This window comes from Solanum dulcamara, chromosome 3, assembly GCF_947179165.1.
Source record: "Solanum dulcamara chromosome 3, daSolDulc1.2, whole genome shotgun sequence".
In the NCBI taxonomy this organism is placed as follows: Eukaryota; Viridiplantae; Streptophyta; class Magnoliopsida; order Solanales; family Solanaceae; genus Solanum; species Solanum dulcamara.
This window is the reverse complement of record NC_077239.1, coordinates 7,663,959-7,736,047: the sequence shown is the minus strand read 5'-3', so window position 1 is coordinate 7,736,047 and position 72,089 is coordinate 7,663,959. Positions and strand designations below refer to the sequence as shown.

The following is a 72,089-nucleotide window of genomic DNA, read 5'->3' as shown; positions in this document are numbered from 1 at the left end:
TAATGCCGGAAGAAATTGAGATTGGGTGAAATTCGACTTATGATTTTTTAAAGACTTGTAATATTTATAAAACTCCTATAATTATAACTTTTAATCAATATGCATATAAATTTCTTGAAGTCATGTTGGAAGAATCTGATTGGACTAAAATTGATGATGTTATTTTGTTTTTAGAAAAAATTTATTTGGCTACTCTTGAATTTTTCGGTGCTTATTATCCTACTGTTTCTAATATTTTAGCTTATTTAGCTGAAATTTCTATATTGCTTATGGAATATAAAAAGAAAGATGATTACAAAGAAGTTGTCGCTGGAATGATAGAAAATTTTAAAAAATATTTTTTTCCTATTCCTCCTATTTATTTAATTGGTGATATGTTAAATCCGTACATGAAATTTAATACTATGTCTGAATGTGTTCGCCTTATATATACTTCTATAGAAATTGGAAAAGATGAAAATCCTAGTATGTTTAAGGCGATGAGTGATACAAATGATTATATTCAAACATTATATAATCATTATATCAATTTACTTGATAATGCTACCCCTAGTCATAATGTACCTCTATCTCGTCCTTTTGATGAGCTATCATCTTCTAAAAGGAAAGCACTTGGTATGCCTGCCCATGTTTTTTCAAATTTATCTATTTGAAATAGAATATAACCTATATCACAATGGAACATAAATCGGGACAAGCTTAATTATTATTTGAGACAAACTGCAGAAACCTATAATGAAATTTGTGTCACTACACTGGAATAGTGGAAAAACAATCAAAAATAATTTTCAGTATTATCAACCATGGCTAGGGATGTGCTAAATGTTCCAATGTCAACTGTTGCATCGAAGACCGCATTTAGTCAAGGAAGACAGCAGATCAGAGACAATCGACACTCTTTGGGGAGCAATGCCATGAATGTTTTAGTTTACCTCAGAGATTTGATTAGATCAAAGCGTATGAATAAAGGAAGAGCAGAAGACATGGAAGAAGACGAAGAACTTGAAGAAATAATGTCAATTGGAGATCTTTCGGCACAAGCTAGTCCAAATTACGAATGTGTTGATTTTTAAAATTATGAGCCAATTCCTATTAATGTTAATACAGATGAGTTGGAGAAAATGATAGAAGTTATAATTTATTATATACAACTAATTGTAAGTTTGTAACTTGTGTGTTTTGAATTTTATCAATATATTAATAAAGTCAAAGTCTTTGCATTTCTTAATTTTTTTTCCCTACAAATTTTGTATGATTCAATTAAATAGTTATTTTTACTTTACATAATCATCTAAGGAAAATTAAATGTGTAGTCACTATAAGATTTCAATACTTGAAAAAATATTATTATAATAAATAATATATTATGAGTATATATTTGTTACACATTGTAAGTATATATAATATATAATGTAAGTTATAGATAGTATATTGTGACTATATTAGCTATACATTGTAAGTATATATAATATGTAATGTAAGTAATAGATTGTATATTGTGGGTATATTAAATATACATTGTAAGTATATATAATTTAAGTATATCACTATAATAGATAGTATATTGTGAGTATATTTGATGTACATTATGTATATATAGTATAATGTAAGTATATACATACTAATAGATAGTATATTATGAGTATATTAGATATACATTGTAGGTATATATAATATATATGATAAGTATATTATTATAATAGATAGTATAATGTTAGTATATTAGATATACATTGTAAGTATATGTAATATAAGTATATCACTATAATAGATAGTATAATGTTAGTATATTTGATATACATAGTATGTATATATAGTATAATGTAAGTATATACATACTAATAAATAGTATATTGTGAGTATATTAGATATACATTGTAGGTATATATAATATATAAGATAAGTATATTATTATAATATATGGTATATATTGTGATTATATTATATATATATTGTAAGTATATATAATGTAAGTATATCACTATAATAAATAGTATATTGTGAGTATATTAGATGTATATTGTGAGTGTATTAGATGTATATTGTAAGTATATATATTATAATATAAGTATATACGTACTAATAGATAGTATATTGTGAGTATATTAGATATACATTGTAAGTATATATAATATATAACATAAGTATATTATTATAATAGATAGTATATTGTGATTATATTAGATATAAATTGTAAGTATATATAATGTAAGTATATCACTATAATAGATAGTATATTATGAGTATATTAGATATACATTATACGTATATATAGTATATAACATAAGTATATTATTATAATATATAGTATAATGTTAGTATATTACATATAGATTGTAAGTATATATATAATATATAATTAAGTATATCACTATCATAGATATTATATTGTGAGGATATAAATTGTTATAATTACTTCTAAATTAAATAGATAACGATACACTACATTCATGATTGACTCAACTTTTCGAATATATAAACATCACAAAAAAATCAAGCCCAATGGGCCCAATCCGACCCGGCCCATTAAGCTCGGACCCTATACCCTTAATGGGTCATGGGCGGGGGTTTTCATGATTTTTTTCACTATAATATATAGTATAATGTTAGTATATTAGATATAGATTGTAAGTATATATATAATATATAATTAAGTATATCACTATCATAGATAGTATATTGTGAGGATATAAATTGTTATAATTACTTCTAAATTAAATAGATAACGATACACTACATTCATGATTGACTCAACTTTTCGAATATATAAACATCACAAAAAAAATCAAGCCCAACGGGCCAAATCCGACCCGCCCATTAAGCCCGGACCCTATACCCTTAATGGGTCATGGGCCGGGTTTTTCATGATTTTTTCACTATTTATACCGGCTCGGCCCCAGTAAGGGTCCGGTCTGATCTGACCCGGCCCACTTAACACCCTTATTATGTATTTAAAAAAGGGAAGTGAGGAAAACATTGTTGATATGACTTTATATCAAAGGGTACAAGAAGAAGGGATTGAGGGTGGACATAGGAGTTACATGTCGGGAAAAAACACTGATTAATTTTCGTCCCTTTCGCACCACCTTCAAGCAGAAAATAATAATAGAGAAATTTAAAGAGAATAACAACAACACAAGATTTAACGTGGAAACCAAATGCGGGAAAAATCACAGACCATCCAAAAAAATATTTACTATATGAAAAATTGCTACAACCATATAATACACAATATTTCTCTTACACACCCCAATTCTTAAAAACTATTTCCAAGGAGATCTTCAAGAGAATTATCTGTAAACCTCTCTTCTAGTATACAAAGAATTGAATTTTTGGTGATATTGTGTTCATGGTAGAGATGCCACGAATTGAATTTTTGGTGATATTGTGTTCATGGTGAAGATGCCTATTTATAGGCAATTTAGAGGCATGGTTGATGCTTATGAACACATTTAGACCACCATATTTGACAAAATGTGTGAAAACAATTAGCCTTCTTTCCTGACTTCCACCAACCAAATGCCCATAATTTTGACATATTTCTTCTTTATTCAAATAAATACAACAAATCTTTACATTCTCAAGATTGCGCACATAATAACATTTAAAGAGCTTACATAGAAATGTTTTTGCAACCCAAAGGGACTGAATTAGCATTCACATAGAATTCGAACTAGTATAAAACATTGTGTGTTACTTAACATTCATGCAATTATATTCTATAAACTTATGTTTATTATATTACTACTCTACTTAACAGTCGATTGCACTTCATTGTTGTTACGTCAAAATTATACCTCTCAATGAGGTATGCGGGCATTGTTCAAATATGAAATTCAATAAGATTGGAGTCAAATCCCACACAGAATATGACGAGAATAATACTTGTAGGTGTAACCTACAGATCAAATGGTCTTTATTTCTTAAACCTTTTGCGGAAAATAAAATTTAAAAGACTTGATTGTGTTTTTGCTTAGTGACTAAAAACTTGGTTTGTTATCAATAAATATGCGAAGCTAAGATTGTGGATTCTCAGTTTTTAGGTCATAAGATTGGGCTAGTTGCTTTTACAAAACTCTAGTTAAGTAATCTTAGTCAACTTCCTTAAGTACAACTAGAGTCCTTCTGGTCCATCTAGAAGATATCATCCTAAGTCCTTGTGACAATTGGGCGTTACTTTAACAATTGTTAACCTAGGTCTCAAGTAGATTATCATCTGTCACGCTCCAGGAGGGTACCCTAGATGTAACCGGCACTCAGAAACCATTTCTGGCTCCCAAGCGAACCACATAGCCTGATCACACATCCGTTCATTCATTCGATCAGCGGAAGACAAAAGAATAAAGAGAATATTCAGTGGGCAACTCAAACCTCAGTCTAACTCAAAGAATAAAGACCATGGGCCAACAAATTCAACTCTAATATTTGTCATTATAAATAGTTTGACAAGAATAACTCAATCGACTCATCACTATCTAGTCTATGAAGCCTCTATCACTACTATCTAATTGGTGCCAATGACATGTTCATGGCTACCTCAAATCAAAATGAAAAGGGCTAACTCGATGCAAGAATACACAGACGGTGTCCTCCGAATGTAGGGGAGGACTCACCAACACGCTGAGTGCGAATAGATCCCCAATGATGCTCCTATTGACGATCTCTTAAACCTGTCTCTGCATCATGAAACGATGCAAGCCAAATGACGTCAGTACGTGGAATGTATTGGTATGTAAAATGGCAGAATGAAACATACCTCAAGGAAGAATAGCAGCGGTCCACATATCTCAAATTAAAAAAAAGAGAGACTCAACAAGGCGTCATAAGTCTAAAGTAATAATACATTTTTAGACAAGAATCAATCATATACCATACAGTCCAATCCAATCATACACAATACCGTTCAATCAACTCATTTACAATTCGATCCCTGTCAATCATGTACAATCCGATTATATACACTCAACTCAACAATCAACTCAATAATCAAATCCAATCTAGTCACATACCATTCCATTCAATCCAATCACAATTCATCTACTCCAATCCGACCATATACAATCTACTCAACATTCAACTCAACAATCAGCTCAAAGGACTCAACTCAGTAAATATGCAAATTAAATTATGCAACGTTTTACAATTCAACTCAAAGGACTCAACTCAATAAATATGTAACAACTCACTCAAGTGTCCTAAGTCTAACAAGAAATAGTGTAGACAGGACTAACTCATAAGCATATAGCAACTCACTCAACTCAACTGACTTAGAGTACTATCAAGACCTAAATGGGAGTTTCTCTTAACCGACAAGCAACACTTATGAGCCAGTGAAGGTACAACGAAACAACATCGTTGCCACGCCCGTTCATACCTTGCTAGGGCATGAACGACGAACACTCATGGATCCAATCCAACCAAGTCCTATAATGTCAGGACAAATCAAATCTCTCGGGGAAGCATCCGACTTAACGGTTCAATCCCCCCTACGTTTGGCAACATAGGTATTGGATTCGAGTATGGACTATACTCTTGCCCAATTCGGTGCTCGATACTCCTCCCATGACTCCATGCTCATAAAACTCCTCCAATCATCTCAAACAAGCCCTCACGGCTAGTTTCATGTGGAACATTGCCACCTCATCAACTCTATTCTCATTTCAACTCAATTAACTCATAATGACTAGTCTCATTGGACCTTCTTTCAAATCGACTCATCTCAAATCATCAAACTCTTCTCTTTAAGAATTTATAAATCTCAACTCAATGAATGCAGAAAATATTATGTACATTAAAATATAATTTCAACTCCTCAACTCAAACTCAAAATAAATACTTTAATGTAAAGATACTCAACTCATTTAAAGGCTCCTCATACTCAACTCATACTTAAACTCTTTTCTAAATCAAAGATGAAATTAATAGTTCTTTAGACTCAAAGTAGTGTATAAATAGTTTATGCAAAAAGGTTCATAAATAATTTATTTAAAGCTCCTCCTCAAAAGATCATTTATTTTCAAAATATTCCTAAGACTCCAATCAACTCAAATTATGCACATCACATACCACAAAAATTACATTAGACTCCAATCCACTTCATCACATAACATCCTCATCAATATACCTCTTCGTCAACCATTCTACATACATTAAATACGCACCATTCACATCATCACTCACATCGTCACCAAAACATCATCACCACATCATCATCATATATTATCATTTACATCATTATCAAACATTATCATCACATCATTGTCAAGTATTGTCATCACATCAATCATCAAACATCTACTCCAAAATTCTTATTTTTGTCCTATGTTCATTTTATAGAAGCAAAGGAACATTCTTAACTAATCAATTCATTCTTTTCATTTTCCAATCAATATATACATACACACAACTATCCATCTCAACCTCAAGACATTTATGACAAGAAATCTCATCTTGGGTTCATGTGAATGAAACATGAACCCATACTCTCAACAAAACTCAACTCAAGAATATCGTCAATACCTATAAATCTATATACAAAGATACATTTGTAGTTAATAATATGAAAAATAACTATTTAGTAACTCAAGTCATTAAAATCATCAATCAACCATTTGTATCTAAAACACTCCATAGTTTAGGGAAAACTTTCAAGAAAACCTTTCTAGAAGGTGCAACTCTTCCACAACTCCTAACCAACACATCTATGGGCATATGGAAGAACACAATCCATATTTTAGGTTAGCCTTACATACCTTGTTTGAAGACTTTGAAGGAACTTGATGTTAGGTCTTCAATGGAAGGCTTGAATTCTTGAAGCTCTTGAAGGCACCCTTGGTTGGAGATGGATTTGGGGAAGAAGAAGAAGAGAGAGAAGTTCCTAGGGCTTTTAGAGAGGGAGTGGGGGCTGAAAAATGGTCCCAAAACGTTCAAGGATAGGGTATATATAATTAGGGAAAAAGTCCAATTTGTCCCTCTTCAAAAATCTGAAAAATGGGCAAAAAATCTTGCTGGCGCTATAGTGGCGCGTCGCGCCACTGCAGCGCCAAGACAAAATAGGCTTAAAACCCTGCACATCTAATAGTGGCGCGTCGCGCCAAGCCCCAAACTACTGAGGCTGTTTTCTAGCGCTATAGTGGCGTGGGGCGCCACTGGAGCGCCAAGCCCAAATTTCGCCCAGGCTTGAAATTCCTACAGTACTAGTCTGTAGTAAAATGGCCATAACTTTTGACTCCGAACTCCAAAAATTGCAATCTTAGTGGCGTTGGAAAGAAGACTCAAAGACCTTTAATTTGGTAGGTCGTGGGCCACCCAGTTCTTTATATACTAGGAGATATGGTTGTTTGAAGTTGACCCTTAAACTAACTCGTCTGAAAACTTAATCGATTGGGGTTCTTTGGACTCGACTTGGTGTTAGAGATCCCTCATGACCCCTAAACACATCTAAACACTTCAAATACTTAGGAATTAGTCCCAACTCATGTGAAAAATTTCAAGTCCTCCGGTCCTAGTCTACACTCACGCGAAGAAATGTTCGAATCTTAGCGAAAAAAATTCCGGGGTGTCACATCATCGTCAGATCTCAAATCTTTAGATGAAACACGAGTTTCGAATCCCTGTGCATCTAAAGTTGTGGTCGCATCGCTTCGTCACATAACTGGCTTTTTCAGCAACTATTCTGCCTCGAATTCCGGTCTATGAACTGATGATGCAGCACCGCATGTGGCCATACGACCACATCATTTCCTCCGCATCAACATCAATTTCTGGCAACAAACAGTTTGCTTATTTCTAGCTCCTTTTTGCACCTCTTTACTTTGTTTCACCCCAAGCACCTATAATTTATGAAAACCTTTCTTTTGGGGCTAAAATGCCCTAACTGTCACCTTTCTTCATCTAAAAACATACAATAATGTAAGCTTAAGAACCAGATAAGTCGGTAGATTATCCACTTATCAATTGTCAGTCGTAACGGAAAAGTTACCAGTTACCCCTCCCCCCCCTTTGCACTTTTACGTCGAGGAATTAGTGGTTCTTCCGGTTCTAGCTATGGACCTTGGTTTGGGTCATGACACCATTTGTTAAAGAATTTCGAACATAATTTTCTTGTTGAGTAGTTAATTGCATAAAACTTAGAGTTAAATAATATCCGTATAGGGAAGTTATATGCCACAATGAGTTAACTCCAATCTAATTGGTAAATTTTACAATTTTTGCAGAAAATTAAAAACAAAGTAATAGTAATTAATAACATCTCAATTAACATCAATGTTGTTATTAGGTACACAACAATTGAACAAATAAAATAATGAACAACCGACAGCAACTAACAGAATATGATGTAAAAGTCCCCTAAGTTGATCAACGGTTGGAGAATGAATACTACTTAGCAACTTACAATTTGCCAATTTTCTCTATTTGTATAAATGAAACTTTTATTTTCCTCTATTTTAACTAAACTTGTATTTACCCTTTGAGTTTTATTATGTACCAACGACGGTTATGATAAAGTGGTAAATATTTTTTCATGTTTAATTGCATCCTATTAGATACGAAGTTGTCTTTATTGAAAAACGATTTACTTCTCAAAGCAAATTTGAATTTAGTTAGGTTCGGATATGTGATAAAAGAAAAAAAAGGTATTATTGCTTGTGGGGCAGTTAAGCAATTCATCACCATATATGTATATGCAATACATGCATGATTTCCTTTTTCGTCTTTTTGTCTAAATTAGTCAATATTGCAAAATGTCTTTATGGGGTATTAATATCAGGTGTGAATAAATTTTTAGCGATACTAAATTGTATAACGCAACAATGTTTTGGAAAAACATCTTATTTAATGAATTGTTTTTCTTTTCTTTTTTCTTATCTGAGGTCTGTGCTGGAGCCAAAAATTCTAACAAAAAAATTCTAAAAAATAGTCGAAAACACCACACGTAAGAATTTAAATTTATATTTCTTTATGTTGAGGAGATTCAAAATTCTATATGTATAAAATACTTTATTTTGACCCTATTTACATAGTATAACTTTTCGATAAATAAATAATTTAATTGAATCCCCTTAATTATATTGCATGTGGCTTTGCCAAGCGGATGTAGGGCGCTATCTTCAGATTCATCTAAACTCAATAGTTTGACTTAGACTCTATATATGTGTTAGAATATTTCAATAAATAAGTATGAGTAGTTGATTATGAACCCAATAAATCTAATGAATTGGGGTTAAAAGAAAGAGTTCCAGCATGTACCCATAAAAATTCAAATTTAACAAATGAGGCTTGTTCGAAGTGGTTGAGCATTTTCAATTTCTTACCATTAGTGCATTTATTGATCCTCTTGATAAAAAAGAAAAAAAATTAAATCCTTAATCCGTCCCTATCCCTAATTTCCTTTGTGCTTCAAAAAATATAATTTATTATATGTAAAATTAGACACTGGCGATCTAATAAATTATCTCCAAAAACCTCTAGTCTTTAAATTGATATAAACACTCGATATAAATAAGTATTTACCCGTGTTCTCATAAAATGTTGAGGATTTCATTTTAAAAAAGTTATGTGGATTATGTCTAAATTAACATGACAAAATAATTATCAGACTTTAACATCACTCAAAAGTATGGTTGGGCCAACACCCTATAGAAGGTCAATAATCCCTTATTTTAACCACCTAATTGACCAAACACTTACAATATATATAAATCTTCCATTTTCATTAATTACCATCCAAAAAAACAACTAAGATTTCAATTACTCTTCCACCAATATCTCTCAACAAAGCAAAAAACAAAACAAAACAATTTGACACATGGAGTTTTCTTTTCTAAAGACTTATAATTATAATATCTTTTTGTTGGTTGTATTTTTCTTGGTTTTAGTTGACACACTAGCATTTGCAACGCATGAAGGGATTACAAGGCACTACAAGTTTAATGTACATATGTCATATTTATTTCATAGTGCATTAGCAATTTTGTTTCATTTTAATTTATTTATTTTAAACTTTTTTCATGTATGATTAATGCAGATTCAAATGCAAAATGTGACAAGATTGTGTCAAACAAAGAGCATTGTGACAGTGAATGGACAGTTTCCAGGGCCTAGAATTATTGCAAGAGAAGGAGACAGGCTTGTTATTAAGGTTGTTAACAATGTTCAGCACAATGTCACCATTCATTGGTATGTAACAATTACTTTTACAATTTGGAAGCTAATTCATTTCTTACTACTATTTTACATTTCTACAAAATGAGTTTTAAAAAAACAATTATCAAAGGATTGTACAATGGGTTGATTTCTCATATTAATATTTTCATATTACTATTTTTCAAGATTGCCGCAGAAATATTTAGCGACAATTGAGTTAATTACATTGCATCAAGAGTTGCTAAAGCCATAATAGAGGCATGTATGTAGAGTGTTGGTTATAAATACTCATATTTATTATTGCCGCTAAATAATTGCCACAAAATTCTTTATTTGTTGTAGTGTATGGTCACTCAACTCATAAATAATTATTATTTCAAAAAGTCACCTTTCTTCTTGATTTCAATTTTCTTCAACAAAAAATGACTTTCTGAGATAATAAATATTAGTTGAGTGACAATCCGAGAAATCAACTCCACTGATAATGCAAAGAATGTATACCCTATTAGTGTATTTTAACTTGTCATAGGTAGCAAACAACATGTTTTGGTTATTTTCTAGGTACTAATCTCACTCTTTATACACACATATATATATGAAATGTAAAATTCATTGACATTATCGGTGTGTAGAAGTTAAATTCAACAACAAATAGTAATATAGTATGTATAGCTTGCATACGACTCTAATAATATAGTATGTATAGCTTGCATACGACTCTAATGTGCGTGCCTAGTCTAAAAAATTCTTTCGCGCTGTCAGTTCATAAAAGTTAAACTCATTTATCAAATAGTATAATTAGCTAAATGTTTGTGTATTACATGATTTTAGGCATGGAGTGAGACAACTAAGAAGTGGATGGGCAGATGGACCTGCTTATATTACACAATGCCCAATTCAGACAGGGCAAAATTATGTGTACAATTTTACTATTACTGGTCAAAGAGGAACTTTATTTTGGCATGCTCACATTTCATGGCTAAGAGTAACACTCTATGGGCCTATTGTTATTCTTCCAAAGAAAGGTGTTGCTTATCCTTTTCCACAACCCTTCAAGGAAGTCCCAATTCTTTTTGGTATATATATTCTACTTATTTTTTAATAGTTATGTCACTCATTGCAAGGTTGATTTTTCAGACGCTCAGTCAATTAACAATTATTATCTCAGAAAGTGACTTTCTGAGATAATATCTATTATTTGAGTGATCACAACGTTTGCCTTACCTGGTAGGGCAGCCAGCAAGGCTCAGACTTTTATGAATTGGTCGTCCTCTGAGAAATCAACTCCCCATTCCATTAGTTTTTTTGTCAAATATTAACTTTTAATCAACCATTATACATAATGTATTTGGATTTTAGGTGAATGGTGGAAGGCAGATACAGAGAAGATAATTAATCAAGCCCTTCAAACAGGAGGAGCTCCAAATATTTCTGATGCTTATACCATCAATGGTTTTCCTGGACTTCTCTACAATTGCTCTGCTAAAGGTAAATATTTCAAAAAGAATTTAAGTTTTATACGAATAGTGTAATTTTATCTTATTATAGTAGTTTCCTTGTCATTTTTATTAAGTTACCGATTAATGTTTTCCCATTCATAGGTTTGTACCAACTAAGTTTCTATCTACTTCCCGCAGAGTTTTTTTTTTTTTTTAATGCTTATCATTCTTGTCTTCTAAACTTCTTTATATCGAGGAATGAGTTCTTGTGCTATATATCATCCGTGATCCGTCAATATTATTGAAGGGAGGGGGCATATCATAGAGACTTGCTTGTACTTACCTTATAAATGATCTGATTGTATAAATATCTTTAACATCGTCAATGCATTCCGTTGAACATACACTCTTGCAAAATTCAACAAAATAAGTATAAATAGCAACTTAATTACTTTCATATGTGTTGCAGATACATTCAAATTGAAGGTGAAACCAGGGAAAACATATCTACTAAGAGTAGTCAATGCTGCACTAAATGATGAACTTTTCTTCAGCATAGCAAATCACAACCTTACTGTTGTAGAAGTTGATGCTGTTTATGTGAAACCATTCAAGACAAACACAATTCTTATAACACCAGGACAAACCACAAATGTCCTTTTGAAAACCAAACATATTCATCCTAATGCCACCTTCCTCATGTCGGCTAGGCCTTACGCGACTGGCCCTGCTTCCTTTGACAATTCCACCACCACTGGAATATTAGAATATCATCAACCCTCTAACAACACCAAGAAGAGCAACAAGTTTTCTCTGTTGAAACCAAAACTCCCTAAATTCAATGACACAACTTTTGCTACAAGATTTGTCAAGAAAATCAGAAGCTTAGCCAATGCGCAATTTCCAGCCAATGTTCCTAAAAAAGTTGATAAACATTTTTTCTTCACTGTTGGATTAGGATTGAATCCATGTCCTAAGAACCAAACATGTCAAGGACCAAATAACACTAAATTGGCAGCTTCTGTTAACAACGTATCGTTTGTTCAGCCAAATGTAGCTCTGCTTCAATCTCATTATTTTAACCAATCTAAAGGAGTTTATACCACAGATTTTCCAGCCAATCCGCCGTTTAAATTCAATTACACAGGAAATCCACCAAGCAATGTATTTGTTACCTCAGGCACAAAAGTTGTGGTGTTGACTTTTAATACTAGTGTGGAATTAGTTATGCAAGACACAAGTATTATTAGCGCCGAAAGCCATCCACTTCACCTCCATGGTTTCAATTTCTTTGTGGTTGGACAAGGATTTGGAAATTATAATTCTAGCAAGGACCCTGCTAAGTTCAACCTTGTTGATCCTGCTGAAAGGAACACTGTTGGTGTTCCTTCTGGAGGTTGGGTCGCCATTCGATTCCTTGCAGATAATCCAGGTATTTACATTAGATTTGAAGTTACATACAGTAGTATCAAATATTTTATGCTATTAGTACAATATGAGGCTTGATATGGAGTTACACGTTGTTGTAGGTCAACTAACATGATACTGTAAAAAAGAAGGCATAATACATAAACAAACATTCAAACTTGGCCTTAGTTGACAAGTAAACACTCCAATTTTGAGTATGATGCATATCTTGACACCTCAACTCGTCTCCAATATGTCATTTGAACAATTCAACTTACAAAATGAATATCTTGACACACTGGGGACAAGTTGGAGTGTTTAGTTGTCAGTTGAGACCAAGTTGAGGTATCTAAATGTGCACTCTCAAAGCTAGAGTATTTAGTTGCCAGCTGAGGCCAAGTTTAAGTGTTTGTTTATGTATTACGCCAAACAAAAAAGTTTCATTGTCAGCGCACAAAACATAAACTCATTTAATTAAGTTAATATTTGAATTAAAATAGTGAAACATGTATGTTTTTGTTGATTTTTTTTTGACACGATATATGATTTTTTTAGGAGTATGGTTCATGCATTGTCATCTTGAAGTACACACAAGTTGGGGGTTGAAAATGGTTTGGATGGTAAATAATGGAAAAGGTCCTAAGCAGAAGTTACCTCCTCCACCCACTGATCTTCCTAAATGTTGATCTTAACAAACATATTCTCTCTTTTCTGCTAAGGCAGAATCCTTAGTTTGTTCTTTTTTTGCCCTTTATTGATTTTTATTAGAGTTATCCTTCCATTCTTTGAAATTTTGTTGATGATAATAGGCTTGCAATACATTAGTTTCTTGTTATATCACTTTCTGATACAGGTTTTTTTGTGAAATAGAAAGAGAAACATTAATTCAGTACTTGTAACATTTTTTACTTTAAGGATTCTGATTCCTTCTTTGGTCTTGCATGATAATTATCACTCAACAAACTATATGAAGTGTAAAGATACATTACACAAAATTTGCTGAAATAACAAAGCTGGTTGGCGAAATTTGATGTTTATACCTACAATTCCTCATTCATGAATATCGTCCCCTAACTGATCGATATAGAGTAAAGGTTCAGTCCAGGACCTACGCGATTGGCAGATGTCAACTGTCCCACGTCTAATATGAACCTCGCGGTGACTTGGCAACTCTTCAATCACTAGCCGTGAGCAGAAAACTTGCAGCTGCAAAATGGTTCCAAACATGCCAAAACTCATCCGAGTCCATCGGATCCCAATACAAACCATCCCAAATGTCCTAAATGATATATTGACTTGTACAAAGGCTCAAAACACAAATTGAGCCATGAATACTCAATGAGGGATTCATTATGATTTATCACTTAATGTGTTTGTACATTAGTTTATCACTTAGTGTGTCACGATCCCGACTCGCTGTGACTGACACCCACAATAACCTTTCAGTGGGAGAACCATATTTACAGCCCAACTTATCAAACTTAAGAGACAACAATTAAGACTTGCGGAAGCAGGAATAAAACCAGAAATACTATTAAATTCTCATAAACTCAGACAAAAATTTTAATAACCACGAAATGCGGAAACATCCTAGGAACTGAAAGTCGTCCGTAACAAAACTCTAACAAAATATCCGAATAAGAAAAGGGAAGAACTCCAAAAAGGTAGTCATAAAACTAAAATAGTGTTTAAAAATTTGAGTCTAGAAAAGGGACTAGAACATAGAAGAGTCTAGGGCAGTTTGAAACAAACAACTCACCCTTGAACTCTAACAAGTTCACTTTTCTAACCGAGGTCTTTCCACAGCCGGCTGAATGTGACCTGTACTCAACAAAAGGTAGAGCAAAAGTAGTATCAGTACACAAAAATAATAGTGTATTGGTAGGATCACGCGGCTAGCCAGTATGCGGATCATAGATAAGTAAATTCCACACAATGAGCATATACATATAACAATAAATCAACTAATCTTAAGTTCAACTATATTCGGTAATATCACAACACAATATCTTCCACATGCTATAACTTTACACATGGTTCCTCTCAAGGGACCTACAAACAATCAATTTTGTGTCGAAACGTGATACTCGATCCAAATATATGTCGGAACGTGACACCGATCCAAATATATCGTATCGAAATGTAATACCCAATTCAAATATATGTCGAAACTTGACACCTGATCCAAGCATACCACAATCACAAGTACATTCAGTATTTATATCACCAAGAACAGATTCATCACAAAAATAGGCCAGCAAGTGATCATTTCGCACATAATCTAGAATGTTTTCCTATTCATATACACACATGCATATCATGAAGCAATTTAAAAAGTATATAAAACACATACAGGAAACTATACCATTACCTACCTCAAATTTAAGCTTCAACAACTTTACAATGTAAAAGCATTCCCTTTTCGAATTCGTTCTTCTCATTCTTGGGCTAGAAAATAGTAAATACATATAAATGATCAATACAATGGCCTAACTATCATGAAATATAACATAATTCATACCCTAGGTCAAACCCATGATCCTAACGCCACCCTAGAGCTATTTCCCACCATTCGTTTTCAGCTCAAACCCTCCCCCAATGATTACCAACCATAACTTCTAGGTTCTAGGAATCAAAGGATAAATTTAGGGAGCAAAATTCTTACCTTAAGCGTGGAAATCCATGGAAAATTAATAGAAATTGCCCCAGCTTGACTCCTGTCATTCTAGAAACTATTTTTGCAGAAAAAGAGTATTTCTAGGGTTTTCCCGACTTAAGTCGCGTCTGCCCCGCTTTGGTGGGACCCATCCCGCTCTGGCAGCCTCGCTCTGGTGGGAGAAATCTCACTTTGGCAAGTGAGCTTGGATTTTAAGCTCCAACCCCCATTTCACAACACACCCCTTTTTCAAGACGTATTAAAATATATCCTTCACGCCAAATTTGATTCCGGAGTTTTACCCGCCTGAATGCGATTCCACGAAGCCATAAATATTTCATATCATCTTGGCTATCAGTTTATCCAATTAAATCAGAGATTATCTCTCCAACCATTCACATGATCACCCTATACTTCACCTGACTCAGAATTCGTCCAAATCTGGCCTAGGCTAAAATTTTTCAAAGTTACTACCCGAAGTTTTCTGGCCTGAAATCCTTCTCCATTGTCCTATTCCTAACAATGGGGATATTGCATTACAAAAGCTACTAATTTACCCCTCACTCTTCCCCGAGTGACTAATTAGGGGAAATAAGGCTAAAGTAGAGATATAATAGTACCTGTTTCATCGAACAGTTGAGGATACTTGTCCTGCATGTCTTTATCAGTATCCCAAGTAGCTTCCTCTTCTCAATGATGTTTCCATTGCACTTTAATCATGTTGATATCTTTAGTCCTCAACTTTTGGACATCACGATCAAAAATTGCAACTGGCTCCTCCTCATACTGGAGTTCCTCGTCTAATAACACTGAGTCTCATTTAATGATGTAGTCCTCATCTCCATGGTACTTTTTCAGCATGGACACATGGAATACCGGGTGTACCCCAGAAAAGCTAGGTGGTAAGGTCAATCTGTATGCTACTGGCCCTACACAGTCAAGAATTTCAAAAGGGCCAATATAGTAATGACTGAGTTTGACTTTTTTGCCAAACCTCATTACTCCTTTAATGGGTGATACTTTTAGAAGTACTTGCTCACCAGTATCGAATGTCATATCCCTTACCTTTCAGTCAGCATACTCCTTCTGAAGACTTTGAGCCACTAGAAGCTTAGCTTGGATGCTTCTTACCTTATCTTGAGCACCCCTGACTAAGTCAACCCTTGATGGCTCCACTTTCCCAGCTTCAAACCACCCTATAGGAGACCTGTATCCCCTCCCATACAGGGTATAAATTGGTGTCATATCAATACTGGAGTGGTAGCTATTGTTGTAGGAGAATTCACACTAGGGCAAAAACTTGTCCCAATGTCCCCCAAAGTCTATCACAATGCCCTCAACATATCTTTCAGTACTTGGATAGTCCTTTCTGACTGCCCGTCCATCTGTGGATGGAAATTTATGCTAAAAGTGAGTTGAGTACCCAACTCTTCATGCAACTTACCCCAAAATTTGGAAATGAATTGCATACCATGGTCTGAAATAATAGAAAGGGGCACCCCGTGTAGCCTTACTATCTCCTTCACATAAATCCTGGCCAGTTGTTATGCATTGTAGTCCACTCTAACTGGGATAAAGTGTGTTGACTTTGTTAACCTGTCAACCACTATCCAAATGAAGTCATACTTCTCCAAATTCTTGGGAAGTCCTACCACGAAGTCCATGGCTATTCTCTCTCACTTCCAATCAGGAATGGGCATTCTTTGAAGCAAATCTACAGGTCTTTGGTTCTCTTATTTCATTTGTTGGCAGTTTTGACACTTGGATACATATTTAGCTATGTCTTTCTTTATACCAGGCCACCAATACAACCGTTTTAAGTCTTGATACATCTTCTTCACTCCCGGGTGAATAGAGTATCAGGAACCATGAGATTCAAACAGGATCTTCTGAATTAGTCCATCTACCCGAGGAACAAAAGTCCTTCCCCTAAAGTGAAGCACCCCACCTGCATCAAGTGTTGAGTCTTGATCTTTTTACATCAACACTTCTCCTCTAATTTCATTTAAGTTAATATTCTCAAACTACTTGGTCTGGATCTCCTCTATAAAAGTGGGCCTTAAAGCAACTCCGGCCATTATCCCACCTTTCTCTAAGATGCCTAGCCTCATGAACCTGGTCTCCAAGGCATGAACTTCTCTAACCAGGGGCTGCTTAAGGGCTCCCAAACAAGCTAGACTGCCCATGCTAATCGACTTTCGGCTTAATGCGACTGCCACCACATTAGCCTTACTTGGATGGTGACATCATAGTCTTTAACCAATTCCATCCACCTCTGTTGTCTCAAATTCAAGTGCTTTTAGGTGAACACGTTTTGTAAGCTACGGTGATAAGTAAATACCTCACGCTTGATGCCATACAGATAATGTCTTCAATTTTTAGTGCAAATACTACTACTGCAAACTCTAAGTCATGAGTCAGGTACTTTCTCTCATGCACCTTCAATTATTGTGAAACATATGCTACAACATTCTTATCCTGCATCAACACAACATCCAAACCGGAATGTGAAGCATCACAACAAATAATAAAGTCTTTACCTTCGATTGATAGGGTCAGAATTGGTGCTATGGTCAGAAGAATCTTGAGATTTTGGAAGCTCTCTTCACACTTGTCAGTCCACTCGAATGATACCTCCTTTTTAGTCAGCCTGGTCAAGTGAGTAGCAATAGAAGAATTGTTTTTCACGAACCAGCGATAATAACTAGCCAGTCCCATAAAACTGCTAACCTCGATCATGGAACCAGGCCTAGCCCAGTTCTTAACTGCCTCAATCTTTTGTAGGTCCACCATTACCCTTCTTTGGAAATAACATGGTCTAAAAAAACAACTGAAAGCAGCCAAAATTCACACTTAGTCAATTTTAAATACAACTTTTATCTTCCTAAAACACCTAAAACAATTCAAAGATGATTTGCATATTCCTGTTCATTCTTTGAATATACTAATATATCGTCTATAAACACTATCACGAACGAATTCAGGAATGGCTTGAACACCCATTCATCAAACTCATGAAGGCTGCAGGTGCATTGGTCAACCCAAAGTACATAACTAAAAATTTATAATGCCCATACCTGGTTCTAAAAGCTATTTTGGGTATATCCTCAGGCCTAATTTTCAACTGATGGTACCCTGACCTGAGATCAATCTTTGAGAAGACTAAAACACCTTGCAACTGATCAAAAAAGTCATCAATATGAGGCAAAAGATATTTATTTCTGATGTAACCTTATTCAATTATCGATAGTCGATGCACATTCTCATACTACCATTCTTTTTCTTGAAAAACAACACCGGATCACCCTAATGGAAAGCACTAGGATGAATGAACCCCTTTTCAAGAATCTCCTGAATCTGAGCCTTAAGCTCTCTCAACTCTTTCGGAGATATACAATAGAAAGGAATGGAAATTGGATGAGTATCTGGCTCTAGGTCAATGCAGAAATCTATATCTCGGTCAGGAGGCATACCAGTCAAGTCTGAAGAGAAAAATTCCAAAAATTCACACACTATTAGAATAGACTCAATAGTATGAGACTCTACATCCTCATTTCGGATATAGGCCAAATAATACAAAAAACTCTACCCCAATATTTTTCTAGCTTGGAAAAAAGATATGACCTTAGCTGACTTAGGCTTGTGCACCCTTTCCCCACTCTAACCCTTTCCTCCATGAGATCTCTAGAGCCACAATTTTTGCATTGCAATTAAGTACATCAAAGTAGGGGGACAACTAAGTAATGCCTAAGATCACATCAGAATCTATCATGTCTAAGATCACTAACTCAACCCAAGTATGGTATCTCATAAACACAACAAAATAAGCATGATACACATATGTGTCTATGACTGACTCTCCAACAGGGGTAGAAACATGAACAGGTGCATCCAACATATCACGTAGTGCATCAAAACCCAAGGCATATTTTACAGACACATAGGAATAAGTAGAATCCGAATCAAACAAAATAGTAGTCATTTGGTCACAGACAAGAATAGTACCTGTGATAACTGCGTCAGATGCCTTTGCCTCGGTCTTGCTCAAAAATGCATAAAACTGAGCTCGATCATTCTGATGGGATACCTCCCTTCATGGCTGGGCTACTTCTTGACCTGCACTACCATTACCTCGACCCCCACGGCCTCTCAGATTTCCTCCTCGCCCACTCTGTAGACGTCCTCTGTCATTGCTCCCTCCAACTGCTGGGACTACTGCTCCGACCTGCTGGGGTGCTGATACTTTCCCACGAGGGTGAGGACACTTACTCTGTATATGATCCGTCTCTCCACAATTAAAACAGTCACGATCAAAAGAGAAGCGGCTACCTAGGAATGATATTCCCTGACCCTTATGGGCCGGATGCTATTGTAGAGTACCTGAAAAACTGCCCGTAAAAGTAGGCAGTACTGACTAAATTGGTCGGGCAGCAATCACCGGCCTGCCTGACCCTCTGGAATAGGATCCCTGGAAGTTACCTACACTCTTGGGCTTCTTAGCCAAAGCTTTGGCTTGCCCATCTTTCCTTACACCTTCAACCTTTTTAACAAAGTCTGTGACTTCGTTGAAACTCCTTCTGGACAAAGTCATATGGACAGAAAGTACGTGCAACTCGAGGTTCAACCCCTTCATGAACAGTGTGATCCTTCTCTATAGTGACCAACTGAGTAGTGTACCTAGACAATACATGAAACTTGGCCTCATAAACAGCCACTGATAACTATACCCAACTTGTGCAACCTCTCATAGCAATCAAGAATAAACTCATAAGCATCTCCATTTTTAGTACCTTAGAAGACTAGAGGTTTGAGCTTGAGGAACTTGATGAATATGTCATGCTCACTACCGGTCATTACTAGACCCATGAGTGGTCTGAAGAAGGCGTCTGTGACTACTACTTTTTCTGCTAGAGGAGTTGAAGCAGCAAACGGACGAGCAACAGGAGCTGGTACTGCAGGTAGGGTGGGAATGACTCAAGTGCCGGCCAACTCACTCAAAAATACCATGATCTATTGAGCTAATATGGGGTCCAAAGGGGGAATACCAGCAGCCCCTGTCTGGGCGTCCTCCTCTTGTTCAGCGTGGTCTTCTTCTTCTCTAACTCCTTCCTCTCTCTCTAACTTATTCTAGGTAGCAAGAGGGGCCTCATCTACTAGTACCTCCTCAATAGGAACTTCCACTCTGGCAGGTGCTTCTCTCTCTCTTCCCTGTCTCACCTCCCTCTCTTGCCTCTCCCTCTTCTACACCCTAGAACAGTTGGATCTTCTTTTGGCTCCACTGGATTTACGGGCCTGACACCATTATAGTGAGTTTTGACTATTTATGGATAAGAGAATGAAAGAGGTTATATACCAATTTGGATCTCCATATATACCAATTGGAATGAAGTTATAGCACGAAGGAAAGAAATAATGAAATTTTTCCAAAAATCATGTAGCCTCTCGAAGAAAAGTATAGACATCTCTGTACCATTCCACAAGACTCTACTAGACTCATTTTGGTATGATGAGATCAACGAACCTAGGCTCTAATACTAATTTTGTTACGACCCCGATTTGCCGTGACTAACACCCATAATAATCCTCTAGTGGGAGAACCAAATTTACAGCCCAACTTATCAAACTTAAGAGATAATAATTAAGACTTGCGAAAGCAGAAATAAAATCAGAAATAATATTGAGTTTTCATAAAGTGAGCTAATAACTTTACTAACAACAAAATGCAAAAACATCCTAGAAACTAAAAGTCGTCCGTACCAAAACTCTAACAAAATATTCGAATAAGAAAAGGGAAGCACTCCCAAAAAGGTAGTCATAAAACAAAAATAGTGTTTGAAAATTGGTGTCCTTAAAAAGGGACTAGAACATAGAAGAGTCCATGACAGCTTGAAACAAACAGCTCACCCTTGAACTCGAGCAAGTTCACTCTTCTAACTGAGGTCTCTCCGCAGCCGACTGAATATAACCTGTACTCAACAAAAGGCAGCAGAGCAAAAGTAGTATCAGTACACAAAAATAATGGTGTACTGATAGGATCATGCGGTTAGTTAGTATGCGGATCATAGATAAGTAAATTCGACACAATAAGCATATACATATACACAATAAATTAACTAATCTCAAGTTCAACTATATTCGGTAATATCATTACTCAATATCTTCCATATGCTATAACTTCACACACGGGTCCTCTCAAGGGACCTACAAACAATCAACTTTATATCAGAATGTGACACCCGATCAAAATATGTATCGAAATATGACACCTGATCCAAGCATACCATAATTATAAATATATTTAGTATTTATAGTATTTATATCACCGAGAACAAGTTCATCACAAAAATAGGCTAGTAAGTGATCATTTCACACATAATAGAGCATGGTTTCCTATTCATATATACACATGCATATCATGAAGTAATTTAACAAGTATATGAAACACATACAGGAAACTAGACCATTACCTACCTCAAATTCAAGTTTCAACAACTTTACAATGCAAGAGCATTCTCTTTCCGAGTTCGTTCTTGGTCTAGAAAATACTAAATATATATAAATGATCAATATAATGTCCTAACTATCATTAAATATAACATAATTCACACCCCAGGCCAAACTCATGATCCTAACCCCACCCTAGGGCTATTTCCCACCATTAGTTTTGAGTTCAAACCCTCCTCCAATGATTACCAATCATAACTTCTAAGTTCTAGAAATCAAAGGAAAAATTTATGGAGCAAAATCCTTATCTTAAGCGTAAAAATCCATGGGAAATCAATAGAAATCGCCCTAGGTTGCCTCATGTCGTTCTAGAAACTGTTTTTGCAGAAAAAGACCGATTCTGGGGTTTTTCCTGACTTAAGTCGCGTCTGCCCCACTCTGGTGGGAGAAATTTTGCTCTGGCGGGATATGCGAAAAGATTAATCTTGGATTTTAATCTCCAGGCCCCCATTTCACAACACACCCCTTCTCAAGACGTATTAAAATATACCCTTCATGCCAAATCCGATTTTGTGAGTTTTACTCATCCGAATGCGATTTTGCGAAACCATAAATGTTCCGTATCATCTTGGATATCATCTTATCCAATTGAATTAGAGATTCTCTCTCTCACCATTCACATGGTCATCCTAAACTTCACCTGACTTAGAATTCAACCAAGTCTGGCCTCAGATAAATTTTTTCGAAGTTACTACCCGAAGTTTTCTGGCCTGAAATCCTTTTTCATTGACCTATTCCTAACAACGGAAACATGTATATAGTGATTTATTTTGAGGAGATGTATCATAGGAAAAAGTTAGAATTACAAATTTCATATTGGATATGATTGCTTGATTTGATATCTTAGTTTGATTTAGGCTCATTCGCAAACTCGTTAACCCATTTGAAACTTTGTTATAAGAAACACATGTAAGCATAATAGTCTTTTCATTAAGGATTAGCGAAAGTGTTTTGCTAAAGCTAAATAAAAAGTTATTTCTCCCTGATGAAAAGTCAAGTTTAGCATTTTAGTTTTGATGATTGACAAAGTATTAAAAAGGGACCAGGTTTTGATGATAGAAGCGAATACCATGAACCAGTTTCATAATTCACATAGTTCACAAAGTAAAAGAAAAGGTGCCAATTTGGAGTTAGAATCCATGTGAGATTCTATAAAAGGAGAAACCTGATTAATTGAGAAACACTTTCCTTGTAGGACTCAATTAGAGTTTCTAAGAATTAGTTTGTTGTTAGTTTTGAGATTGAAGTAAGTTGTGCGTGTAAAATTAGGTCTTGGACCTAATTCTCACCCCAAAAGCTAGTTCAAATGAAGAATGATTGCTCTAGCCTTATAAGGAGTCCACCTATCTCATTAACCACCAATGTGGGACTCTTAGTCATTTTTCAACACCCCACCTCACGCCCAGTGCTTAGCATCTGATGCGCAAACAATTTTAATTTTGAGGGCCCAACGTGGGTGAGACGGGTCCTGCTCAGATACCATGTAAAATTAGGTCTTGGACCTAACTCTCACCCCAAAACCTAGCTCAAAGAGAGAAGGATTGTACAAGTCTTATAAGGAGTCTACCCATCTCATTAACCACCAATGTGAGACTTTTTGTCATTCTTCAACAATACGAATTGTAACAAGAAGTTGTTATGACTTCTTGGAGAGTAGAGATAGCAGTTATAGTCAACTATTGGACTTGAGGTACTAGAGTTAGTTCCTTATATTATAAAGTTGTAATATGAAACTATTCATTGAAGTTAGTGAAGATTGCTGATTGAAAGCCTACATCATGGTTTATCTCCCCTCGGATAAGGAGGTTTTCCACAATAAACGTTTGTATTTTTATCATTATGTGTTTTAGTTATAGTACTATTTCAAGAACCTGATTCTTGTAACTTGTAGGTGGTACAAGTTTCTTCACTCTCCAAAAACACTCTTGAGGAAAAAAAATTAATTTTTTTTTTAAAAGTTTGATTAAAAACTAATTGTTGCTATATATTTTCCTCATAAGTCTTTCTAAAATTTATTGACCAAACGCAACTCATCAAAAATACTTTTATTTAAAAAAACACTTCTCAAAATATTTTTTTTAAAAAAAAATTGGCAAATCAGGCTGTAATAAGTGTAAATGGAGGGAGAGTAGTATATGATATACTGTACCAGAAGATGTGTATTAAAGTCCATCCTCTGCATTTAAATTGTCTTATCTATAGTTGTGATCCACTTAATTGATACCTCTTCTATTATGTCCTCTTAAGATTTTAGATGTGCTTATTTTAGTTTGAGTTGAGTGTAATTTAATTTGTTATGTGTTTAGAGAGGATAATTTTAACCAAATTCAATAAATTTGTAGAAAATCAGATATCAAGAATGGGAAATTTTTTCTTGCCTTCTATTCACTTGATGTATTACTAATATATAGAAGATGCTACAAGCAGGCTGCTATTGTCAACATGCCTTGTATGCCAAGGATATTTTCGGCATTTTCATGTTTTGTTCTTTAAACAATTTGTATTATTTGTCTTTATACATGTACCTTTTCCTTATTAGACAAAAAGCCCAGCCAACATTAACATAATAACCCATATGTCCCTAATAGAGTTATACTTTTATTTTGAAGCTTGTGGGCCAACTTGCTTCTATAATGTCGGCTAAGAAAACATAAGATTTCTATTGGGAAATTTACTTAAATATACTATATTAAAAAAATATTTATCATTTATAATAATAATAATTTTTTACTGAACACTTATAATACAATTATAATACATATTAGCGAGAATAATTTATAAAACTCATATAATATAAGTTTTATTCATGGATAATATATTTATCACATACTTTAATACACTTATAATACATTGTGTCAATTTCTTACCAAACAAATATAATATATTTTAAAATACTTATAATACATTTATATTGTATGCATAATTCACTTTTAATACATAGTAAATATATCATAATATTGCTATAAATAATAATAAATAAAAAATATCGCTAAAATCAGTAATTATTTATTAAAAAATATTTTTTCTAATAATTTTTTCATTTCTATTTTATTCGAGTATGGAGTGTGATTGGCTACCACTACAGTCCAATTTTGGACAACTATGCATGTATTTTGTTGTACAGAATTTGAATAAATCTGTCGAAGGAAATTTGGAATATTTGTTGCCTCATTTGTATATCAGTCGATTCCGTTCGATTTTAAGTATTATCGATTTAATTTATTGGTTTTTGATTTTTAAATACGTTAAATCCATAACCAAATCAATAAGATATTTGTTATTGATTTTTAGTTCATCAATGTTTAGTCTTTAATGGTTCGATTTTTAGTTTAACCAATAAAAAAATACTTTAAAAAAATATATGCGATTTCTGGAGTCACTGTAATTGTATGATATAGTGATTAACTGATTATATATTTATATTAATATTTTTTGTTTGATATTTGTGTAGACTAAAAAACTAAAAATTAAATTAGTAAATTATTATAGTCTTAATGGGTTATCGATTTATCCAATAACCCAATATTATAAAACCAATACTGAACCGATAATCCAATAGTTATTTTTATAAAACCATTAAATAATTGTTAACCTAATAGCCCAATAACAATAAATTAATAATATTTTTTTTAATTCGATTTATCGATTGTTTCGATTTTTGCATACTCCTATTCCACGTGGCCCTTTCCTGTTTGTCCAAATCAGCTCTTCTAAATGAGCTTGGATGGTCAGGATTAAAACTTATATTGTTTGATCCAAAGGCTGTGAAACTTCCATCTTGGGCCACTTGAAGTGTGTACTATCTTTTGTCTCTGATTTTCATTTGATTGTGAAGCTCCATTGCAACAAGAGTTTGAATTCTCTCTTCTTCCATGATTGGGTATTGATCTTTATCAATTTTATCAATTTCAATTCCAATAAGATTGGAGGCAGTTTTGATAATTTTTATTTTAATTTGCTTATTATTTTTCTAGGCATTTTGGACAAACAAGTGGCGGAGACATTTTTGGCTTAATAGATAGACGAAAGATACTTTTAGATACTTTTGCAACAAATTCAATAAATCATGGACCATTTCGGTCCTATTCTTAACCTAAATACATTTTGGATTTGCTCATTTGTATATTGTTTTTGTTTCTTACCCGCCTTATGTCATTTTAAAAAAATAGGTATGAAGGAAAACATCAAATAGAAAAATGACCTAAAATATATTTTGTTTTAAGCACAACAACGACATTTCACATAATTGCAGAATAATAACATGATATGATGCCAGTGAAGAAAAATGATATCAACAAAAGTCATTGTTGAGCTCAATTAGGAAGTTTGAATAACTCACTTCCCATCCATGACTTAGGAACAGAAAGAACAAAAAATGTCAAATCTTACTCTGCATCTTATAATTGACTTTAAACTTTAAAAAAAAAAAGGGAAAAAAAAGATAACAACATTTTGAAAAAAAAGAGGATAATTACGCCACATAGCCATTCGCAAAATTAATTATAAAAAAAATGGTTATTCGCTGTATAAGCATGTATAGTCGGTGTATATTTCATGTATAGTCAAACTATATTCAGTTTTTGAGTGTATCATAATGTATATTCAATGTATAACTCATGTATAAGTAATGTAAATAAAACATGGCTATTTTTGTTGTACACTAACTAGTTTATTGTATATATTTGAAATTGTCCAAAAAAAAATCTGTCTAACTTCACCAAAGATTAGTTAGTTTGACGTATGCATTCCAATCAAGCAATATAAATTGAAACGAAGAGAGTAGCAAAACATGTCGACAACATTATAGATCAAAGAAATAGTATTCTGAGTGTACATTATTTGCATCATACCAATATACTGCAACATTCCCTTTTATATTGTTGCTAAATATGTAAAAAAAAATGATTTTTTTGTTGAGGAATCTAGTCTCAATTCACGCCAAACATTAGTTAGTTTGACCTTTGTATTTCGAATCAAGCAACATAAATTGAAACAAAGAGAGTAGCAAAACATGTTGACAACATTATAGATCAAAGAAGTACAGGCGAGTGTACATTAGTCCATTATTTGTATCGTAACAACTATAACGTGCTTAATTGAAAGGATATAGATGGTAAGAATTCACATAGCTAACACGAACTTGCTTGGAATTGAAGTATAGTTGTTGTCGTATAGAAAGACTTCTAATCATCGACCAGTAGATAGAAGAGAGTTCGAATCTGTTGAGGGATATGAATGTTCTTTATCTGCAGTAAATGCTGAAGACATAGCCAAATGATGATCAAAACCTGAAAATGAGAAATCATAGGCAGAATTTTGTAACAATGACAATTCTGGCTGTGGAGGAGGCGCGATATCTTCCAAGTAAAGTAAAACTTGCCTCATACTTGGCCTCGTCGTTGGCTCTGTCTGAGAGCAAACAAGTCCAAGTTTTAGTACCAATTCAACTTCCTCTTTAACATATTCATTCCCCAAATTTTGATCAATGGATTGAAGAATATCACCTCTACTCCAACATGAAAATACGTAATCAACCAACACGATGTCCTCATCCGATACTCGTGGATCAATTGGCCTTCTCCCACAAGCCACTTCAAGCAAAAATGCACCAAAGGCATATACATCACTAATAGTTGTGGCTTTGCCAGTTCTTGTATGCTCAGGGGCAAGGTAACCTACAGTTCCAACTACATGTGTAGTGAGAGGATCGCTCCCGTGATCATACAATCTTGCTAGTCCAAAATCTCCCAATTTCGCGTTCAATTCACTGTCTAACAACACATTACTTGCCTTCACATCTCTGTGTATTACTACTTGTTCCCATTCTTCATGTAGATAGACTAGTGCTGATGCTACGCCTTTAATGACTCGAAATCTTTGGTTCCAACTGAGGACACATATTGTCTTGTCATATAGGAACTTATCGAGACTTCCATTAGGCATGTATTCGTAAACCAAAAGCAACTCTCCTTTGCGCCTGCAATACCCCAAAAGTGGCACTAAATTCCTGTGGCGGAGACGACCAATACTAACAATTTCTGCTACAAATTCTCTCAATCCTTGTTTTGAGTCATGAGAGACCTTCTTGACTGCTACCTCAATCAAAGAAGTTGGTAATACTCCCTTATAGACTCTGCCAAAACCGCCACAACCTAACAACTCTTTGTTAGCAAATCCCTTTGTCGCGATATAAAGATCTTTGTACTTGAACCTATGAGGGCCATATTCAAGCTCCCAATCTTCAAGCAATTCCGCAAACTTCCTCTTCCTTCCTACATAGTAAATTAACACAGAGAAGGCTATTACTACAACAATTGCCGATATCATTGGCAATGCAATCAACAAAAGCTTAGATTGTTTCTTCGGTCCAACTCGAGGAAGCTTAGGAAGTCTAGCAAGATCAAGCCCTTGAGCTATTCCATTCATTTTAAAGCTCCATCCTAGAACATATTGTGTTGAAACAACCGAGCCAGTCGATCCAGAGAAGCCGATATACATAGTTTCATTCAAGATTGGTGAAAGATCATACAACAATGACAAAAGAGGCGCATTTGGTTTTGCCACATTCATTGGAGCCAGAGTAACATTTATTTGCTTAACCGTACCATCATAGTCCACCCAACCCTGCATTGGCAGGCCATTAGCAAGAGTCATATTATTGAATTTGAAACTATTAGTACTTGCATAATAATAACCTGCTGTCTTCGATTCAACGGATTTTAATCCATTGATATCGATTCCAGCATGATTGCCATCAATATCATTGAATTCTCTGTTCTGTAAGGTATCAAATTCGACCGCGAAAACATGGTTAGTATCTCTCCCAGTAGTGTTCTCATTGAAAAGGCCTAAAAATGGGCTTGGAAGTGCTTCTGCTAGACCTCCAATTGGTGCAATTACAAAAGCCATACCATGACCAGGCAAAACAGAAGGCACAATAGCAAAGACAAAAGTAGTAGAAAAAGAGAAATTTGAACCATTTGGTAAGTTGTTGAAATTAATTGGTGTGGGATAAAAAGCATGCCCCTTTTGTAGCCTAGAAGTATTTGTTAACTCTAATAGGCCATTTGATGTCAATTGTGCTATACCATCAAGACTCAAATTTGCTCTACTGAAGCCATTGTAAATGAATCCAATGTCTTCAGAATTTGAAAGAACAAAAAGAGCAGACACAATTAAAGACACAATCTTGAAAAACATGGCTAAATGTTTTTAATTTTTTTTTCCAAGAATCATTAGAAATCAGAAGGTAATTATAAGATGTGATGATTGGAAATAATTATGAACACCCTCTAAGCCAATGCATATTTTTTTGTTCAATTTCTTGATTGTGATAGGAAACAAAAGTAGTGGAAGAAAGAGTAGTCAAATTTTGTGGGCATGTATTATTCTACATTGCCCACACTATACGGCCAGGGAACTTTTGTTTAGTTAGCTGTGTGGAAAAAAGAATATGTGACTATTTTCATACCAATTCAGATTGGTGGTAATAGTAAGTCAAATCAATGAAGACTTCGCAATGAATATATGAATCCAAAGTCATTTTTCATTTTTTTTAAAAAAATGAGAAAGTCATTTTTCTTTCAAATATCTTAGCATTCAATTTCATATTAATTGCTGCAATTAGTAGTTAAACAATTTTTTAAAAATTAGCATAATACACTTTTAACTTGATTTTAGCTGACATTTATGTTTTTCAATTTTGGAAGTGCATAATTATATACTTAAATTTGTATAGAATTGAACAAGTAGACACACATTCTACATGACATAATACGCATAGAACTCCACGTAGGATGCCGCGTAGACATGAATTGTCACGTACAATGTCAAGTAGGACGTGAGTGTCTACTTGTTCAGATCTATACAAATTTAAATGTCTACTTGTGCACACCAAAAATTGGAGGTCATAGATGTCTAATAGGGCCAACTTAAAGAGCATGTATTACGCCAAAATATATATGCATTGAGAGTCATTTTTCAGTTTTATTTTATTATTTTCATGAGAAAGTTATTTTTTTCGAATTATCTTAACACTTTGTTGGATACATTGTTAGTTTAAATATCATGTTTGTTTTGTTTGTTACTTAAATTTTATTATATTAATTGTATCGTTTAAATTCATCTTTAAGTAACAATGAAAATGTTTCATTTTGTGTAACGATCGATTTGGCGTGATCATGTCGTTACATTAATATTTTCTTTTCATCTTGTCTTTATTTATTATTTAATAATTCTTTTTTATTCTTTACTCTACTTTTTTTTATAGTAGTTCTATTCAGTATCCTACTTTTTTTATAAGTTTATTATTCAAATTATTAATATATGACATTATATATAAAAAAAAAAGACACAATTTATTTAAATATTATATTTATTAAAATAATATAATACGATACAAACACTTTAGCATTGTCATGTTTTTTCATGCAAAATACTCACCAACTAAATACTTGAAAATACTATGGAGGAAAAATGTATTTCATGAAAGAGACAGAGAACAGGCGGTTTTAGGTAGAGAATTGTAATGTGATTTTTCTTTCGCTTAGAAAAATATTCCAAGTAGAAAAGGACTTTCACTTTTGTGTAGTACAATTATTATTTCCTCATATTCATCTAGAAGCAAAATTATGATTTAAAGTTTGTGAATTTTGAATTTTAAAAAATTATTCAATTTAAATTTATAGTTTATACATAATTAAATATTTTTTTAAAAATAAATATAAAATACGAACAAAAGCCATAACATATTAAATTTTGCCGAACCTACCATAAATGATTCATCCACATCACCATCTGTAGCAAAAACCTTCCCAACCAATACTCCCCTATCCACCAAAACACTGTTAGAGATTTATTTATTTTTTGGTTGGTTGTTTTTTGTCATTAAAATATTAAAGACACTCAACTCAAGTAAATATGTCTATTTTTTCTAAATAGGAAAACTTTCAAAAACAGCAAATATTAGGTCTTAAATAAAACCTTTTAGTTACAGTTCACTAAGTATAATTGGTAGCTACATTTTGATTTGTTATGCATTTGTATTTTTGTATTTTTTTTTGTAGACTTTAGAGAAAAAAAATACAAAAACAAACTGATTCATATAAAAATGAATACATATTAGGATGAAAGAGGTGAACGACATTAAGAGAGGATGAATACATGTCGTATTCATTGTATCACGAATACAAAAATACTGAATACAAATACAATTGAATACAAATTTAGTTTTTCGAATATTTCAAATACAATTAATATAAAATACAAATCTTTCACTTATATTTGATTGGATACAATTGATACATAATACATTTGACAGAGAGGATGAATGCATGTTTTATTTGTATGAATACAAATATAGTTGATACAAAATACAAATATAGTTTTTCGAATACAATTGATATAAAAGACAATTATCTCACCTATATTTGATTGAATACAATTGATACATAATACATTTGAATATATTTCTTCTTATTGGCATCGAGAGGGGGGAGGGGGGGAGTGGGAGGAGAGGCAAGGGAGAGAGAGATTTGCTATAAAAAAACATATACTAGTTTATTGTAATTTTTTTAAACTATAGATGTGTTCCATAATGATATATAAATTAGGGATAATATATAAATATGATATATAAATTAGGGATAATACATAAATATGTTATTTAACTTGAATTCAGCTGACATCTATGCCCTTCAACTTTGATTTTGAACAAGTAGACACGCGTGTCCTACATGGCATAATACACGTAGGACGCCATGTATGATACAAAATTTTCATATAGGATGCCATGTAGATGAGTGCGTCTATTTATTCAAGTTTTTGAATAGTTTAAATGTTTACTTATGTACTAGTAAAGTTAGATATCATAATTATCAGCTGAAATTAAGTTAAATGTCATATTTATCTATTATGCTTATAAACAATGATAATTCTATTTATTTTCTTATAGTGGAGAATTGTAGAGATTATTCCCAGATTTACTAGTTTATCAATAAATTATTTCATTCAGAAATCTATTAGTTTATGAATAAATTGTTTTCTTTCATTGTCTTGATTAGTGTGTGTAGCAAAATAGCACCACCTCTCTTGGCTAACAATTATTTTCTTCGTTTAATGTAAGTGTCTTATTTTTCCTTTTTAGTAAATTTTAAAAAGAATGCCTTTGATCTGTATTTGCTAATTCTTTAATTTCAATCAACAAATTTAATATTATAAAATCAAAAGGGTAGTTAATATATTATGTGTATCTTTAGTTAAAGATCATAAAATTCAAAAAACTTTTTTTTTAAAATTCTGGGCATGATACATAAATTGGACCCTTAACTTGGTTTCGAATTATAGATTTGACCTTTAACTTTGATATTGCACAAGTAGGCACTTAAATTATTCAACACTGAAACAAAAAAATACTTGAATCCTACTTGACAAAATGCATGAAAAACACCCTTGTTACGCGCACCAAAGATAAAATTGAGAGCAATATTCAAGTGTTGTTTTGTTTATATGTTAGATGGTTAAAGTGTCTACTTGTTCATTGTCAAAGTTAAGTCATAATACATAAATTGGCCCCTAAACTTGGCTTCAAATTTTAAGTATGACATCTAACTTTCATAGTGCACAAATAAGCACTTTAACTATCCAAAACTTGAACAAATAGATACATGTCCTACATGGCACAATACACGTAGAACGCCACGTAGGACACAATTTCCATGTAAGATGTCATGTAGGAAGAATGTGTCTATTTGTTCAAGTTTTGAATAGTTAAAATGTCTATTTGTGCACTATGAAAGTTGGAGGTTATACTTAAAATTTGAAGCCAAGTTTAGGGGCCAATTTATGTATTATGCCCAAAGTTAAAGATTATTTTTAAAATCCACGTGTATTTATTTTAATTAGGTGGCAGTCACTGAGTGGCTCAGTAATCCACGTCGAGTGTCTGCGTATCACGTGTTTGAACATCAATATTTGAGTTTTTTTGTTTAAGTGTTGAATAGTTAAAGTGCCTAATTGTTCACTATCAAAGTTATAATTTGAAGCCAAGTTAAGGGTCTTATTTATGTATTATCTAATCAAATTATGATATATAAACTAAGGATAATACATAAATATGCCCTTTAACTTGGCTTCAGCTGACACCTATGTCCTTCAGCTTTGGGTGTGCACAAGTAAACACTTAAAATTGTATAAAATTGTACAAGTAGACACACGTGTCCTATGTGGCATAATACACATAACACCACGTAGGACACAAAATTATCATGTAGGATGCCAAGATCGAATGTGTCCATTTGTTCAAGTTTTGGATAGTTAAAGTGCCTACTTATGAACTAATGAGATCATAATTATCAGCTAAAGTCAAGTTTAGAATTATATTTATGTATTATACCTATAAATCAAAACAAAACGTAAATAAGAAAAGTATACATCATTCAATAGCGTTAATGTTAAAGTATGACATTTAATTTTTAGGGCAATCACAGTCAACGTACACATTCCTTCTAATATATTTAGTGACCAGTTAGTGCCAAATTATACCAAGGGGGAACCTATCTAATGTTAGAACAATGGGTAGTAGGTCATGATAACACACATTTTAAAAGACATAATACATAAATATGATTCTTAACTTGACTTCAACTGACAATCATTATCTCTAACTTTACTAGTGCACAAGTCGACACTTTAACTATCCAAAACTTCAACAAATAGACACATTCGTCCTACATGACATCCTACATGAAAATTTTGTGTCCTACATGGAGTCCTATGTATATCTTGTCACGTAGGATACGTGTGTCTATTTGTTCAATTTTATACAAGATTAAGTGTCTACTTGTGCACACCCAAAATTGGAGGGCATAAATATAAAATGAGGTCAAGTTAAAGGGCATATTTATGTATTATGTCAATCTCAAAACCCAACCTAATGTATAAGCCTAACAATAAATCACATACGAACTCCCAAAGGGGGAAGTCAGACCACAAATAAAACAAATTATTGTTATTAGAATTGTGTACTACATGGAGTGCTATGTATATCTTGTCACATAGGACAAGTGTGTCTATTTGCTCAATTTTATACAAGTTTAAATGTCTACTTGTGCACACCCAAAGTTGGAGGGCATAAATGTAAAATGAGGTCAAGTTAAAGGGCATATTTATGTATTATGTCAATTCCAAAACCCAATCTAATGTGTAAGCCTAATAATAAATCACATACGAACTCCCAAAGGGGAAATTCAGACCACAAATAAAATAAATTATTGTTATTAGAATTGACATTTAAGTGTTAGTTGTCCATGTAAAAATACATATCATGTACTCATTGATTTAGTGTCAGTGGCCAAAACAAAATTTTTACTAAGCGTAATTTAAAATATAAAGAAGTAAACATATGAAGAAGCCAAGAGGGTTCAACATCTACTATATATATACATAAAACAATTTAATTGTATAAATATAATACATTTTTTCAATAGAATAGGCTCGGATTAACCACCTTGTGATATTGTAGCTTCGCCCCTGGTTGGTGTAATTAATATTCGATGTGGATAAATTTTTGTTATCCCACAAACCATGGAAGCTTATGTGGAAATGAAAGAGGTAGATGAGGGAAGCCACAAAATTGAGGAATTCGTGCGCTCACTTTAACACTCGTTTAATAGATAACGAGTTGAGTGCATTAATCTTCTTTAGAAATTGGGGGAGGGGTGTCACGCCCTGGGAGGGTACTCTAGACGTGGCCGTCACTCAGAAACCATTGCTGGCTCCCAAGCAAATCACTTGACCTGATCACATATCTGTTCATTCATTCAATCAGCGGAATACTTAAAATAAATAGGTAATTAAGTGGGCAAATCTCAATCAACAATCTAACTCAAAGAACAAAGGCCATAGGCCAACAAATCGAACTCCAATCTAAGTCGTTAAATAGTTTAACAAGAACAATTCAAGAAAATAAAATACTCAATCGACCCATCACTATCTAGTCTATGAAGCTTCTATCACTACTATTTAATTGGTGCCAATGACAGGTTCATGGCTACCTCAAATCAAAATGAAAAGACTAACTCGACACAAGAATAATATAAGTGGTATCCTCCGAATGTAGGGGAGGACTCACCAATAAGCTGAGTGTGAACAAATCCTCAATGGTACGCCTATTGATGATCTCTTAAACCTATCTCAAAATGATGCAGGTCCAAATGGACGTCAGTACATGGAATGTACGAGTATGTAATATAGCAGAATGAAACATGTGTCAAGATGGAATAATACCGGTTCAAATATCTCAAGTCATAAGGATAAGAGAGACTCAATCAAGGTGTCATAAGTCTAAAGTAAGAATACAGTTTAGACAGAGACCAATCATATACAATCCAATTCAATCACATATAATCCGATCCAATCCAATCATATATAATCCGATCCAATCCAATTCAATCATATACAATCCGATACAATCATGTACAATCTAATTCAATCCAATCATTTACAATTCGATCACATACCATCCAATCCAATCCAGTCATGTTCAATCCAATCCAATCTTGTACAATCCAATCCAATCGTTTACAATCCAATCACATACCATCCAATCCAATCCAATCATATACAATCAACTCAACAATAAAGTCAAAGGACTCAATTCAATAGATATGTAAATTAGAATTTAACAATGTTTTACAAATCAACTCAATCAGATACAATCTCAATCAAACCAATCATATCAAGCACAATCCACTCAATTGGGAGTTTCTCTAAACGATAACCATCACCATATGAGCAAGTGATAGTATAACAAGCCGACGTTGTTTCCACGTCCGTTCATACCTTGTCAGGGTAAGAAGTAATCAACAATCATGGATCCATAACCAATCAAGTCCTATCATATCAGGACAGTAATTTAGGAAACATCTGACTTTAACGGTCCAATCCTCTCCTATGTTTGGCGACGTAGTTATTGGTTCGAGTATGGGCTATACTCTTACCCAATTCGGTGTTCGATACTCCTCCCAAGACTCAATATGATCATATCTATCAAGTGAGTAAAATAATCAAAATACTTATTTAGTCTCTTAGGACTTAATTTCAAATCAACTCATTTAGTCTCATTGGACTTAATTTCAAATAAACTCATTTAGTCTCATTAGACTCTTTTCAAATCTCGTTCAATTTGGTCTCATTGGACCTTCATTCACAATCAACTCATCTCAATCATCAACTTTTCTTTTTGAATTTGATACCATCTCAACTCAATGAATGCAGAAAATATTAGATGCGTTTAAAACATAATTTCAAATCCTCAACTCAACTCAAAATAGACATTTTTATGTAAAAATGCTCAACTCTTTTATACTCAAAATACTCATGTTCAAAAATGATAATTTAGAGACTTCTCAAATCCAACTCATGCTTAAACTCTTTTTAAATCAAAGATGAAAATAATCATTCTTTAAACTCAAAATAGTGTATAAGTAGTTTATGCAAAAATGTTCACAAATCATTTATTTAAAACTCCTTCTCAAACAATAATTTATATTCATATGACTCCAATCAAATCAAATTATGCAAATCACATATCATGTGGTCACATTAGACTCCAATCCATTTCATCTCAAAATATCATCATCAACATACCTCTTCATCAATCATTCTACCCATGTTAAATAATCACCATTCACATCATCATCATCAAACATCATCATTCACATCATCATCAAACATCATCCTCCAAAATTCTTAGTTAATTCTATATTCCATTTATAGAAACAAAAATGACATTCTAGCTCTATCAATGTTTCGTTCCTTTTTATGCCATTCACATTCATAACTATCCCAATTCATTCTTTTCATTCCAATCAATACATATACACAAAAACCATCCATCTCAACCTCAAGACACATTATGACCAAAAAGAAAATCCCATCTTGATTTTCATGTGAATGAAACATGAATCTATACTCTCAACAAAACTCCACTCAAGAAAACCATCAATATATATGAATTTATATACAAAAATTCATTTGTAGTCAATAATATGAAAGATAACTATTTAGTAATCCAAGTCATGAAAATCATCAATCAATTAATAGTATAAAAAAAAATATTCTATAATTTAGGAAAAATTCAAGAAAACCTTCATAGAAGGTTCAAGCCTTTCACAATCTTCATCCAACACACCTATGGGCATATGAAAGAACTTAATCCATATTTTAGGTTAGCCTTACATACCTGGAAATGAAGGAAATCAAGACTTGAAAGAATGGTTTGAAATCTAACTCCTCTTCTTCTTCTCTAATTTCTTCTCTCCAAGTCTTCCATGCCTAAATGAGGAGAAAACCCTCCTTGGTGTGATGAAGAACTAATTTTTTTGTCCCAAAATGGCTAGGGTTATATTTGGGATGGGTGGAGAAAAGTCCGAAATGCCCTTTCTCAAGAAAAATCTGAAAAACGGGTCCAAAAACCTGCAGGCCTAATAGTGGCGCGTCGCGCCAAGGGGCCAAACTACTGAGGCTAGTTTTGGGCGCTATAGTGGCGCCGAGCGCCACTGCAGCTCCAGGCCTGAATTTTTCTGCAGTAATAGTCTATAGTAAAATGGTCATAACTTTTGACTCTGAATTCCAAAAAATGCAATTTTGGTGAAGTTGGAAAGAAGACTCAAAGACCTTTAATTTGATAGGTCATGGTTCACCCATTGCATTATATGCTAGGAGATATGGTTATTCAAAGTTGACCCTTATACGAACTCATCCAGAAACTTAGCCGATAGAAATTATTTGAACTCGGCTTAGTGTTAGAGATCCCTTATGATCCTAAAACACATCTAATACACTTCGAATATTTAGGAATTTATCCTGACTCATATATAAAATTACAAGTCATTCGGTTCGAGTCTACACACATGTGAAGAAAGGTACGAATATTTGCGGAAAAAAAATCCGGGGTGTTACGGGGGGGGGGGGGGGGTTGTACTGTACAAATGCGTAAGTAAAGTATGGATTTCCTACTTATTATATTTGTCGGTTGAAATTAAAGAGTTATCAAATAGAGAAAAATTCTTTCTTTTTAAAATGTACTAAAAAAAAAGTAAGACACTTACATTAACTGAAGGAAATAATTGTCAGCCAAGAGAGGTGATGCTATTTTGCCACACACAGTAATCATCACGGCAAACTTTTTTTGTTCTATTAGATCCAGTTTAATGATTGATTGATCAATGCAAATCAAATTATCTGCTTTTGAAGTCAGAGTTTTGTTGACATAGATGAACTTGCCAATGGAAGAAAATGTAGGAAGTTATTAGTTTTATCATTCTCCAATCAAAGTCCTAGAAAAATTCTCTGGCTTAAAGGATGAAAGAAGTGAAGTTTCCAGGATGTTTCGGATTCGAGCCGTGAGATTGAGGATGAAGAAATCTCTGGTAGAGAGTTCTTTCCTCAATGAAATATACGCGAGACGAATCCGAAATCGTCACAATAGTGGATTTAGAATACTAAGCAAGTAATAGGATAGTTAATAATAGGTTGAATATGTTAAACAAATAAAAGATTATTAGAAATAGCCTGATTCCAGTAATATTGCTGCGGGAGATGTCCCCACACAAGCTTGGCTATCGAACAAGTAATAAAGCTGCTAAAGTATTTGTAATATTTAGTAAAGTAGAATTTGATGATTTACAAGGGAATGATCCTACAACTTTTTCAAGGGTCATTTCTGGGCTGATTAAAGGCAGTCCGGTGCACTAAAACTCTTGTTATGTGCTGGGTTCGAGTAAGAGCCTGACCACAAAGGCCTATTATACGTAGTGTTACCTTGCATTTCTGTCAAATGTTGTTTCCAAGGGTTAAACCATGACCTCCTGGTCACATTGCAACAACTTTACCACTTACTCCAAGGTTCCCCTTCTCATTTCTGAGTTGATTGCTCGTAATTAATCCCCATAAATCATGATAAGTAACACAATCAATGACATTTAAGAATAAAGAATAAAGTTCGACTTCTCCCATGGGAAGGTTTCGTAACGGCTAGTATTGGCCGTTGGTTTTTCCCCGGGTTTGTAATTAATCCCCATAACTCATAAATTTGACTATCTATTGCCTAATGCCCTTTTCTTGAAGCTATATATATATGACAAATACTTGCACAACATAGTCAAATTCAGTAGGCATGCGTTAGACTTTTTTGGATCATAAATTGTCACATATATAGTTCAATCAGTAAATTAACCACGTCGTGGATACTGATAATATTGGACCTCTCACTTTGCTTTCAACAAAAATCAAGATAGGAACAAGTCCAACTTTTTGGACTGACATAATAAATAAATGTTTTTTAACTTTGTCTGAGCTGACTATATACCCTCCCACTTTGGAGATATCTAAATTTATATAAAATTGAATAAGTAGGCACACATCCTACGTTGCATTGTACACATAAAACGCCATGTAGGATGCAAATTGGCCACGTAGGGTGCCACATAGAACGCATGTGTCTACTTGTTCAACTTTATACAAGTTTAAGTGTCTACTTGTATACACCCAAAGTCGGTGGACATAGATGCAAGTTGAAGCCAAGTTACAGGCACATTTATCTATTACGCCTTTTGGACTTCAATTAGCACATCATGTCAATTCATGAGCTTGGACTTGTGATCTTGAAAATGGATTTTTCTCAAGCAAATTACTAGGCAATCCTTGTCGTTGAGTTGCCTAAACTTCGAAGCAGGTAACTCATAAATCAATAGTATCTCTGACTACATGTATGCTACCAAGTTGAAGCAAAATTTGATGAAAAGAATGTGCAGTTCCATCTTGCTTGAGGTGCAGTAGTACAGAGATTCAATTAAAACTTACAAGCTAAAGTTACAAACATTTTTAATTTAAGAATCATCGGCCACTAGAGAGAAAGGAGTCTGTTACAGATGGAGAGCCGGAAAGTGCATTAACTGAAGATGGATACGATGTGACAAAATCATCAAAACCTCCGTGATGGTCAAACGTTAGGCCAGCTGATGATATACCGAGAGCTGATAACTCTGGTAAGGCCACAACACCATCCAAGAACAACAAGATTTGTCGCATGGTTGGCCTAAGTGAGGACTCTGAATGAGAGCAGAACAAGCCTAGCTTTAAGACCAACTCCACTTTCCCTGGAACAAAACCAGTGCCTATGTTTGGATCAACTGCCTCAAGAATATTACCTCTATTCCAGCACGAGAACACCCAATCGACTAAAATCAGATCATCATCGTCTTGTCTTGTCTCTATTGGCCTCCTACCACAGGCAACTTCAAGCAGAAAAGCCCCAAAGGAAAATACATCGCTACTAGGTGTTGCCTTGCCAGTTCTAGTATGCTCTGGTGCAAGGTAACCAAGAGTACCAACGACACGACTAGACTGAGGATCGGTTCCATGACTATATAGCCTCGCGAGTCCAAAGTCTCCTAGTCTGCCGTTTAGTTCACCATCCAACAAGACATTACTGGCCTTAATGTCCCTATGAACCACTACATGGTCACATTCTTCGTGTAGGAAAAATAGTCCTGATGCTACACCTCTAATAACTCTGAATCTTTGGTTCCAATCAAGGGTGAATCTTGGTTTGTTGTATAAATACTTGTCTAGACTTCCACCAGACATGTACTCATAAACTAAAAGTAACTCCCCTTTTCGCCTGCAATAACCCAAAAGTGGTACCACATTCCTGTGTTGCATACGACCTATGATTACAATCTCCGAAACAAATTCCTTCATCCCTTGTCTTGATTCATGAGATATCTTCTTTACAGCTATCTCAAGATTGGTTATAGGCATCACTCCTTTGTAAACTTTACCAAATCCTCCAGCTCCCAACACCCCCTTTTCTCTGAATCCCTTAGTGGCAGTGTACAAATCTTTATACTTGAACCTTTGCGGTCTATACTCGCATTCCCAATCTTCAAGAAGTTCTTCATACTTCTTCCTTCTTAAATAATAAACCACCACTGAGGTTGCTAAAAAAAGTGAAACCAAAGAGATTAAAGGCAAGCCAATCTTTACGAATCTTGATGTCCCTTTGCGTCCAAGATGAGGAAGATTAGGAAGTTGAGAGAGTTCTTGAGCTTCCCCATTTGTCTTGAAGCTCCATCCCAAGATATAATGATGCGTTGGGACTGAGCCAATTGATGATGAAAAACCAACATACATGGTCTGATCAAGAATTGCTGAAAGATCAGTTTTTAAAGACAAAAGTGGCTTAACTGGTTTTTCCACATGTAATGGAGCTACTGTTACATTAATTTCCTTAGTGCTACCATCATAATCCACCCAAACTTGCATTGGCTGACCACTAATCAGAGTCAAGTTATGAAACAAGCCAGTATCATCAAAATAACCAGCTGTTTCAACTGCTACAGACCTCAATCCATTTATATCAATTCCAACATGATTGGCATTGATATCACCAAATTCTTCGCTATAGATTGTATCGAGCTCAACTCCAACAACATGGTTTGATCTATCCCCATTATTGGTTGAGTTAAAAAGGCCAAGATAGTGGTATGCCAAAGCCCCTTGAATTCTTCTCCGTGGTGCGATAACAAAAACCAGTCCATGACCACTCAAAATTCCATAATCAGACCCAATGGCAAACACAAAGGTTGTGGAGAATGAAACTACAGTACCATTAGTTGAGTTCTTGAAATGAATTGGATTTGGATAGAAAGCATGTCCCTGATCTTGTGTTTCAGAATCTGTTAACAGCAAAATGCCATCGGGCATGAACTTTGCTATGCCATCCAAGCTAAGATTCCTTGATTGGAATCCATTGTAAATGAATGCATCAACTTCACAAGAAACTGGTGCAAAATCAACTAAGAAGAGAGACACTAGTATAACAAGATTGAAGAACATTGTCAATGTTCTTGATTGGGAAATTGTTGTGACCAAATTGTGGTTTGTTCTCCTGTTTATACATTTCTTGATATAAATCTATTTAATCCAATTTTTTTCTATAGTAGTCCAAAAATGTTACTTACTATATTCCAAGTCTTCTCAAAGAATCCAACAAAAGTCATCTACCAAGTTGGTCCATCTCCTTCTTGGACTAAAATTTGGATTACATAAGAGGAAAGGTCTATATTTTCAACTGCCGACCTTTTATTCAAATTGGCAAGTGGCTAGAATAAAATTTCAATTGCAGTAGTGTTCTCATGTTTGGTTGAATAAGATTAGTGGTGGCAAATGGGCAGGTTCGTCAAATTTGGGAGGGTTGAAAATAGATCAAGATAAAATGGATAATAATTTAACTCGCCCATATTTTATATGGGTAAAAATGGGTTGGGTAACAAATAGATTGGGTAAAATATTAGTTTACCCATATTTTCATGAGTAAATAGTACTTTACTTTAAGAAATTCAATATGGTGAAAATATTTTTAGTCTGCTTTGGATGAAAAATGTTGAAAATATTTTATTTAATTCTATTGTGTCATAACATTAAACTCGACATTCGATGAGGAACCCGACTAATAAATCGGGACGCGACTCTGAACCAGATCCAAGACCCAACCCCCGACTTCTGACTCGAAATTCGATCTCGACCCTCAATTCGGGACCAGACATACGAACCGGAATTCGATCTCGATACCTAAATCGAAATCTACCCCGACATCCAATCCGAGACCCAATTTTCAATTTAGAATTAGAACCCAATAGCCAATCTTGATGATCAATCTGAAATTCAAACCCAACAACCAATCGAGGACCCGACTTCAATTCAAGATTCGAATTGGAGCCCAGCCCCCAAATTGGGACCCGACGTTTGTATCAAGATCCAACCCCGACACACGACATGGGACCCGATCCTGACACTTGACCCCGAACCTGACTTTCAAATTGTAATTTGACTCCAACACTCGACCTCAACGACAAATCCGAAACCCGTTCTCGATACCTGATTTGTGGCTTGATCCTGACTCCCAATCCGGAACCTGACTTTCGAACCGACTCTGAGGGCCAAGGACTTCACCTTTACAATTTTATTTTTATTTTTTTTAGTTATAGAGGAGAATAATTAGTTTTAATGAATAACATAAAAATGAAGGGAAATTACAATATTTTTTGTGATATCATGAATTTTAAGTAAATAAAAGTTGGAAGTTTAACCCATTTGGCTAGCCCATAGTTTACCCATATTTTATCCATGATACCCATATTTTTAGTAAATTTTACCTATATCCTATAGTGATTCTTCCTAATTACACTTTTTTCCTACTCTTTTAAAAAAAAATTGAAATCCCTTCTGTTAGGTTGAATCCATATACATCATATACGTCATGACACATCACGTAAAGTAATGTATCCAATCAATTCATCGTGTAAAGTGATGTATCCGACGTCCTGATACATCACGTAAATGATGTATTTGACCGATACATCGCGTAAAGTGATGCATCTGACCGATACATCGCGTAAAGTGATGCATCTGGTTTTGATACATCACGTAAAGTGATGTATCCGATCGATATATATCGCGTACAGTGATGTATCAGAGAATATAAAAGATAGGAATTTTTGTATTTTTTTTCAAATGGTAGGGAATTTTAGAGAATATGATAAAATAAGTTGTCTATTTAGGTAATTTTTCCATATTTATATGAGTTGAATATGGGTTTAAACCCATATTTTACCCATCTAAAAAATCAATCACCCAACCCATTAAAATAAGGGCGAATTGGGTGGGTTACCAAAATATGGGTTCACTTTGCCACCACGAAATAAGATTTACATAGTTGAATTTCAATAACATACTTAGTGTCATTCCACAAGTGGGCTCTGGAGAGAGGATATGATGTATGTAGACCTTATCCTATCTTTGAGTAGAAAGGTTGTTTCCGGTAGACCTTCGATTCAAAAGAGCTTATGGGCCTCTGGCTCAGGATCAGGTGAGGGCGCCCCGAATGAGGCGATCAAGAAAGTCGTGGTTTTCGAAGGAGGATTGCGAAATACAACAAAAAAATAGCAAGATACAAAGAAAGTGAAAGATAGTAATACATATTTAAGAATAAGACTATGCGACTTCTTTTTTCGGCCTACCTCTACATCTCCCAACTCATGTTACTGCCAACCTCTCACACCTCCTTACTGTCACATTCGCGTATCTCCTCTTCACATGCCTAAACTGTATTAGTCTCTCTTCTCTCATCTTGTTGACCACAGAGGCCACCCTCACCTTGCCCCTGGCAAATCTACCCTGTGATATAGGAATTCACGAGAACTTAATAATTTTTGCTCAAATTTTGTATATGTATTAAAAAATTCATAAATATTTGACTGTGAAACCAATTTTATTAAATTGAGACCGTTGTAAAAATTCATAAAATTTAAAATTTAAATTATCGATCAACTCCTATCTCCAGAGTACAATTAACGCAATACTCCCTTTATGCCCGTGATACTTTTCCTTTTCGAGATTCAAAAACTTTGAATGGCATTTTATAATAGATTTTGTCATCATATCTAACATGAGAAAAATTACAACTTTAGTACTTTTCTTATTGTTTTTATAAACATTAGGTTGATCTAATCCAATTTAGCTTCAAAAATTAAAAAATTGACTTTCTGAAAGCGAAAGGTTCCATATAAATTAGAATAGACGATGTATTTAAATAGCTGAATTCCTAAATAGAATGGACTTTTTTAGTAGAAAGTATTTTATTTTGAACAACTTAAATAAATCTCATAGTGTAAGGAGCAAATTACCTTTTATCTCTACCCTTTTTCAATTTACAAAAATCCCTTCAAATTTGCCACATCCGGTTACATAGGAGCCATCCAGATACATGAATTGTGATACATTAGATAGCTTAGTTGTTACATTTAAAAAGTAAATTAAAGGTAAAATTAAATATCAGTTCCACAAATCATGCAAAACAAATTGATATCAATATCTCCCAAAACTTTAAGAACTTCAAACAATTCAAATTTCAATTTTTCTTCTCCCCAATCTATCCCAAATGGTAAAAAAAATTCTTTAATTTGAAATAAATTAAAAAGAAAAATAAGACCAACAAAGAAAATTAACAAAACAGAAAGGTGAAAAGAAGTTATTTTTAGTACAATTCCAATATCTGAGTTTTCCTCCCAAGACTCATACAATCTACTTAATCGACCAGCCTAACATCCAAAATAGAGTCAAAATTACAGTCTTACCAAATCATAAACAAGCATATTTTCAAAAGAGGAAAATGACGAATTATATAAGGAGTAAGAGCATTAAGATCAGATGGTCTATTTACAATAGCTGCTCTTGATTTAGCCCTTCGGTAACACCCCGATTGTTTTTCCGCCAAGACTCGAACCGTTCTTCACATGTGCGTAGACTCGAACCGAATGACTTGTAATTTTATATATGAGTTAGGATCAATTCCTAAATATTTGAAGTGTATTAGATGTGTTTTAGGATCATAAGAGATCTCTAACACCAAGCCGAGTTCAAAGAATTTCTATCGACTAAGTTTTCGAATGAGTTCGTATAAGGGTCAACTTTGAGTGACCATATATCCTATCATATAATGAATTGGGTGGTCCATGACCTATCAAATTAAAGTTATTTGAGTCTTCTTTCCAACGCCACCAATATTGCATTTTTTGGAGTTCAGAGTCAAAAGTTATGATCATTTACTATTACTGCAAAAAATTCAGGCGTGGAGCTGCTTTGGCGCCCGACGCCACTATAGCGCTCGAAACTAGTCTCTGAAGTTTTTCCCTTGGCGCGATGCACCACTATAGCGCCTGTAGGTTTTTGGATATGTTTTCCAGATTTTACTTGAGAAAAGGACATTTTGGACCTTTTCCACCCATCCTATATCTAAAACACTATATTAGGGATCACCATTTTCCGCCTCCATATCAGTTTCTAAGGGTTTTCTCTCCAAAAACACCTAAGAATTTGAGGGAAAGAATTGGAGAAGAGAAGGAGGGCTAGAGTTCAAGTTCTTCAAGTAAGGCCATCAAATCTTTGAGTTGTTCTTCAAGTCAGGTATGTAAGGCTAACCTAAAATATAGATTGAGTTCTTCCATATGCCCCATAGATGTGTTGGATGGAAGTTGTGAAAGGCTTCAACCTGAAGTTTTCTTGAATTTTTCCTAAACTATAAAATATTTTTATATACTATTAATTGATTGATGATTTTCATGACTTGAATTCTTGGATAATTATCTTTCATATTTATTTACAAACCATAATTATATATTGACAACAATGAATTTTTGTATATAAATTCATATGTAGTGATGGTGTTCTCAAGTTGAGTTTTGTTGAGAGTGTGGATTCATGTATTCATTCACATGAACTCAAGATGAGATTTCATTTTTGTCATAATTGTCTTGAGGTTGTGATTGATGGTTTATGTGTATATGTATTAATTGGAATGAAAAGAATAAATTGGGATAGTTATGAATGTGAATGACATAAAAAGGAACAAAACCTTGGTAGAGCTAGAATGTCCGTTTGTCTCTATAAATTGAACATAAAATTAAATAAAGATTTTAGAGCAAGATATTTGATGATGATGTGAATGATGATGTTTGAGATGAAATGGATTGGAGTCTAATATGACTACATGATATGTGATTTACATAATTTAATTTGATTGGAGTCATATGAGTATAAATGATTGTTTGAGAAGGTGTTTAAATAAATGATTTGTGAACATTTTTGCATAAACTATTTATACACTATTTTGAGTTTAAAGAATGATTATTTCCATCTTTGATTTAAAAAGAGTTTAAGCATGAGTTGAGTTTGAGAAGTCTCTTAATTATTATTTTTGAACATGAGTATTTTGAGTATAAACGAGTTGAGTATTTTTACATTAAAATGTCTATTTTGAGTTTGAGTTGAGGAGTTAAAAATTATGTTTTAAATGCATCTAATATTTTCTGCATTCATTGAGTTGAAATGGTATCAAATTCAAAAACAGGAGTTTGATGATTGAGATGAGTTGATTGTGAATGAAGGTCCAATGAGACTAGATTGGTTGAATTTTGAAAAGAGTCCAATGAGACTAAATGAGCTGATTTGAAACTAAGTCCTAAGAGACTAAATGAGTATTTTGAGTATTTTACACACTTGATAAATATGTTCATATTGAGCCTTGGGAGGAGTATTGATTATCAAATTGGGTAAGAATATAGTCCATACTCGAATCCCATAAACTACGCCGTCAATATAGAAAGGGATTGGACCATTAAAGTCGAATGCTTCTCATGGAATTGGACTGTTAAAGTCGAATGTTTCCCATTTTATTGTCCTGAAATGATAGGACTTGATTGATTGATGGAATCCATGATTGGTTAATTCATTCATGCCCTGGCAAGGTATGGAAAGACGTGGCAATGACGTGGCTTATTGTGCATCACCTACTTATAGGTGGTAGAATTATTGTCAGTTAGAGAAACTCCCAAATTAAGTGGATTGTGCATGATATGATTGGTTTGATTGTGATTGTAGACGATTGAGTCGAATTGTAAAGCATTGCTAAATTCTAATTTGCATATCTATTGAGTTGAGTCATTTGACTTTATTATTGAATTGATTGTATATGATTTGATTGGATTGGATTGGATTAGATGATATGTGATTGGATTGTAAATGATTGGATTTGAATGAATTGAATTGTACATGATGGGATTGGATTGGATTGAATATGATGGGATTGGATCGAATTATAGATGATTGGATTGGATCAGATGGTATACAATTGGATTGGATTGGATAATATGTGATTAAATTGAATTGGATTGTATGTGATTGGATTGGATTGTATATGATTGGTCTCTGTCTAAACCGTATTCTTACTTTAGACTTATGACACCTTGATTGAGTCTCTTATCTTTATGACTTGAGATATTTGAACTGGTATTGCTCTATCTTGACACATGTTTCATTCTGCTATATTACATACTCGTACATTCTATGTACTGACGTCCATTTGGACCTGCATTATTTCATGATGCAGAGACAGGTTTAAGAGATCATCAATATGCACACCGTTGAGGATCTATTCACACTCAGCTTATTGGTGAGTCCTCCCCTACATTCGGAGGATACCACTTATGTTATTCTTGCGTTGAGTTAGTATTTTCATTCTGATTTGAGGTAGCCATGAACCTGTCATTGGCACCAATTAGATAGTAGTGATAGAGGCTTCGTAGATTAGATAGTGATGGATCGATTTAATATTTTATTTTCTTGAATTGTTCTTGTCAGACTATTTTAATGACATAGATTGGAGTTTGATTTATTGGCCAATGGCCTTTGTTCCTTGAACTAGCTTGTTGATTGGAATTGCCCACTTAATTATCCCTTTATTTTAAGTCTTTCGCTGATTGAATGAATGAACGGGTGTGTGATCAGGTCAAGTGGTTCGCTTGGGAGCCAGAAATGGTTTCTGAGTGCCGGCCACGTCTACCCTCCCAGGGCGTGACACATTCTTCAACTTCTTCTTCATCCATTTTTTCTTTTTAGTTTTCCTAAATTCTCTTCTTTCAATCTATCCCAAAAGATAAAAAATTTCTGATCACATATTTCATACCCTGTATTAAAGAAATTTGTTACTTAAATTTGCAGTAGTTATGTATCAATTATAGAACCATACACATTATACATAGAATTTTATGATTCACGGACTTAGGGTTATGTATAAAAAATAACCCTAGGTTTGTGAATGATACAAGATGAATATATATGGTACTAAATTATACTTAAATTTGCACCAATTATGTATCAATTACAGAACCATACACATGATACATATAATTTTATGATTCACGGACTTAGGGTTATGTATAAAAAATAACCCTAGGTTTGTGAATGATACTAGATGAATATAAACTTTTACTTATATTTAAAACAATTATGTATCAAGTACAGAACCATCCAAATGAAACATATAATTTTATGATTGACAGACTTAAGGTTATGTATAAATCCTATGTGTGTGAATGATATATCTGGTACTAACTTGTTCTTAATTTTGTATCATTTATGTATCTAGTACAAAATCATACACATGACACACAGAATTTCATGATTAACAAACTTAGGGTTATGTATAAAAAATAACCCTAAATTTGTGAATGATACTAGTTGAATATATATAGTACCAAAATTTACTTAAATTTGAAGAAGTGTGTATCTAGTACAAAATCATACACATAAAAAAAAGGCAGTCTGGTGCACTAAAGCTCCTGCTATGCGCAGGGTCCGGGAAAGAGCCCGACCACAAGGGTCTATTGTACGCAGTCTTACCTTGCATTTCTGTCAGAGGTTGTTTCCAAGGCTTGAACCTGCGACCTCCTGGTCACATGGCAGTAACCTTACCATACACATAATGCATGAAAATTTATGATTCAAAAACTTAGGATTATGTATCAAAAATAATATTTCAACACGATACATTATATTATAAGCTGTAATGTATCATAACGCTGAAAACTGTAGATTATACATGATTTAAAAAGTAAAATATCACTAGATACATTAGAAATCAAAACCTTTGGTAAAGAAGGACTTTTCCATAAAATTACAGATTCAACTTTTCTACCTATTTTTTGGGATTTTTTTCCACATTAAGTTTAGAGGAAGAAGATACATCCTTCTTCGACTTCTGCTTATCAATATTTATATTCGTCATTGCTAATTGATGTAATTAATCGTGTATTTGGCTGGATCTGTTTTCAGTCCAACCATCGTCATCAGAATCATAAACACGATCAATGTTAGCTACGTTTAACTGGATAGTACCAAATGCTAAAAGAATGAGCATCATTCATATGTATCAGGACTTGAATATGAAAAAAAAATATGAACTGTAAGTTGAAGAAAAGAAAATACTACCTATTGAGGAAGTTGATATAGGTTGACTGGAGAGAGAACTAATTTGAATTTCAAACTTGTAATTAACTGCTAAGATTGTGGAAGTGAAAATAGGAAGAAATTAGAGAAGTGAAAAAAAGGAAGAGGAAAATATGGGTTTGGATGAAAGAGAAACAATGTATCCGATGAAATTGAGTTTTGGATTAAAAAAAAATATGATAAATAAAGATGTGTAGATAGACAATTTTTCCTTTTATTTTCCTTAAAGAAATTGTTTAATGGGAATCCAAATTAATCCCTTTTTTTTCATACATAAAAAAATAATCAAATTAATCAAGTTAGTGCAGTTTGTATATTAAATCTGGGAGAAAAAATATGAAGATTGAAAGGGTGGTTCTTGGATCGTAAAGTTGAATAATGACATGACATTCTTATATTTTATAAAAATCAGTTTATTTTAACTATTTTTTAATTTTTCATCATAATAAGTTGCATACATTACAACAAAATGTTAGCATGATTTCAACTTTTTTATACGTAAAATTTTCATAAGTTTATATTTTGTAAAAGAATACATATCATTGTAAATTTTGCTAAAAAATATTCATACTCAGCGTGAAGAAATTGTTTGTACTATGTGAAATGATTAAATTAAAGAATAACTAGTTATAACTACTGATAACTAGTGGATCTTTATAAAATTGTGTGTATTTGAAAGTTTGTAATCTCCAACATTTATTTATAAAAGGAACATGAGTATATTCGATTTTATTAATGCGGCGTCTTAGGATATTTTGATATCTTATTATGAACTATGATTTATTCATTTGTTATGATTGTGTACGAATTGGAGAAATTTTGATAGTTTTCACAACTTGTGGGGTTCCATGTTTATGAAAGATAATACAAGTCAATAAATCAAAATTTCATGTCCAAACAAAACTTCAACTTCATATCATTTGACTCCAAAAGTAACAATATGGGCATTTTTGGACAAAAATATTAACGGCAGGGATATTTTTGGAACGAAGTATAAACTTTTTTTTTTCAATTTCGTATATTAATTTAAGTGCATTTTTTTTATCCTTTTTTCATTTTTAGAATAATAACAAATAAAAATGGACAAAGAAAATGATTTCACATCACTTTTTCTAAAAACAATCACGATAAATAATTTAAAATGGCGGAGTGGTACTTCTTAAAATGATAATGAATCATCAGCTAAATAAAAGAAAATTTGCTTCAGTACATGCATCTACCGACACTTATTGGAGTCTATTCAATTTTGGAGTTGTTTTCATGATCTTCCAATAAATACATTTATGTCAACCCTTGGAATGTTTTATTAATTAGAATTTAGATGTCTTGAGGTTCCTTTCATTTTCCAACACTCTTTTTTTATTTTTTTTTATTTCATGAATAAATCTTTATTTTTCTTTCTTCCCTTTTTTTTAGAGGTCTTGTTGGACTTCTTTTCATTTAGTGAGTATAATTGTTATCTTTTACTTTTTTCTGTTATGCAAAAGTAGACACTTAAATTTGTATAAAATTAAACAAATAGGCACACGTATCCTATGTGACGTAATACACATAGGATGCTATGTAGGATGCCACATTGGACACAAAATTGTCATGTAGAACGCCATGCAGGACGAATGTGTCTATTTGTTCAATTTTATACAAGTTTAAGTGTCTGTCTACTTGTACACAACTAAAGTTAGAAAATATAGATTTCAGTTGAGGCCAAGTTAAAGGCATATTTATGTATTATGCCAATATCAATTAATAGGAGTAGTGTGGTAAAATAACATGTCAGTTATTATTTTCTGAATAGATGTATCACATCCAACTCTGACAAGTAAAAGTGAACGTATGGAGTACTTATTATCCTCATCAATTTAATCGTTAACCCCTTAAGAGTTATTTTTAGTAGTGGAATGCCTTAATTCCTAGCTAGTTGTTACCCACTTGTAAATCAAGTTTCCTTGTTCTATTGTTAGTGAAATGTTTTAACTTTAATTGATGCTGCTTTTCTTTCCTGATCAAGAGTGCTTACTAATTTTGCTTCCATTTTCTGGGAAAATTTACATCCATTAGTCATGTTTTCTATCTGAAGCAAAACTATGAAGGAGAGATAGCAAACATATTCTGAAATAGAAGTATTGGAAGTTGATGAGACGATACATTTGGTACCAATTGAATAGACTTTTTGTGTCAGTGCATAATTGATATAGAATTCTTATGTTATTCCGTTTCAGGTCAGATTGGAAGATGTTTTGGAATTGCTTAAAAATATCAAATCCTGCAGCCATGCCATTTATCTTGAAACTCCACCCCAGAAGAGATGATGTCACGGAGCCGGAGGCTGATGAAAAGCCGATATACATGGTCTATAGATTAAAGATCAAAGGACAAATACTGTTCCGGTCAGTTTTGAGCTGTTGAGTGACAATTGTTCCATCTCTTAAGAAAGGGCGTGGGGGCCTAAGAAGGTTGTTCACTTCTAAAAAAATATCTTAGTAGGCATGAATGGGAAGGATCCTCTATGACAACAACTATTAAGCAAAAGCAAATTCAACCTTAGCCAATTAGAAGGGGCTAGCGTAAGATAGGTGGTAAGTTAACATGTATTTGCTTTGATGCAGCATCATATTCAATGCATGATCTGTTATCTGTCTGGTTGAATCAGTTAACTTCAGCAGCCATGTACACTCATGTTTGCTGGTTTGAATCCATTGTAAGTTAATTCAAATTCAGAGACTGCAAGCTCACCATAGAGCACTAACCAGTTGAAACAAGGTGAAAGAAATGGCTGAAAATACTAGTGCTTGTGTTTTAAGTACTAGTTCATATATCTTTTGCTTATGTGTTAATTCGCGTATCTCTGCTTCTGTCAACTTTACTCCTTCAAACAAGTAATTATTACTCGTCTATGATTTAGTCTCTGAGTTCATCTAGGATTCTCTGCTCCCTTTTCTTCAAGTATTCTCGTCTCGAATTTTTTTCTCAAAGTTCCAATGTCATCATCTCTCCTCAACACGATAGACCTCCTGATCATCGTCTCTTCTTCCTCGATAACTTTCTAGTCCCTGCAGCATCTCACTCTATGATATGTTGTTCCAGATCCACCCAAGCTCGCTCCCATTTACTAGCAGTTGACAAGATTCATGTTTTGCAATGTCAAGCCGCTAATTCTAGTGCAAGTGTCCACTAATTAACAGTAGGAATTTCTATATATGTGCACTTTGCGGGCGTGGATATAAAAGCATTGTGGTTAGTGTGACATTCATGACGGAGGGAGAGCCAGCTAGAGCGGATCAAAGAGATAGAAGGATCGGCAGGCTGACACCTTAAGGCTTAAGAAAATCTCACATCAAAACGGGATTAAAAAAGTGAAAAGCTTTGTGAGACGTATAGAGGTCTTCATGACAAGGAATTGGCATACTTTGGCTCACTGGGAATACAAGTATCTGAAAAACGCTAAAAATGGACGTCTTGACAATAGTTATAACTTTGAAACTTCACAGTGAAGAGAAAAGAGAGAGTATTATCTCTATATATTATTCCATTCGAAACTGTACTATCATGCCTGAACTACTTTACTGTCCAATGTTCATGAAACTGTTCAATTTCGTGCTTTATGCGTAGATTAATTCAGCAGCATAATGACCAGCTATTGCTGAATCCCTGATTAGTATTTATTTTGCATTACAAGTAAACAACAAGATCAGGATACCATGGCTGACATCTTAAACATTTCTCAATATATTTCAAGTGTTGAATTCTCGATAGAATGAAAAGGTTTATATTACTATTCCATCATAAGCTTACTCTAATTTATCAAATGTACATAATCCACTAAAATTAGAGTATATTTACCAGGATTAGTACAACAATATTCCACAAAAAAAGATCTATCCAACTCTTTCATGAATCATCGGCCATCTGAGAGTAATGATTCTGCTACAGACGAAGAGGGGGAATGTGCATTAACCGAAGAAGATGGATATGACTTGATAAAATCATCAAAACCTCCGCGATGGTCAAATGTTAGGCCAGCAGATGAAACACCGAGTGCTGATAACTCTGGCAAGGCCACAACACCATCCAAGAACAGCACGTTTTGTCTCATGGTTGGCCTAAATGAGGGCTCTGAATGAGAGCAGAACAAGCCTAGACTTAAGACCAACTCCACTTGCCCTGGAACATAATCAGTGCCAAGGTTTGGATCAACTGCCTCAAGAATATTACCTCTATTCCAGCACGAGAACACCCAATCGACTAAAATCAGATCATCACCGTCTTGTCTTGGCTGTATCGGCCTCCTACCACAGGCAACTTCAAGCATAAAAGCCCCAAAGGAAAATACATCGCTACTAGGTGTTGCCCTGCCAGTTCTAGTATGCTCTGGTGCAAGGTAACCAAGAGTACCAACGACACGAGTAGATTGAGGATCGGTCCCATGACCATATAGCCTCGCGAGTCCAAAGTCTCCTAGCCTACCATTTATTTCACCATCCAACAAGACATTACTAGCCTTAACATCCCTATGAACCACTACGTGATCACATTCTTCGTGTAGGAAAAATAGTCCTGATGCTACACCTCTAATAACTCTGAATCTTTGGTTCCAATCAAGGGTGAATCTTGGTTGGTCGTATAAATACTTGTCTAGACTTCCATTAGACATGTACTCATAAACCAAAAGTAACTCCCCTTTTCGCCTGCAATAACCCAAAAGTGGTACTACATTCCTGTGTTGTATACGACCTATGCTTACAATCTCCGAAACAAATTCCTTCATCCCTTGTCTTGATTCATGAGATATCTTCTTTACAGCTATCTCAAGTTTGGTTATAGGCATTACTCCTTTGTAAACTTTACCAAATCCTCCAGCTCCCAACAGCTCCTTTTCTCTAAATCCCTTAGTGGCAGTATACAAATCTTTATAATTGAACCTTTGCGGTCTATACTCGCGTTCCCAATCTTCAAGAAGTTCTTCATACTTCTTCCTTCTTACATAATAAACCACCACTGATGTTGCTACAACAATTGAAACCAAAGAGATTACTGGCAAACCAATCGTTACAAATCTTGATGTCCCTTTGCGCCCAACACGAGGAAGACTAGGAAGTTGAGAAAGTTCTTGAGCTTTCCCATTTGCCTTGAAGCTCCATCCCAAGATATAATGATGTGTTGGGACTGAACCAGTTGATGATGAAAAACCAACATACATAATCTGATCAAGAATCGGCGTAAGATCATATTTCAAAGCCAAAAGTGTCCTAACTGGTTTTTCCATATGTAATGGAGCTACTGTCACATTAATTAGCTTAGTTATGCCATCATAATCCACCCAAACTTGCATTGGCTGGCCACTAATCAGAGTCAAGTCATGAAACAAGCCAGTATCATCAAAGTAACCTGCTGTGTGATTTGCAACAGATCTCAATCCATTTATATCAATTCCAACATGATTGCCATTCATATCACCAAAATCCGCGCTAATGATTGTATCAAACTCAACTCCAACAACATGATTTGATCTTTTCCCATTATTGGTTGAGTTAAAAAGGCCAAGATAGTGGTTTGCCAAAGCCCCTCGAATTCCTCTCTGTGGCGCGATAACAAAAACTAGTCCATGACCATCCAAAGGCGGAAAATCAGACCTTATCGCGAACACAAATGTTGTGGAGAAAGAAAGTGCATCACCATTAGGTGAATTCTTGAAATGAATTGGATTTGGATAGAAAGCATGGCCTTGATCTTGCGTTTTGGAATCTGTTAACAACAAAAGACCATTGGATGTAAGATTAGCAATGCCATCTAAGCTTAGATTACTTGATTTGAATCCATTGTAAGTGAATCCATCAACTTCACAAGAAGTTGGTGCAAAATCAACTAAGAAAAGAGCCACTAGTATTACAAGATTGAAGAACATTGGCAATATTTTCTTGATTGAGAGAAAATATTGTGACCAAAATTAAATAAATGCACAAAATGTACGATGGTATGTCCAAAAATATTATGGCAAGTCGTCTCAAGTAATCCAAAAAAATTCACTTACCAAGTGATCCATCATACTAAAATTTGGACTACTTAAGAGGAAAAGTCTATATTTTCAATTAGGGTGATTGGTTCGATCCGATTTTATTTATTATTTGATATTAAATTATAAATATGTTAAATGAATAACTAAATCAATTAGATGTGGAGTATACAAAGTAAAGATATTTCCTCATTTGAAATAATGAAGGGAAAAATTACCTAAATACACAATTTATTTTATCACATTCTCTAAAATTTCCTATCATTTGAAAAAATTATAAAAATTCTTACTCTCTCCTATTTTCGGATACATCACTTTACGCAATGTATCAGTACATCGAATACATCACTTTATGCGATGTATCGGGACGTCGGATACATCACTTTACGCGATGTACTGATCGGATACATCATTTACGTGATGTATCAAGACGTTTTTGAATATATTCGAATTACACTAAATTTAAAATATTTTTGTAATTTAGAAAAAAATAAGAAAAAATATATAATTAGCTCTTAATACTATAAAATTTATGTAATCTTTACGATAATAAATGCTTTTGGATTTCAATAATTATAAATTGATGATAGGTGTGTCTGATGCCAACCACTCAACCAATATAGTACAAAATATTGATGACCCTCTTTGAAAGGTACTGAAAATAATAATGTCAGCAAGTGGCAAGAATTTAATTTCAATTGCAATACCCCTCTCACGTGTTGGGAAACTTTCTAAGCCCTCTAGATCCAAGCTTGTAACCATGAGTTTTAAAATTTATTGAATATTTAAAATTATTTGATTATGAATCTAATTATTTTCTTTTTTTTACTGGCAAATATTTATCTAATTTTAATTGAGAAAAATTAAGAAACAAAGATATTTCTTATTTTATTAGAATTTTTTTTATCGTTATCTAAATAAAAATGAATGATGAATTATTATGATCTTATATATATGACCTATATTATTAGTTTAAAAGGTACATAAAATTATTCTATTTTAATTGATAAAATATCACGACCCCAACCCGTCATGACTGACACCCACTCTAACTCTCTGATGGAAGAACGATTCTAACAGCCCAACAATAAAAATTAAAATATGTACACAAGTTTAGATATGCGAAAGCAGAATATAAACTAGAATAATGACTAAGTCCCTATAAACTCAGCAAAATAGATCAAATATCAAGAAGTGCAGAAACACCCTAGAAAATGGAAAGTCGTCCATACCAAAACTCTAACAATGTCTGAAAAGGAAAGGGAAACACTCTCACAAGAAAACATAATAATAAAACAATGTCTAAAGTCTTAGTCCTAGAAAAGGAAGACTAGAACAAGGAAAAGTCCATAGCAGCTTGAAACAAACAGCTCACCCTTGAACTCGAACACGCTTAATATTTTAACCGAGGGCTCTCCTCAGTCGGCTGAATAAAGCAAGAGTAGTATCAATACACAAAAATACTGGCGTACTAATAGGATCATGCGGTTAGCCAGTAAGCGAATCATAAACAAGTAAATTCAACACAATAAGCATACACATATACAAAATAAGTCAACAACATCTCAATATCATAACTCAATGTCTTCCACATGCTATAATTTCAAACAAGGGTCCTCTCAAGGGACCTATAAACAATCAACTTTGTGCTAGAACTTGACATCCAATCCAAATATGTGTCGGAACATGACACCCAATCTAAATACATGTCAGAACCGACACCGTATCCAAATTATGTGTCGAACGTGACACCCGATCCCAAAATACCACAATCATAAGAACATTCAATGTTTACAATATTTATACGACCAAGAACAGGTTCATCACAATAACAGGCTAGCAAGTGATCATTTCACACATAATCTAGCATGTTTCCTATTCATATACATATCATGAAGCAATTTAACAAGTATATGAAACACATACGGGAAACTAGACCATCACCCACCTCAAATTCAAGCTTTCACAACCTTACAATGCAAGAGCCTTCCCTTTTCAAGTTCGTTCTTCTCGTTCTTGGTCTAGAAAATATTAAATACATATCAAGGATAAATACAATGGACTAACTATCTGAAAATATAACACAATTTCACTCCCTAGGCCAAACCTATGATCCTAACCTTACCCTAGGGCTAATTTTCACCATAGATTTTCAGTTTAAACCCTCCTCCAATGATTATCACCCATACTTTTAGTTTCTAGGAATCAAAGTATGAATCTAGGGAATAAAAACCTTACCTTAAGCATGGAAATCCGTAAAAAATCAATGGAAATCGCCCTAGGTCTCCTCTTGGGTTTTAGAAACTAATTGTTGCAGAAAAGATCATTTCTGGTCTTTTTCAAGACTTAAGTCGCATTGTTCCACTTTGGCAGTCCCATTGTGGCGAGATATGCAGAAATAGGGAGTTAGGAGTTTATGCTCCAAGCCCCTATTTCTCAACACACTCCTTCGAAAAATACATTAAAATTATACCCTTCACGTCAAATTCGATTTCGATAGTTTTACTCACCCGAATGCAATTTTGTGAAGCCGTAAATGCTCCGTATCATCTTAGCTATCAGCCTGTCCAATCAAATTATATATATGACATCCCATAATTCACGTGATTACCTTAGATTTACCTGACTCAAAATTCATCCAAGTCTTGTCTAGGCTCAAATCTTTCAAAGTTACTACTCGATGTTTTCTGGCCCAAAATAAATCCTTCCCCATTGGCCTATCCCTAACGACGGGATCAGGTCGTTACATAAAATGAGAATAAATAGAAAAAAAGATTATTTCCTACTTATTTATTAATTAAAGTGATTTTTTAAAAGAAAAGAAACAAGAACATAATTCTTACAAGGCATAATACGTAAACATGCCCTTCAACTTGGTTTTAGCTTGCATCTATGCCCTCAAAATTTGGGTGTGCACAAATAGACACCTAAACTTGTATAAAGTTGAAAAACACATTTAGTTCGTCTTACGTGGCGTCCTACATGATAATTTTATGTCCTATGTGTGTTACACCACGTAGGACGCGTGTGTCTACTTCAATTTTATACAAGTTTAAGCGTTTACTTGTGTACATCCAAAGTTGGAGGACATAGATGTTAGCTGAAGCAAATTAAATGACATATTTATGTATTATGTCTTCTTAAAAAGTACTCCTATTGACTTAATTTATGAAGTTCACTTTCTTTTAGTTCGTCCAAAAAAAGAATGTCACCTGTCCATAAATGAAAATAATTTAATTTTAAAATTCGTCTTTTCTCTTAATGAAATGATTTATATCCACACAAATGGTCAAATAGTGTTTTAGACCACAAATTTTAAAAGTTTTTCTTTCTTTTTCGAATGTTGTGCCAAGTCAAATGGTGCCACATAAATTATGACAGAGGGAATTATATTTTTATTAAGAATATAATGTGTTTAAAAAGAAAAGAAATAATATATTATCTTTAGAAAGATGATATTTTTGACCTATTAAGTAATAATATGAGCATTTATGGATCAAATTATTAGCAGTAGAGATATTTTTAGATTAAACTATTAACAATAGGGGTATTTATAGATCAAACTATTAAAAAGAGTGTCTTTATTCAATTTCACTCAGTTTAATAGCATTTGTTTTTACCTTTTTCTGCTTTTTCCTGGTTAGTTAGTTAGTCAAAAAGAATTACAATAATAACAACTAACAATATACTGGTGAAGAAGATGTGATGGACATAACTAACTGAAGAAAAGTGATGACTGCTGGAAATGAAAGAAAGTGATGACTACTGAAAATGAAAGATAGATAAAGTAACAAAAACAATAATAGTAGTAAAAATTGGAGAATAAGATAATGGAAGAATAGTAATAATAATACGATAAGGAGAAGAAGAAAATTAATAAGGTGTTCTAAACTAGAACCATACGCTCTCCCAAAAGAGAAGATAATCACCCAACTAGCTACCAACATTTTGTTATATAATTCTTGATCTTCATACTCTCTTATTTAGGGTTATATATGTTATCTCCTGTATTAAAGTTAGTAAACAAAAAATACTAAATATGAAAAATAAAACAATATTCGAGTCCACAGAATTCACTGTGTGTCCTTAAGAAATTTAATCCCCTCATTGTACTCAAGATTATAGATTATTTCCTCCCAGGATAAAACGGATAGAACATTAAAGAAGTAGTGGCACCTTAAACTTCGATAATATCAGCAAACTCAGAAAAAACAGAAACGTAATCACGCAAAGACACAACTTTGTTTGTAAGAAAATATATGCAAAAGAGAAGAAATTTTTTGATGTTAAAAACTGAGAGAATGCCTTTCTATTTATAGACAACAATAGATTAGAATATGTCTGTCTAGAACAATCTCATCTGTTCAGAATAGGCACAGTGTCTTTTGGGAAGGAAGTGCCTTTTTGGAAGGAACAGGTCCTTCCGAAATATTTCCGCGAATTTTAAAATAAAATCTCATTTTTAGTTATTTAATTAATTAATAATCAATAATTCCAAATTAATATTGAACTAATATTCAGAAAAAGAAAATCAAATAATGAGATTAATAAATAAATTTTGTCTAAAATATTATCAATCGAAGCTGAAGCCATAGCCGAAGCTAAGCCAACTGAGCGAGACGACGATGGCACGAGGGGGCACCCTCTACTCAACCCTTTATGAGTTAAATGAAGTCTTTCCTAATATAAGGACAATACTTTTCATTTCTTCTTTCAATAAGGGAGAAATGACTTTTCATTTTCCATTCATTTGGTTCCCCCACATTTTCCAATTCTTCTTTCCCATTCACACTCCAATTAAACCCAATAATATATTCATTGATATGAAAATGTGTCATAATTTGTCTAATTACATCTCCTCAATTCTTACTCGGCCTTCCTCTACCTCTCCATAGATAGCTCTAACCTCTCGGGCCTCCGCATTGGGCATCTGTGTTTCTTCTCTACACATGCTCAAATTATTTCAGTTTCGCTTCCCGTATCTTGGTCACCATAGAGATCACTCCACCTTTTTTCATATATTTTCGTTCATAATCCTATCTCTCCTAATATGCCCACAAATCTATCCAAGCATCTTCTTTTCCGTGTTACTCTCACCTTCTAGACGTGCAAGTTTTTGATTGACCAACAGTCTGTCCCATACGACACGGTTGGTCTAACAACCACTTTATAAGTCACAAAATGAATGACATCTTTTATATTTAGTAACAATTTGATTTAAAATTTTTCATTTTATACCTAATGAAGTAATTTGTAGCTACAGAGATTTCTCAAAGTTCTTTTAAATTATAAATTTCAAAAAACTTTCGTTTTTCCTAAATGTTGTGTCCAATTAAACATCTTTACATAAATTGAGGTGGAAATGTAGTTGAATTCGTAATTAAAAAGCCTGGACCTTCGGAAGTACATTGAAATGGTTGTGATTGTTTTACCATTAACCAAAAAATGGAGCCCATAGAATAGAGAATTTTTTAGTTGAAAGTGCTTCATTTTCCTTAATGAAATTACCTAACGGAAATCAAAAATAGTTTTTTTTTTCTTAATGCATAAAAATTTCAGATTATTTGAGTTTAGTTTATGTATTAGATCTGACGAAGAAAATGAAGACTTTTTCTTTCTGGGTCATAATCAAGTTGGATTTCATGATGACATGATCCTTTTTTGTGATTTATAAATCAGTGTATTCTAACTATTTTTCATCAAGTTGCATACATTACAATGTTACACATGCCTCGAGGTCCACGTTTTTTCGTTTTCAAAATTTGCGGCAAGGAGGAGAAAAATGAGAGACAAATTGAAATTTGTTACCAAAGTGGACGTCCACCCTTTCTCTTTTTATTACTTTTTCTTTCCTTTCTTTTTTTACTTTTTCTTCTTCTTTCTTTCCTCTTTTACTCTTTTCAACTCATCATTGTCCCCCTTATTATTATCTTCTACCTATAAATAAGGCAGTGTAAAATAAAAAGAGACGCACTCAGTTCTCTGAATTCTCTCCTTTCTCTTTTTCTCTTGCTATCTCTTTTTCTTAATTTGCTAAGTTAATTTATTTTATAACACGTTATCACCACAAGCCTCCATTGCTTTGAGCTATATTTTTAAGAAGATAACAAAAGGGGTAAGAATTTTATTTTCTTAAAATGTCTAATATTTTTAAATTTGAATTTGTTGCTCTTGACATATTTAGAAAAGGTTACTCATCGTAGGCTCTAGATGCCGAAATACATCTAGAATCGATGGATTTGACAGACACCATCAAATATGACAATACGTCATCTAGTTAAGACTGTGCCAAAGCCATGATATTTTTCCGTCACCATCTTGACGAAGAATTAAAATTACAATCCTTACATTAAAGGATTCCCTTAAATTGTGGAAGAATCTAAAAGAAAGATATGACCATCTGAAGTTGGTCATCCTTCCACAGGCACGTCATGATTGGCTAAATCTGAGATTATTGGATTTTAAAAATATAATTGAATATAATTCTGTCTTGTTTAGAATTATAGCTCAGTTAAATTTATGCGGAAAAGAAATCACTAAGCCAGATAAACTTGAAAAAACATACTCCACATTTTCACCCGCGAATATGCTCCTGCAGCAGCAATATCACGAAAAGGGGTTTAAAAATATTCTGAATTACTTTCTCACCTTCTTATTGTTGAATGTCACAATGAACTGCTAATGAAAAATTATGATAGTCGGCCCGTTGATTTTTTGCCACTTCCTGAAGTGAATCAAGCAAATTATAACCAATGAGAAAGAGGTCATGGCCCAAGTCATGGTCGTGGTCATGGTCGAAGAAGAAATTATAATCATGATACTCGGTTGGCACCGAGAGATGATCAACAGTATAAAAAGAAGAGTGAAAAAGCCAGAAGCTTTACCAAAGAGAAATTCAGAAAGTATATGTGTCACGACCCAAGCCTAGGGCCTAGACGTGACATGGCGAATGAGGAACCCAAAAGTATCTCAATCAAGCCTCTTAGCATTCTTTTAGCCTTTCATAGGTAATGATGATAAATAAACAAGCGGAAATCATAATAATAAATCTTCAACTTACATATGTCCAACAATACTTCTAACTATTAGATTTAACGGGGCTAAGACAAGTCCCTAGCTCACCCTCAATCATAATAGAAGAAATGTCATAGTAAAATATCTTAACATATCATAAACTAGAAAGATAAAAGAGTATTGTTCCCGAAACATGGGAACTCACCAAAAGTAGTCTCCAATGGAATATCAACTAGCCACGTGGAGAAGAACGAGGAGGAGCATCGATCCCTACATGGTGATATCATGTAGGCAAAAGAGTATGCGTTAGTACTTTGAATGTACTAAGTATGTAAGGATGCATGAACATTGAGGAAACATTAAAACATTTATGTAATATGGAACTTAATTTAATGTATGCATAATAAATCATATATATATCCTTTAAAACATTCATTTTGTGGGAAATTAACCATAACCGACATTTAAGACCATGCGAGCTATTACATGGAATCCAACATAACCCCCTACGTTGGCCGGGGAGACTACTTGCCGGGTAGAACTCCGTCAACTTCATTCATTTCTTTAACTTTAACTTTAAGGGCTATTTATGGATCCATTAGCCTAAGCCTACGAGGGCTCCTATGTTGGCACATAGTTAATGAGTCAAGGGGTTGCTACTAGGATTCCCTTACCGAATCTCACCTCAATGCCTCATTCGGTGCTAAGTCAATCCCACAGAATAGTTTAATACTTCAAAATATTCATAGCATATAACTTGAGAATTTAAACATCATATTCGGTAGAATAGCTCATTAAAATATTTGATAATTCAAATATGCAAGAATTGTCCTTATTGCATAAAGAATCCATCATTCATATCATTTCATCATTCTTTCATTTCATAAGACTCCCTTTTTGATCATAGATATTGTTTCATAAACATTTATTTGAAGTCAAAGCTTTCAAGTCAAACTTTATTAAAAACATAGTAAAACTAGGTGGGTTCAAATCACTTCAACTTGCAAATATGTATGTAAATAAATATTCATAAATACTTTGAAATCCATTAATTAAAATTCATGATTTAAACAACCACCATGAATTTCAAGAGCCTTTAAATAGAGAAATTACTTGTAAACCATCAATTCATACATATAAAATTATGTTGCATCAAAATAGACCAATAATCATTAGTTTAACCATGATTCATAGTATTAAGTAAAAATAAGAATTTACCATAAGAAAATATTACTTGAAATCAAGATATTTAATTGAAAGAGTTTTTGGACTACATGGGTGGAAGAACCCATGGATAAACATACACATAACTTAGAGTAGAGCTTAAAGAAAATAAATATAATTTATCATATAATCAAAATAATTTAGACATGAGAATGGAAGGAATACTCTCATTAAAGCCTTACATACCTGGAAACCGAAGCTTTAGTTGGTACCGGAAGACTTAATGAACACTCTTGAGTCGTAGCTTTTCTCCTTGCCGAAACGTTTTGTGTACTACCCGGAATATATGAATTACCGGAATAGTATTTCTTCACTACTAAGAACTAAAAATATATTTGAGAATGTGTAAAGAAGTGTATAGAGAGAAGATTTGCTTGAGAAAGCTTGATGAATAAAATGAGGAAATAAGGTGGGTATTTATAAGTGGGAAAGAGGGACCTAACAATAAATAAAATAATTATAAAAAAAATCTAAAAATTTAGTGGAATATATTGATGTCATGGATGATGTTAAATGGAGGACAATTTATGTCATAAGTGATGTCAAATGTATCTAGATCTTTTTATGGTAGGTGAAATGAGTTATTTTTTGACAGAATACTCTTTTTGGGAGCTGCGTTTGAATAAGATAAATTCCTTATTAGGATTTAGTGTCTTCATAAGAATTGTAGATATGGAAGTCTAGTTTCATATCATTCAAGAATCAACCAATTTGGATAAACCTACAGTGAGATATGATTTTTCTTCTATAAACACTCATTTCCGTCACAGCATCCTACCTTACAAAAAATAATTTATTTGACCTATTTAACCTCCGAATATTAAAATATGGTCTTCATAAAAGTTGTAGGTAATGATCTTGTGGTTACTAAGAAATTTGAATCACTCAAGTTGGATATTTCTATGAAAGGTTATGTCCAAAATACAGAGGTTGTATCATGTTTAGGCGAAAATTGAAACATCATATACAACGTTTTTAGGGGATGTTACAATATGTCATAGATGTGGAGGTATGGGGCACTGGTCGCGGACTTGCCGGTCATCAAAACGTCTGCTCAGCTATATCAAGCATCCTTGAAGAGGGCAGAAAACAATGCAGAGACAAACTTTATCTCAGAAGATAATATTGAGCCTATGCATTTGGATGTAGCTGATTTCTTTAATTTTTCAGAATGAATATTGAAAAGCCTAATAATATTTAAATAATGTTCTTTTTATATGTGTCTACTAAATGATATGTTTGTATTTTTCTAGTCCATGTAAATAAATAAAAGTTGTATAATGAGTCATGTATTAATTATAATATTTACCTTATTTCTTTTTGAAGAAAAATATGGATATGCCTCAAATTTTATTTGGACCAATGATCAATCACGAGTATATTTGTGTAATTGATAGTGGAACAACTCATGCCATTTTTAAAGACGAGAAATATTTTTCTAACTTGCTTAGAAGAAAAGCAAATGTTTCTACAATTTTTGGTAATTCGAAAATGATTGAAGGCTCCGGAAGAGATACTATATTTCTGCCTAAGGGGACATAGATTGTTATAGAAGATGCATTATTCTCTTCTAAATCCCTAAGAAACTTGTTAAGTTTTAAAGATATCCGCAGAAATGAATATTATGTTGAGACACTATATGAAATTAATACTGAAAACCTTGGTATAACCAAAAGTGTCTCAGGCCAGAAATATATTTTAGAAAAATTACGAACTTTGTCGTCTGACCTATATTTTGCAAAAATTAGTGCAATTGAAGCACATTAGATCATAAACCAGAAGTTTACTCATCTAAATATATTTGTGCTATGACATGATCAATAGGCCATCATGGATCAATAATGATGAGACGAATTTTTGAATATTCAACTGGACATCCGTTAAAGAACTAGAATATTCTTACGAATGGTGAATTTTCATGTGCTGTTTGTTATCAAGCCAAATTGATTACCAGACCATCGACCCTGAAGGTTGGCATCGAATCTCCTGACTTTTTAGAGTGTATACATGGAGATATATGTGGACCTATTCATCCACCTAGTGGATTGTTTAGATATTTTATGGTCCTAATAGATGCATCATCTAGATGGTCTCATGTGTGCCTCTTATCATCTCACAATCTGGCGCTTGCGAAGATGTTAGCACAAACAATAAGATTAAGGGCGCAATTCCTAGATTATCCAATTAAGACTATTCACCGTGATAATGCTGGAGAATTTACATCCCAAGTTTTTGATGATTATTTCTTATCAATTGGGATAAAAATTGAATATCCTGTTACTCATGTTTATACTCAAGATGGTCTTGCAGAGTCATTTATTAAGTGCCTACGATTGATAGCCAGGCCTCTACTAATGAAAACAAAATTGTCAATTGCTGTTTGGGGTCATGCTATCTTACATGCAGCAACACTTGTATGTCTCAAACCGACACATTATAATAAATACTCTCCATCACAACTAGTATTTGGTTATGGGCCAAATATAGTCCATCTACGAATTTTTGGTTGTGCGGTATACGTTCGTGTAGCACCACCAAAACGTACAAAGATAAGCCCTTAACGAAGGTTGGACATATATGTTGGGTTTGATTTACCCTCCATAATTCGCTACCTTGAACCATTGACAGGAGACTTATTTACTGCTCGATTTGCAGATTGTCGGTTTGATGAAATAATTTTTCCGCCATTAGGGGGAGAGAAAAAGGACCCCGCAAGAGAAATTGCGTGGAAGGTTTCATTACTATCTTATTTTAATCCATGTACCCGCACATGTGAGCAGGAGGTCCAGAAGATCATCCACTTACAGAACATAGAAAATCAAATGTCAGATGCATTTACTGATTTGAAATGGATAACTAAGTCACATATCACTGCAATGAATGTGTCTATCCGAATTGATATCCCAAATGGACCATCTACTAGTATCATAGCTTCTGAATCTCAAACACGCTTGAAGCCTAGTAGACTATTAGGTTCAAAGGATAAAAATTCTAGAAAGAATAGCGTAAGGAATAACAAAAATGATAATACAAAAGAACCCCCGAAAAAGGTCAAGATTTGAGTAATCCTGATATTCCTGAAGAAATCAGTAAACTCGAGACTCAACTGAGTGAAGAAATTAGAATAAGTTCTACCGGTGATGAGATAAATTTAGATCGATCAAAAATTATGGTGGATAATGTTTTTTCATATAATGTTGCAATTAATCTCATACAAGATAGTGAAAGTCTTGAGTCTAATTCCATCGAAGAATGTCGACGTAGATATGATTAGCCAGAATGGCAAAAGGCAATTCAATCAGAATTAGATTCACTTGCTAAACGTGAGGTTTTTGGACCTGTAGTCCAAACCCCTGAAGGTGTAAAACTAGTTGGCTATAAATGAGTTTTGTGCGAAAATGAATTGAGAGAAATAAAATTGTAAGATACAAGGCACGCCTTATTGCACAAGGATTCTCTCAAAGACCCGGGGTCAACTATGAAGAAACATATTCACCTGTTATGGATGGAATAACTTTTCGATATCTCATTAGTTTAGTTGTACATAAAAATCTTGAAATACATCTAATTAATGTAGTTACAACTTACCTTTATGGTTCACTTGATAATGAAATTTACATGAATATTCCAGAAGGATTAAAATTGCCTAAATCATATACTAAGTCTCGGGAGATGTACTCAATGAAACTACAAAGATCATTATATAGTCTAAAACAATCAGGGCGTATGTGGTATAATCTCCTTAATGAGTACTTGATAAATGAAGGTTATATAAATGATGTCATTTGTCCATGTATTTTTATTAAGAAAACGAAATCAAAATTTGTTATACTCGTCATTTATGTTGATGACATAAATCTCATTGGAACCCCTGAAGAGGTCCAAAAGGCAATTGAATATCTAAAGAAAGAATTTGAGATGAAAGACCTTGGAAAGACAAAACTTTGTCTAGGTCTGCAAATTGAACATTTAGCTGACGGAGACTTTTTCCACCACTCAGCCTACACTGAAAAAATCTTAAAATGATTTTATATGGACAAAGCACATCCATTACGCACTCCAATGGTTGTTCGATTACTTGAAGTAGAAAAAGATCCATTTCGACCTCCTGAAGAGGATGAAGAAATTTTGTGGTCCTGAAGTACCATATCTCAGTCTATTGGTGCACTTTTACCTTGCTAACACAACCAGACCTTATATAACATTTTTTCTGTTAATTTGCTAGCAAGGTATAGTTCATCCCCAATGCGAAGGCATTGGAACGGTATCAAACATATTTTGCGATATCTAAAAGGTACCATTGATATGAGTTTGTTTTATACTAACAAGGATTGTGCAAACCTTATTAGTTATGCAGATGCAGGTTATTTATCAGACCCACATAAAGCTCGATCTCAGACAGGCTATCTATTTATACACAGAGAAACTGCTATATCATGGCGATCTACAAAGCAGTCTATTGTTGCTACTTCTTCAAATCATGCTGAAATAATAGCAATCCATGAAACAAGTAAAGAATGTGTGTGGTTAAGATCGATGATACAATTTATTAAAGAAAGATGCGGCCTGAAAAATGATGTCAAAATACCCAAAGTTATATTCGAAGACAATGTCGCGTGCATAGCTCAATTGAAAGGTGCCTTCATAAAAAGAGACAAAACAAAACATATTTCACCAAAATTATTCTTCACACATGATCTCCAGAAGAATGGTGATATTGATGTACAACAAGTTCATTCATTTGATAATCTTGCAGATTTATTCACAAAGGCATTACCAATATCAACTTTTGAGAAGCTAAGATATAAGGTTGGAATATATCGTCTCCAAAATATCAAATGAAGTTTTCATTAGGGAGTAAAATACGTGTTGCACTCTTTTTTCCTTAACCAAGATTTTGTCCCACTGGGTTTATCCTGATAAGGTTTTTAATGAGGCAGTACTCAAGGCGTATTACCAGATGTGTGTACTATTTTTCCTTCACTAGATTTTTTCCCACTGGGTTTTTCCTAGTAAGGTTTAATGAGACACAAGATCTATGGGTGTTCATGATAACTATGTATATTGTTTCTTGTAAAAAATTTAATGAAGTACACTACACATGAACATCCAATGAGGAGTGTTATTAAAGTGGATGTCCACTCTATGGACGTCCTTTTCTCCTTTTTTAACTTTTTCTTTCCTTTCTTCTTTTTCTTTCCTCTTTTCCTCCCTTCCACTCATCATTGTCCCCCCCCTCCCAATTATTATCTTCTACCTATAAATAAGGCAGTATAAAATGAAAAGAGATACACTCAGTTCTCTGAATTCTCTCCTTTCTCTCTTTCTCTTACTATCTTTTCTCCTTAATTTGCTAAGTTAGTTTATTTTATAACAAAATTTCATAAATCATGGTGTATTTGGGATCTAATAGTTAGGACTGAAAAAGATTAGGTATAATAAGGAACCAATCAAAAGATCATGAGTAAGAAGATAGGGGCAGCCCGATGCACTAAAGCTCTCACTATGCGCAGGGTCCGGGGAAGGGCCAGTAAGAAGATAAATGAAAAATATATATAAAAAAATACAAATATTTAACGTGGTTTGGTCACCCGACCTACATCCACAAAAAGAAATGAGCAATTCACTATAAATACGAGAGTACACAATATCAAGAGAAATAACCTCACCCAATTCACTTCAAATACAAAGAGGTTCTCACAAGTGTTAACGTTAACACTTATATCTCACAAATTCTCCCCTTACTCAAAATTCTCAAAGCTCCTAGGACTACATTGTGAATGATACCATGTTAAAAGGAATGAACCTCTATTTATAAAGACATAAATCTTTTCCTACAAAAAAAAGGACTAGACAAATATGGAGACTTTGAGTTTTTCTTTTAGGAAAAGGAAAACCTAGTTATAATAGAAAAGTCAGGGCAAACGCCTAACAATTCTCCTCCTTGGCCTAAATTTCTGACAAAATAAATTTATTTTAACTTCTTCACATAATCTTCAATAGGTTACATCTTTATCTTCAAAATCTTCTCCATCAAATCATTGTCTCGGAGAGAACCTCTCAGACAAAATTTCTCAATCAAAATATTCTTCATTACTGTCAAATAGGTTGCGGCTAGAACTGTATCTGCCAAGATGAACACCCATTTTTTACCTCTCTCTGATACAATTTGTTATTTGGGATCTAATAACTATATTTAGTGATATTTTTTATATTTATTTCAGAGACGCTTTCTCTCTTCCTTCTTTCGCCCACCTCTCTCGCTCTCCTTTTTACTTCTCTCGTCCCTCTCCTTCTGTGTATTCGTATATCTTTCTGCTTCTCTCGTTCCTCTCCATCTGTGTATCTCTCCTTATGTCATCTCTCTCCATGTGTGTATCTAGCCTCCTCTTGTCTCTCTTCGTCTGTACATCTGTGTATTAGGCACATGTAGAGTCCAACCAACATAAATGATGTTTTATAGTTATATTTATGATATACATATTTGAATTTTTCTCAAGAAAAATCAAAGAAAAAAAGAAGATTCAAAAGCAAAAATGAGTTTCTCAAGAACAATCGAAGAAAAAAAGAAGATTCAGAAGCGAAAATGATATAATATTTGAATTTCTCAAGAACAATCGAAGATGAAGAGGAATTTCATAAGCGAAGAAGACCAGTACATTTTGAGATTTTTTCTGCTAAAGTCTATATTTATGATACATGTTGCTTTATATCTATATCTATAATACAATTTGAATTTTTCAAGAACAATAAAGAAGAAGAGGAATTTCAAAAGCGAAGAAGAGTGATATATTTTAAGATTTTTTTGATATAATCTACATCTATGATACATGTTGCTTTACGTATGTATCTAAAGCCAGAAGAGTCTGATACATCTCATACAGTTTGTATCTATGATACAAGATGCTTTAGTTTGAATTTCTCAAGAACAATCGAAGAAGAAGAGGAATTTCAAAAGCAAAAAGGAGTGAAACATTTTGAGATTTTTCTGATATGAATTATATTTATATGTATCTACGATACAAAGATTGAATTACTCAAAACAATCAAAAAAAGAAGAGAAAATTCAGAATAAAACAAGGGAATAATGCATAAGTACCACCTTCAACTATGACCAAAATCCGACGACACACCTTAACTTTACTAGAGTCCTATTACCCTACCTGAACTCATTTTTTTTGCATTTTTATGCATCTTTTGTGTTGACTTGGCACCTTCAACCAAGTAAGTTGGTTGTGTTTATATACACTCGCCGCCAAGTTAGCAATTAATTTTTTTTATTTTTTAAGATAAAATAAAATTTATTTTTTAATTTTTTTAATTCTTTTTAAATCTTTTTATTTTAATAAAAATGTTGTATTTAAACTTTTTTTTAATTTTTTTTACCTTCATTCATTATATTTTCTCTTTTATTTTCCTATTGATTTTATTTACTCTTTTTATTTTCTTTGTCTTTCCTTTTTGATCTGATTTCAAATTTAATTTCAAATGTTTGTATTTAAAATTATTTAGTTTCGAATGGATATCAAAATAATTGAAAAAAAATAAAATAAAACATAAAAAAATTAAAACGTCAAAATTAAAGAACACTTTTTATTTTATTTTTAAAGAATCCACATAATTTTTTTAAAAATAATTAAAAGTGAAAAGATAAGAAATTAATGAAATAAAAAAATAAAAAATTTAAAGTGAGGAAGAAATTAAAATAAATATTTGACATAGAAAGAAATGATAATAATTAAATATATATGTAAGTTTTGATATCAAAAATTATTTGTATTAA

The 72,089-nt window shown here is 33.6% G+C and overlaps 4 protein-coding genes across 4 annotated transcripts; 1 reads left to right on the top strand and 3 right to left on the bottom strand.

Annotated features, from left to right (window-relative positions):
- The first annotated feature begins 9,853 nt into the window (after positions 1–9,853).
- On the top strand, positions 9,854–13,800 carry LOC129881519 (laccase-17-like). The gene is made up of 6 exons (XM_055955706.1): positions 9,854–9,934; positions 10,028–10,179; positions 10,978–11,222; positions 11,506–11,634; positions 12,055–13,017; positions 13,548–13,800. Exons 2-6 carry the CDS (start codon positions 10,034–10,036, stop codon positions 13,676–13,678), a joined length of 1,614 nt encoding a protein of 537 aa, XP_055811681.1. The 5' UTR covers positions 9,854–9,934; positions 10,028–10,033; the 3' UTR covers positions 13,679–13,800.
- A 13,354-nt stretch (positions 13,801–27,154) lies between these two features.
- LOC129882353 (L-type lectin-domain containing receptor kinase IV.1-like) lies at positions 27,155–29,516 on the bottom strand. Its single transcript, XM_055956607.1, has one exon. The coding sequence runs from the start codon at positions 29,350–29,352 to the stop codon at positions 27,340–27,342; it is 2,013 nt and encodes a 670-aa protein (XP_055812582.1). The 5' UTR covers positions 29,353–29,516; the 3' UTR covers positions 27,155–27,339.
- A 10,293-nt stretch (positions 29,517–39,809) lies between these two features.
- LOC129882352 (L-type lectin-domain containing receptor kinase IV.1-like) lies at positions 39,810–42,246 on the bottom strand. The gene has a single exon (XM_055956606.1). It carries the CDS (start codon positions 42,049–42,051, stop codon positions 40,048–40,050), a length of 2,004 nt encoding a protein of 667 aa, XP_055812581.1. The 5' UTR covers positions 42,052–42,246; the 3' UTR covers positions 39,810–40,047.
- An 11,515-nt stretch (positions 42,247–53,761) lies between these two features.
- Positions 53,762–56,086, bottom strand: LOC129882351 (L-type lectin-domain containing receptor kinase IV.1-like). The gene has a single exon (XM_055956605.1). It carries the CDS (start codon positions 55,958–55,960, stop codon positions 53,954–53,956), a length of 2,007 nt encoding a protein of 668 aa, XP_055812580.1. The 5' UTR covers positions 55,961–56,086; the 3' UTR covers positions 53,762–53,953.
- Between the last annotated feature and the right edge of the window lie 16,003 nt (positions 56,087–72,089).

Coding starts and splice junctions, on each gene's coding strand:
- LOC129881519 (XM_055955706.1), top strand. CDS start 10,034: ATGCAAAATGTGACAAGATTGTGTCAAACAAAGAGCATTGTGACAGTG. Junction 10,180..10,977: donor CACAATGTCACCATTCATTG/GTATGTAACAAT, acceptor ACATGATTTTAG/GCATGGAGTGAGACAACTAA. Junction 13,018..13,547: donor ATTCCTTGCAGATAATCCAG/GTATTTACATTA, acceptor TGATTTTTTTAG/GAGTATGGTTCATGCATTGT.
- LOC129882353 (XM_055956607.1), bottom strand. CDS start 29,352: ATGTTTTTCAAGATTGTGTCTTTAATTGTGTCTGCTCTTTTTGTTCTT.
- LOC129882352 (XM_055956606.1), bottom strand. CDS start 42,051: ATGTTCTTCAATCTTGTTATACTAGTGTCTCTCTTCTTAGTTGATTTT.
- LOC129882351 (XM_055956605.1), bottom strand. CDS start 55,960: ATGTTCTTCAATCTTGTAATACTAGTGGCTCTTTTCTTAGTTGATTTT.